The sequence below is a fragment of the Amphiura filiformis genome, chromosome 19, assembly GCF_039555335.1.
Source record: "Amphiura filiformis chromosome 19, Afil_fr2py, whole genome shotgun sequence".
Classification (NCBI taxonomy): domain Eukaryota; kingdom Metazoa; phylum Echinodermata; class Ophiuroidea; order Amphilepidida; family Amphiuridae; genus Amphiura; species Amphiura filiformis.
The window spans coordinates 57,713,356-57,785,444 of NC_092646.1; the positions used below are offsets into that span (position 1 = coordinate 57,713,356).

At 37.0% G+C, this 72,089-nt stretch overlaps 2 protein-coding genes across 2 annotated transcripts; both read left to right on the plus strand.

The window, feature by feature from the left end:
- The first annotated feature begins 4,815 nt into the window (after positions 1-4,815).
- LOC140141650 (uncharacterized) lies at positions 4,816-35,981 on the plus strand. The gene is made up of 10 exons (XM_072163561.1): positions 4,816-5,050; positions 14,332-14,900; positions 15,676-15,855; positions 16,937-17,057; positions 20,031-20,267; positions 20,815-20,871; positions 24,007-24,060; positions 25,220-25,273; positions 25,652-29,503; positions 31,055-35,981. Exons 2-10 carry the CDS (start codon positions 14,376-14,378, stop codon positions 33,964-33,966), a joined length of 7,992 nt encoding a protein of 2,663 aa, XP_072019662.1. The 5' UTR covers positions 4,816-5,050; positions 14,332-14,375; the 3' UTR covers positions 33,967-35,981.
- Positions 35,982-63,636: 27,655 nt separating this feature from the next.
- LOC140141651 (uncharacterized) lies at positions 63,637-65,439 on the plus strand. The gene is made up of 2 exons (XM_072163562.1): positions 63,637-64,633; positions 65,141-65,439. The coding sequence occupies exons 1-2, from the start codon at positions 63,703-63,705 to the stop codon at positions 65,437-65,439; spliced, it is 1,230 nt and encodes a 409-aa protein (XP_072019663.1). The 5' UTR covers positions 63,637-63,702.
- The last annotated feature ends 6,650 nt before the right edge of the window (positions 65,440-72,089 follow it).

Here is a 72,089-nt window from a genome sequence, read left to right on the forward strand (position 1 = left end):
CAGAATCAGACTTTACTGCATGAGAAGCTGATTCTCGCAACAGATATGTTATGAGAATCATCATATTATTACTCTATAAAACCGGGAATTGATTAACATGATAAGCACACAAATGTGCTTTGTCTTGACTTTGTCTTTCATGTGATATAAAAGGGGCTAGGATGTACCACTGGGCGTTCATGCGTTAAAATCATGCAAAAAAGTATAAATTCAAGAAATATTGATGTCACTGTGGAGCAAATCACACATTAAACAGGGCTGTCAACTTTTTGGAATTGCTTGGCGTGAGACAGCCGTACCAGGATTTGCCGACTAGGCCTACAATGTTCATTTTGACCAGTGATTATTTGAGCCACAGCAGCCCTAGAATATGTAAGGGGGGGGGGGGTTGTATGGAGTGAGGCCCTGAGAAAGTGACCCAATGCGTGACAGCCCTGCATTTATGATTAAATGGCTTTAATAATAATAATTGCTTTAACAATAATAAAGGCAAAAAAATGCTATGTGCATGGTCTGCAATTGAGATGCTCTTTTTAGAATAATGAGTAGGGTCAGTCCATCTCAAATCACCTAGTTTTCACAAAAGGTTCGCTGGTCACCCTCTCAGATTTTGTTTAAAATCACTTATATCATAGCCCTACATGTATACGTGCCAAATGAACACATTTCAAATGGTAGGTCTCTACGCGCATGTGCAAAAAGGGGGGGGGGGGGTCTGACCCAATTTTTAATAGGCCAGTTCTCGGAAACGACAAGGAGTAGAGACCTACCGTTTGAAATGTGTTCATTGGGCACATAGGGCTATGGTATTAGTGATTTTAAACAAAATCTGAGATGGTGACCAGCCAACCCATTTGGTGATTTGAGAGGGACTGACCCAGTAATGACTGTCTCTCCACGAACCAAAAGGCCAACACTTATGATAAGAGATACACCCATCGAATGTGTGTCATCAGCCCTCAGATCGGCCCTCAGACACACACACACAGGCATAGAGTTGTGCAGTAGCATGTTTTGTTGACATTTTTTGTCAATGTTTACATCAATGACAGAAGTACTCCCATAATTGAAAACTCAAATACAAAGGACATCAGTTGGCAATCTTAATGTTATGCAATCAAGTTTACAACACATCAGTCTTACAATGGATAGAAAGTTACTGAGTCACGCCATTCAAGTGCCAATATTGATTACTTCAAGTGGCCTAGTGGAGTGACCAGCTATAACCCTGCATGATTTCTATGTTATTTTGCAATAACAAAACCATGTTTTCCTTGATTTTGGTATGAAATTGAGCAAATAGAATTCAATGTCATGTAAATTTGGAGTTATTAAGGGCAACTAAAACTGATGTGAGGTAAGTTTTATCTGTTTGGAATCTGTATTGACTATTCTGAAGGAATTACTGCAATGTAAACAAACTAACTCATGGCCCATATGAACATTGTGTACTGGTTTTAAGTACCCTGTTTTCCATGGGTGACTGTAGGAACCCATGGATTCGATCCATGTAGATAAGAGACTAGATTGTCAAATACCATTTTAATTTTAATTTTTTTTTTTCATACAGGTTCTGTTCTGTGATATGCAACCATGAAGTTCCATACCTGTCGCAACACCAAACACCAACATATAAATCACTATACTGTAGTCTGGAGGATTACCAAAGGTACGGTATTTAAAACCGCTTTATCAAAATTTTGAATCTGAAGAAAATTCTTTTATTTTAAGTAAAATATGAGCTTTATGCCAATACCAAAAATCTCAGTTTTTATATAAAAATTAAGGGGAAAAAAGGGGGAGGGGTTAAGTTAAGACAGTACTCTACATGTATGTTTGTATCCTTCTCTGGCGGACTCTAAAAAAGTGATGTGGAAATACCTGGCTAACCATAGACCCTTGATGATTATGATTTTCTCGCTGACACAAAAAAATTTTTCAGTTGTTTTGGAAAACGGCCAGATGTGTAAGTGGCAATAAAATATTAATTTTGTTAATTTTTAAGTTAAACTAATTCGTAATTTTATGTACAATTTTCTTTCAGTTGCTGCTGAAATGGGACCCAAGCTCTGCAAACTACAATGGGACATGATGATAGAATACATTTACCAGCCCTGCAAAACAGTGACGAAGATAGATATGCAAAAAATAAATGCCTCCAATTGATGACAAAACATGAAAAACATAAATTTAAAGACTGTTTTTCTCACAGTCTTAATTGTGGAAAATGGATTCATCAGATTCAGAACTTTTCATTAGGGATGCCGCTTTTTTAATAAGGAATATGAGTGACAAACTTTAAGACTATTTTTTTTTTTTTTTTGAAAATAAGGGTACATGTATATCATGAAGTTTGGGGCCACAATGTCGAGTTAAAAAACATGAAAATGTAAATAAAATAATTAAGAAACTCCGACATAAATACATATGTAAGAGTGTTCTGGACTACCTATTGTCAATGCTGTTTAAATCGCAAATGCATTTTAAGATGTGTAGACTGAACACTGTATCACTGACATTGGTTTTAAATGAGTTTTGTCAGATATGAGGGGTCAGACTCCAGCCCCAGTCATGCAACTTATATTCAGAAAGATTTTATTTAAATGGTTAATTTGAATAAACCAAGATGTCATGTATATTACAGAGAGCTGATACGTAATTTATGTTTGCAGTACCGTATTTAATTTATTCAATTCTGTAAGTGCAGCAGGGTATAATATATGATGTTATTGCCGTAATCACAATCTATTTTTTATATAATTTTGATACAGATTTTGATAGGGCCCCAAGGAAGATCAGCGTTTCATTGATGGGGTTACGCTGCTTCAAGAAAGTATAAATAGATGCATTAGTTTTTGATACACTTGGAATACATCCTGTTATCATATGATATCAGCTAGTATCAAAATATAGTGTATCAAAAAAACCTGGCTGTTGAACAATCAAGTGTATCAAATCGTATCAAAATCTTTCAAGTGTATCAAATTGTATCAAATTCTTTCAAGTGTATCAAATCGTATCAAAATTGTGCAAGTGTATCAAATCGTATCAAAATCTTTCCAGTGTATCAAATTGTATCAAAATCTTTCAAGTGTATCAAATTGTATCAAATTATTTCAAGTGTATCAAATCGTATCAAAATTTTGCAAGTGTATCAAATCGTATCAAAATCTTTCAAGTGTATCAAATTGTATCAAAATCTTTCAAGTGTATCAAATCGTATCAAATTTTTGCAAGTATCAAACTGTATCAAAATCTTGAAAGTGTATCAAATTGTATCAAAGTTGATATGATTTGATACAATTTGATACTTTTTGATATGTTTTGATACAATTTGATATATTTTGATACAATTTGATATATTTTGATACAATTTGATATATTTTGATACATTTTTGATATATATCAAAAACGTCCCAATTTGATACACTTTCGATACAGTACTTTTTGATACAATTTTGATACAATTTTGATACTATCAAAACTATATCAAATTTCTGCCAGGGGTGTGCTTTCTATAGCAACCTATGCCTCTAAGGCTTGGACAATCAAAAAACGTGATGGGCAGCGACTTCTGGTATTTGATATGGCTTGTCTCAGAAAAATCCTGGGTGTTACTAGAAGAGACAGGATTAGAAACACCACAATCAGAGAGACCCTTGATTACCAGTGCACTGTAATGAACAAGATCCGTGCAAGCAGCTGTCCTACTATGGCCATGTGAAAAGTATGCCTTTAAACGACCTAAAGGAATGCCCCGATGCACTGAATGGAAAACATCAAAGCAAATTGCAGTGCAGTGGGAATCCAATCCGTAGTAGAAGCCGGTCGGATGGTTAATAACAGAGCTGAGTGGCGAAGCATAGTGGCTAGGCAGCTATCTCCAGGACCTACCTGTGTCATGGGAGGAAAGCTTTAAGTCAACGTAAGCATGGTAAGTCAAGTCAAATTAAGCATTATATTCCACTTGACCGGTGATTTCGTTTAAAATTTATACTATCGTATCACCTTTAGATTAGCCTCATCCCAATAGTATAGTTCAGTAACCTCAATCGACAAATCAGAATGCAACATTTGACCTCATGTTACAGAGTATGAGTTGTTGTACCCAAATTGTCAAAGGTCATTCTGTCAAAGAATGTACAAATGTATTGGGGTTAAAGAACGCTGCCCTGATAGATGAGCATGTTGTGGATCCTAGTGCTATAAAAAGATTCTCAAAATTCCCAGGTGACCTTGATGACGTCATAACCTTATTGAATAGACAACTAACGTTGCATTAAGTTTGATTTGATTTTCAAAGTTTGTGCCAATGCCGTCTTGTGAACTGGTCTTTTCTCCCCTGAAAAAAGAGGTTAAGAAAATTAAAATTATTCTTCTCGTGAACTGCTCAAGTAGGATATTATAAGTTCAGGTTTGAACTTGACAGCTTAGTATAACTTGAACATGAGAATGTAACAAATCATGGAAGTATTGAACTCCCGGATTGAACTGCAAAATGGGCATATTTTTTAGGGTCTGTGTATATACACAATCAATTAGTGTAAGAAAAACGTGAAATTAATGACCCATAAAAGGCAGTCTTGCCAAATGCATTGAATTACAAAATGAGATATTTTCCAGAGGAAAAGCATAAAGTTGGTGACCCATAAAGGCACTCTTGCCAAATACACAGTTTTCACGCCCAAAGACCATTCAGTTTCACCAAGCATTCTCTAAAATTATTTGCATAACTGAAAATCATTGTTCGCTGTGCATTTGACAATGCTATGCAAGCAACACTTAACCAAGCGTGTCTCAGCTGTATAACTTAACTTTACAGTAAACCTGGGCCCGGGACCTGGGCCTTTTAGTCTATCGCTCTTTTTCGGTTAGCACATAAGGTGTGGCAGCCGCAACGTATTGAAGCCTTCCTGCCTTTTGAAGACAATCGTCATGATTTTGTTAAATGTATTCTGTTTCCTTTATGACTTTGATTTTGGATAACCTTTAAGGACTTGAAGCTTACTGTTCTATTGTCACTTTCTCTGATTTGACTTCTGGACTTACGGTAAGTTACTTTCTAACATTTCTTTAAACATAGATTTCCCAAATACCTGTTCAGTGACAACTACCTAGCAAACACGAAACATTTTTGACATTGTTTGCAAAATGTTAGAAAAGGTTGCTAGAAAACGTTTTAGTGTCGATTATATAAAGGGTATAAAATGGCAGAAAACGTCAGCTGAAACGTCTTCATATTTTTTTGAAAACGTACTGCAAAATATTCTAACTTAATGCTATTTAAGTGTTGACAAAATAGTTGCCAAGAATGTTTGCAACAATTATTTTACAAATAACATTTTGGCAACATTTAAAAACGTATTGTGTTTGTTGGGTACATGTATGGTTTAAATTTGTAAGAGTATTAGAGAGAAATTAAGTTTGGTGCGTCCATTGTCCATAGTTGTAGGGAATTAAATTAACCCCGTCTTACAATGACAGAGTAGCAAGATACTTGTTCCAAAAGAAGATTGCTGCGAACTCATGCACCTGCTTACCCTTCATAGAAACACATTCTGTGAGCCACCACAAGATGACACACCTAGTCTTGATCTATAGATTTCTCACATCATTATCGCGATATTCAAACCCTCTCTACAAACTGCTGTTCAAGATTGGGGGGGCACAAGCCGTTTTTCGGAAATTTTCCTTGGGATTTTCTCAAATTTTAGATCGATTGGGGGCACGTGCCCCCCTACCCCCGTGCCACTATGACGCTCAGGGCCGGATTTACCAGGCGGCGGATGACATGATCGAGCCGGCAACTTGTGAAACTGCCCAGCCGTATGGCATTTTCCAATATAGTCGGTTCGTTTTGTGGGGTTCATTATCGACCCCAACGGTTTTAGCTTGTATTTATATTATTTATCAACATAGGCCTATTTGTTTGTGATATTTCAAGCGTTTTAAAATTTCAAAATAATCCCATTCAATTACACGGTTGACGATGAAAATTTACTGAATTTAGGGAATGCAATGCGGCCACCACCTGGGATTTACCTTTTGGGGGGGCCCTGGGTCAGGCCAAAATTTGGAGGCCCCCAAACGCACTGTGAGTAAGGCATGTGTACTCAAGCGGTAAAGTTTTAGATTTTACTAAGACATTTGCGCGTGAAGCGCGCGAAAAAAAATCAATCTTAGACTATTTTAGCTCAAATTGAAGCTTTAAAAAGAGGTCAGAGCGCGTGAAGCGCGAACAATTTTGTAATTTGTGTACTCTATTTTGTCCAAAACATGGTGTTTTTTCGGCTTAAATGGAAGATGCACACTGCACAAGGCAATTTTGGGGGCCCCACAAATTTGGGGCCCTGGGCCCGGGCCCATCTGGCCCTATGGTAAATCCGGCCCTGATGACGCTACGCCACTGCCTGCAGGCCAAAGTTGACTGTCACAGACCCTTACTCTGACGACAGCAATGGCCGGATATGATAGGCTAGGGTATCAGGACAGTCTAAACTAATCAGACTCGTCTTCGTATTACCGAGGGTTTTCCTTCGTTGCGATTTTCAAAGCATACAGACAGTAAATGAATTAAGGTACCACATACTGCAGTTACTGTCCGTTTTCCTATACACAATACACAGTGCTCTCACCATTGACGCGTGACCTCTACAAATGATGTATGTTGGAAGAATGGGCACTTGCCTAGTTAACATCACTGTGTGAAAAATAACCAGCCAATATTTAACTTATTCTCCAAACTTCTAGCAAATATATTTCTCTAACCTGACCTAAAATTACAGCTAGGTTAGATGTTCAGAAATAGTCGCACTTTTGTAAAATATGAGTGAGGGCAAGGCATAGCTAGCCAACTCCCCGTGTTAATTGAATGAAGATTTGACCGAAAATATTGGTATAGGACTGCTCACTTCTGAAGGATGCCACAAAAAAACGGTACAAGCTACATTTAAACTATTCTCTGGCAATCATCATGATGAGTTTCTTATATAGTATGCCGAAATTGGGTACTGTAGGTGATTGACAAAGGGTCGCACTTTTGTGTTTTAGGAAGGATATGTAAACGACAGATAACACCAAAAATATGAAGAAATTATTTCCAAACCGTGTTAAGTCAACAATCATTATGTTGCTCATTTTCAAGAATGCTGGTTAACAAAAAGCAGGCCATTGTCTCATTTCGTGAACAAAGGTCCACTACCATTGTTTTCTTGCGTTTCCTTTATAATCGGTTACCCAACTGAAGCTGTATTATAGCAGTTCATTGCTATATCGCACATATAAAACAGACACATGTGCACAGCCAGAGAAGATCCGATTTAATCAGTTGAGCTGTTTCAATGAGTGTTATCTTGGTTTAATAGCTTTTAATGGGGTTTAAGTCCTGCAAAGGTCGAGGTGAATTCTACTGTAGACATGACTGCATCATGAGTTATTTTAACCCCTGTATATCCTACACAAAGACAAATATGTCAAAATTAGAACCACCAGCCAACATGGCCAATAGCTGCATTTTTAGCTTGGATTTAAGACTTCATTCGTTGAAATCGGTCAAGAAATATTAGACACGAACACAAAGGAGTATTTTGTGATCCTAGCATTCCCTATTTTATGAGATTTTTCAGTAGATATGATATCCACGAAAAGATTATAAAAATCATACCAGCCGAAAAGAACTCGTTTCAGTGACTTTTATTTTACATAATTTGTGTTCTTTAATTTTTAAATCTGTCCCCTTATGTTCTAATATTCATTCAACATGCCCTACTCCCCATTCCAGAAAAAAAATTTGGGATTAAATAAATATTATCAAGTTTTGCCAAATGAAACATAGCTCAATCCTAATCATTCATTTAGTCCTAACTGAAGATAAAAGTAAAAGTTCACTATTTTACCAATCTCTTGAAAAAAGAGCCAAAAACATGCATTTTTGGCATATTTTCTGACAATCGAGTCACAAAATTCAAAGACTAATTGGAACAAGTCCAAGCATTCAAAATCTTGAGTATATGCCGAAATTTAGCTCTAATTTTCACTTTTTTGTGTTACTATAATTAAATGATTGGTTATAAGAATAAAACATGTCTTTTCCAAAAATTACACTGCCTAAACTGAAATTAGTCTTAATACAAGTCTTTGGGTTTGATTGTCACAGCATACGAAAAACGCCCTAAAAACACATGTTTTGGGCCCTTATTTCCAAAAATAGACCAAATTTTAGAATTTGACTTTTCTAACTAAAGGATTAGGATTTAGCTAAGTTTCATTTGGCAAAACAGGATAATATTTTTTTAATCCAAAAAATTATTTCTGTATTTTTCTGGAATAGGGAGTAGTAATATCCTACTCTAGGCGCGCCATTTTGTTAAATCCACCCCCCGTGTACCAAAAAAATGTTAAAATCTGGCATAATTTGCATCTTTGCGCCATTCGAACAAAACCATATCCAGAATTCTGCTACAGTTGATTGGGCGGGCATCACTTCCAGTTGACATGGTTTTATTGTGTTCAATTGACCCGTACCGGAGGGGAATTCCCGAAACTTTCCTATCAAACAATTGTTTACATTAAAGGGACATTCAGAGGATTTGAGTTGATTTATGGCGATAAACTACTTTGAAAGTTAGAGTGAAAAAATAACTTTGAAATGCTACATGGATCATAATTTATTATTGTCAATAATTATTGACTATTATAATTTAGACCCACTGCTTTATCTAGCATCAGAAAGAATTTGCAACAGCACAAAATAGCCCAAACACTAGCCTGCTATCAAAGACCAAGGTGGGTGGGGGGTAACATTAAAAGGTATAACAAAGTTAAAAATCCGACGTTTTGAAAAGACAAATCTTTTCTTTTTCAAGGAATAAACTTAGAGACCAGGTCTCAATGTACAACTTGTAGAGACTATACAGAGCTGATAAGAGCTAGTCTCTACTATTTGTACATTGAGAGCTGGTCTCTAAGTTTATTCCTTGAAAAGGGGAAGGGTTGTCTTTTCGAAACGTTGGGTTTTATTTTTATCTTTGTCATACATTTTGTGTTATTCCCGTATTGGATGTTGTGTCATATTTCCCTGATTTTAATCTTATCCATTGCTAGTGTGACACTGTTGTATCCTTTTGGATCCATCCTTTGGTTCCCTGCTGGAAAATAGGAACATATTTTCCATGTTTTTATGTTATATTAAATCCCGATTTGACAATGATGGTGGAATAATGTCATATGATTGTTGCTAGTTTATCAGCGTTAGGCAATGTACTTGTTTAGGGCATAAAAAACGAAAAATGTATAGTTTTCCAAAGGAATGTGTATATTTTAACTAAAAAAATATAAAGAGGAAAAAAGTATACATTGTAGTTTGTTATCAGCATATACACTTCTAGTGCATCACTCTATTGTTTATTATCCATTGTTGTCCAGTGCATTATATTTTACGAATCACTCTTCAGCGAGGTTATCTGAAGTCAGCGTGCACAAATTATATAAACCTGCACGCTAAACAAAAGAATCTAGATAACGTGCACGCTAAACAAAAGAATCTAGATAATACGTGCACGCTGACCTTTTATAACCTCAAGCAAACCTCTAGAAACACCAAGAGATTGATAAGTAAAATACAATACACAGAACAACAATAGATAATAAACAATAGATTAAACTACTTGAAGAAAATCAATTGCCAACAACAGATGAATACATCACTCGAAGTAAACATACATATTATCGAATTATGAGGTCAATAACCTTCAGATATTATTGTAAGTTGTACTTAAGGGGTGGGGTATGAACCTTTGGACAGTATTTATTGTGTGACATTAGAGCACATAGGCCTATCGAATTGCATTCTGAATACGAAGAATGTCCTTCTGATATCAAATAATTTAGATTTTTTGAAATTCGCAATGTAATGCACATTTTATGGCAAATGATTAAAAATTGATATTTTTGATATTTAACAGTACTCGAAGTAAACTTTATAAATCTGATGATTTATACTTAAAGTGTATGTAGGTGGGATGAAAAGCCGACGATCAATTAAAAATGTTGACCTTTCGTATTGAAGATATGGATTTTTTCCCAAAACAGCAAAAAAAAATGGTCTTTTGGGGGAAAAAATCCATATCTTCGATATGAAAGGTCAAAATTTTCAATTGATCGTCGCCTTTTCCTCCCAGCTACATACACTAGAATATATCATTAGATTTTCATAATTTACTTCGAGGACTGTTATATCAAAAATGTGAAAAATATAAAATTTTAATAATTTGTCATAAAATTTGTACCATATCGTGAATTTCAAAAAATGAAAATTATTGATATCAGAAAGACATTCTTCGTATTCAGAATGCAATTCGATATGTCTGATGTGCTCTCATGTCCCAAAAAAATAGTGTCGAAACGCTCAAAACGCTCATTCCAGATCCCTTAAATGCAAGATGTGTGTATACCCTCACTTTGGAAATTAATGCTTATTTAGACTTCATTTTATAAGCCTATACTTTAAATTATTTGGACCTTGCTTTCTACGCTCAATTTGTTTGACATGCATGTTAAATGTTTTATTGATGAATTTTTGACTATTTCTCGCAACAAAAATTGATCACTTACATGACCTTTCGGCTTGCGGTCGATAAGCCTTTTTCAAACTGATGTTATTAATCTTGGAGTGTTATTATTCTTTAAACATGTTTAAAATGTCATGAAAGAAAATTGTGTCTACATCTTATGAGCTAACATGCTTTCACATTTCAACACTTTTTGTTAGCGTCAATTCTATTAAATTATGTGTTGTTCAATTTCACCGAATTTTAGTCCAAACAGTTAAAAGAGATTCATCGACACAACAGCGAGAAAGAAGTTGTATTTTAGAAGCCCTAGGTCCAACGATAGGCCTATAACAAGACTGTTCTGTCATGTCTTTGATCACGTTTTCAACTGACCAATTAAAATTGGGTGTCTTTGTAAAAAGTTAATTGTGTCTTAGTATCATAATTATTGATACAATATTTGTTCGAATTTGGGTGGTAAGATTGTGTCATTATTCCGTTTACTTTCGTTTTTTTTACTTTTCTTTTCTCTTACTTTTAGGCTTACAATTAAATTACTCTGTTCCCATTTTTGAGGTGTATTGCTTTAGTTTTACCCAATTGGAGGATATTACTTTAGGTGGTGGTGGTGGTGGTTACTAGTCCGAATAATCAGACCCAGAACAAAATATTAATTTCTGACATGATCGTGTACTGGGTCTGAACTGTTTCCATATGAAATCTTGATGGCAAATTGGACAATAGAAGCACATGGTTCTACGTGACAGCTTTTTAATCCCTATTCAGGTTACGTGAATCACGCTATTGTGGACCATCCTTCTGATACTTGAGTGTTTGGACAAGCGGAACGGTTTTTTGTCTACCTCTCTGTTTGTAAACAAACCAGGAGGTCGAAATCGTCCTCCTCGCCGAATACGAAAGTCAGCGTAATAGTACGGCACTGGTGGTTACCACTTTTGATCAATTCTTTTGGACATTATAGGCCTACTTATGAAACGAAACACGTCGAGACCGTTATATGTTAATAGGCCTACCCGGGTAATCATAGTAATGAGAAAAAACAGAGCTTTTTGCTGATATTAATATCCCAGTTTATATTACACGTATAAGCCTACATCTTTAAATCCTAAATTTTGTTGTGTGATCAGCCGAAATACATGCATGTATTGAATATAAACCTTGAAGTTTGATGTGTTCTACTTTCGAAATTCCGGTTTGTCTATGTCACTTTCCACGTTTTTGCCGTTTTCTTATGACTTATCGTGTTTTGTCCGTTTTACCATGTTTTGTCGTTTTAAGAAGTTATACGCACTTTTTACACGTTTGTTTGATTGAAAACAACAACAGACACATTTTTTGATATTTTTCTTAATATTTTATTCACTTTTGTCAATTATTTCAATTTTATTTATGAAACTCTGTTTTCCGTTTTCTACCTCCGATTCCATGAAATTCGTCCGTTTTCAGTATCACGGCATGGCTTTAATGAATTGCTAGGCCTAATGTTTTTAAAAACTTTAATAACGTGATTCTTACCTTTTCGTCGAGCGATCTTGATCACGGGACATTGTTCGTTACTTCTGTTTTCCTTCTTGTTGTATTTCCTTCCTCAACCACCATGCTCGCTGATATTATCTAGTCATATCATATATGTCCAGATATGTCGGAAACAATTGGTACTATAATTTACTTTGTACATCGAAGACAGTGATAGGCCTAAATCATTGGTAACTTCCATAGTGTAAACATGCAAAGGTTTGTGTTGAAGATGTTTCCTCTCGGGGCACAAGTAGTTGAATGAGGAGCCAGTGAGGAGCGCATTCTGCCAAATTACCACTGCTTTGATATTTAAATTACGTGTCTTTATAATTCAAAAGGTAATTGTATTACTCCATGTATCATCTAGAAGATGATTTGAACTAAACACCTGGATCGTAATTCTATAGAAATTTGACATAAAGATGAGTCAATGTATTTCCAATCGCACTTGTAAAATCATTGTTATTATTACGGTATCAATCAGCAATTGATCAATTTGTTTTAGGGGAGTAGATTCTTGGGTACGCAATGAGCGTGTTTATAGTTAACCAGCTTAGCTATTATTTAGCGTATATATAAGCGTAAAAGTACTGCGAAATCAATTGCAATGATAAGGATAATCTTTCCGTATACAGCCACTCTAAACACGCTCAATGTAACACCATTATTAACAGTTATATAAGCAGCCATCAAACTGACTATGACGAGAAAATAAACAGATAGTGGAGACAGGTCATTGACCAGTGTTTTTAATACATGTTTTAATATTTTTTAGACTAAAAAAATTAATATTAATCATATTTTAATGTGTTTCTTTTATTATAAGTGATGCCCTTGAAGTGTATGAGGATAATTACTTCGCAGAAGTGCATTCGTCAAGATAATCGCACTTGACCGCAGAGTTATTGCATTTAGCTCTTGAGCCTAACGGCTCTCGAGCTAAATGCAATAACCCTACGGTCTCGTGCGATTATCTTGACTAATGCACTCTGCTCAGTGAATTATCCTTATCATATTTTCAGGGCATGCACAATTCAAATTTTAGTATTATTATAAATATTAAAAAATATCATGTGAAGATCATTATACTTTCTTAGGGTAGGAAAACAGCAAAATAATTTTTTCAAAGAGGGGAAATACTGGTTTGGAGTATTTAGTGCATTTTGTAAGCATACATGAGCATGATGACCACCTTGATATGTAGAGACTCCTCTGAACGTAGATTCAGAAAATTGGATATTTTGTGAATGGTGTATACATCGGACTACCCTGTAGTTATTATATTTATAAGGATTTATAGGCGTTAGCACCCTAAAAGCAACACATTTTGATGTATAGTACCATTTTTTCATACTTTTTCACATTTTTGCCGCCCTTTTTTCTTTACTAATTATTTTTGCCACCCCTTCTACTTCCGCCGCCCCTTCGTTTTGGCCGCTCCCAATGCCCCCCCCCCCCCAATACTCGCTTGGCGGACCTAACGTAAGGTGGGAGCTTAATTAATTGAAAGGGCGAGATTACTATAACTAAAATACTTTAATAAAAGTTTTTCGTCTGTCGTTATTTTCCGTCTCTTTTCCCGAGAGTTTTACATTATACCTATCGTTTGAAGTTGTTCAAGTTCAACAGGCGATACTAGCAATTATTATAATTCGCCAATGGACCATAACTTGAGCTATATTTAATAACGAAAAAAGTCCCTAATATTTTCCCTGTCAGACAATCATCTATTGTGAAATGCGAGTTCTGGATGAAAGAGTAGAAAGAATCTTACAGATCAAATACATGCAGTGGGTGTTGGTATATGAAATTGATTAAAATAAATGTTAACATTTATATAGCGCCTTTCACATGTATCAAAGCGCTTTACATTTATTCCGCCGTCGTTAGAATATGTCAGCTGCCATACAATGCCCAAGGCATCCTCATACCTTTGGGCGGCGCTCAATGGACAATATCCCTAACAGCTCCCCATTTAACCCCTGGGTAGAGAGAGGCAAGTGAGGTAAAGTGCCTTGCCCAAGTGCACAACACGATGGCACCGCCGGGGCTCGAACTCGCAACCCTCCGATTGCCAGGTAGATCCCGTACCGCTGCGCCACCGTGCCCCCATTTGTGCAGGAAGTACATTGTACATGTATTGGTATAAATATACCGTTTTAAAATGTTTCTTTGCACAATGTTACTCTCATTCGACATATCAACTTTTAGTAATGAATTATACCATATCTTGTTCTTTCAGACGCCATTTGAAGATACACCTGACGAACCACATCGTTCATAAAGATGGCCACTGCTGCACCACAGACATCACCAGACAACTTTGTCAAAGTCTTGCAAGCTGTACAACATATCACGTGGAAAACCCTTCCAAGTGTAGACAATTGCATTACGATATGGCATAACAACCAAATTCATAGAACTGGTCTAAAACGTTGTTCCCAACCAAATGTATGCCCTTGCATGGAAAAACCGAAACATATCTCGAAATTGAAAGCTCTTGTTTCAAAAGAAAAGTATGCTTGTCATAATTGTAAAACCTGGACTAAAGCATTACAAAATGCTCTATACACCCCAGAGGGTAATCAGCGCACAGATATTGAATGGGACAATGTCAATCTCACACGTATATATGACGATCACATGGAAGTCGGTAACGCCTTTGTATCTCCCTTACCGTCTGGGCAAAGATCAAGGCAATTGCAAGACTATGACATAGCCAGAATTCTGCAACTGATGCTTCACTTTGGAGAATACCATGCCTACAATATCAGGACCCGGAATCGAGACTCATTCAGAGTTATAAAACATGTAATTATAAAACCTATTCTTTGTTTACATGGCTTAAGACTGGGTTAAAGAGCATAAGGCAATCAACAATTTGACGAAAACAGATCACACAAAACTTTGTCAACATTCAAATTTGGGTGGTTTTTTTTTCAACCAAATAATATAAATTTGAAATAAACCGTGCAAATTGAAATCAAGAAAGCAATCCGACATCCCTAAGCCACGCCTCCTATCTGAAACACTAACACTTTCGCTGCTCAACAGTTTTCTATGGAGAAACTGTGATCAAAACTCTTTGGGCGCAGATTGTCCCGTCACTATGGTCGCGCAAATTATAGAAATTATGCGCTGTATACCTGCCACCAACAAAACTGTATGTACATGTTGAGCATCAATTCTCAAATAATGTAGGGACGTGATCGCCCCCTTTGATTTGAAAACTTAGAAAATCCCATAGGAAAATTGCCGAAAAACGGCCCGTGTTCCCACCCCGTCAAGCCATGTGTCCCTAATCATGGTCAGTACCCCCCTCCCAATAGGATGATTCACGCTACCCCGCTGTACTCGGGCCGATTTCTGGGAAGTGTTTGGCAAAGTAAATTGGTGGTGTGACAAGGGGATAAAAATGTAATTATGTTGCCGGCTTTTAAACCTACCCCAACAAATGTAAGCTATCTACATGCACAAATTTCTATGTACATGTCATTATCCTTTCCTGCATAATGTTACACTAACTCCCCTTTATCTGTTTCAAGAAGTGGAGGTTTAATTTCAGATATTCTTGTTTACAAAACAGGTTGCAGAAATGTGGAACACCTTGTCAGATATGTGCCTCTCATCTGATGGAAGACTTCACATAGATGACCTACACACAAAGCTTTACTTTGCAGACTTGAAAGCATTTATTCGATGTCTTCAAGACCTGCAACACGTGTCTCAACAAGACGTAGATGAGATGAATGCAAAACTGACACAGGTATGAAGGTCACTTATAGTTATTTTCCCATTTTCGATCTTTATCCGTATCCCCACCTCTCATCCCTTCATATATCCCTGTCTTTTAAATTTTCTCTTCTGTTAACGCTTCTTTTTTAATCTGGTTATATTTGTTTTCCCCAGTGTCGTAGCTGGGATTTTTACCCTTTTACTAGGCGTGGGACTCAACTTATTCCTAAAAAAAAGCCACATTTTGTTTTATTTACGGTATTGCATGATTAATAATAGAGATATTGCGATTTCCAAACGTATATTAACTTGGAAGGGAAAAAAATCTGAAATAAGTTGGCAACATCTGTAGATTAAATTCAGACATCCGCTCTCCCCATGATTCATTTAGAATTGGGTAAATGAATCACGCAAGTACTCCGTCCTTCGGAGGGGACGTTAAGCCGTCGGCCCCGTGTACAGAGAGCTATACCTGTACATGTACCTCGCAGTCAGTTTCGAAAGAGTAGGGTTTTAACCCTTGACTGTTCCCAACCCGTCCCGGTGTTCAAATGGACCCCAATGGAAATAAGCTTCAATAGAGGCTTTCTTGGGTTCAGGTACAAACGATATTCATTCACTTTTGCTACACAAAGACACGAAAGTAGCTCAAGCTGTTTTAGGACTACTTACACAGTTGGCCATGTCTTCGCTTGTAGATCACCGATTTTATTGGAACAACGCTTATGTAGCAGGTTAAGAAATTACCTTGACGATTAAGATAATACAATCAATAAGTATTTGTTTGCTACTATTTCCTAAATTGTATATTTTTTGTTACAACCTGTATATTATCATCATTTATCATTTCATCATTTATTTTATTTCCATATCAAATAAATATATAATTACATACATCAAAATCAGACAATAATAAAATATCCAAATACATCAAAATCAATAAAAATAACTTAATGACAATAATTAACAAGACACGTTGTGGAGGAGAAGGCTGGAAGGCCAAAAAGGCCTGTAAAATGCCTTCCCCTATAGGAGTTGAAACAAAAAACAAACAAAAAACTAGTTTAAAAAAATATGACTTTAACTAATTATTCTCAAACGTCTCTTTACAGATACAATCTAGTTCAGTGGAGATGACATCTGAGTTGCAATCGGCCATCGAGAGTTCATCACATGGCAATCATGACCAACTGCGTTGTATATTACAACGGCCATTGGGAACAATCGGGAAAGGTATTAATCGGTTTAATGTATTAATTACTTTCAAATATTTTCATATAATAAGTATACAGGGTGTCTCAATTAAAATAGGCCCTGTAGATTAGGGGACGTAACTTAAAATGTCGGCAGTAAATATGTTTCTTCTATAAAGCATCACATCAAAGCGTTACTGAGATAATCGGGATTGTACAAATAGACCCATTTTTGGAACGTTCCAATGGGGTAATACACATATCGTGTTGCATTGTAGTTTAGAATGAAGAAAGAAATGAAGTAAACTCTCCGTCTTGCCGGGTACGAGTTGAAAAAATCAACCATGATCAATTAATCTCAAAGAATGTTTTTCACACCTTTCTCTTTGGGTTAAAATATGTTAAAACATACCTATTAAAAATATTATAGTTCATACATTTCTCAAGCAACAACCCCGGACAACAGTGTACTCATGTGTGAGCAGAAAAACGGGTCTTTTTTTCAGAGAATGAATCGCGCGAATCGCATTTCGCTAGTTCTGATGCGTTTAAGAGTCATTTAGTGATCCAGCTAATTCGCAAAGCGTGTTTCTTCGACTGATTTGTACCAGGACCATCACTCAAATATTATAAATATTGATAATAAATAATAAAGAAAACATTTAAGGCTGTATTCTTTTTGAATCCTGTATTGGTGCTACCTTTCAGATAAAAATCCTGCTTATTTGTTGTTAAAATGCGCTAACGTCCTTTATAAGGATGTTTTTGCTCAAAAGGGCTATGTTTTGAAAATCATTAGTCGCGCATCAACAGCGTTTTTTTGGCCACGAAATGACATTCGTGAGATTCATTCTTGGAAAAGAACCCTTTTTCGTGCTTTTCTGGTCACGCATATGAAACTCAAGTGACCGCTTGGCCCTGTTGTTGCTTTGAACAATATTTTTAGAAGATATATTTTCACATATTGTTAACGCAAACAGAAAGGTGTGAAAAACATTCTTTGAGAGATTAATTGATTGGTTAATTTCTTAATTCGTACCCATCCAGCAACTTCATTTCTTTTTGTCCATTATAAACTATAGGGTCCACAACTTCTAATATCCCCCTACATACTTTGTAGAATAATTCGAACAATACTTGACGAAATGCAAATGTGTAAAAAGGTATGGGTAGCTTTATTTGTTTTACACATACGGACCAAATAGCGTCGCACGTCATTGCGTTCAGGCACAATGGGTTATTATGAAGTGATCGTTTTTAACAGTGTTTAAAGTTGCATCTGAGTCCATAGGAGTCAACTCTCCATAGGAATATTCATATGTGTTTGTTAAAGAAAAACTCAATCTTTGGTATTCTTCATTTTCAAAAGCAAAGCAGGTGTTTAAATCTTTTCTTTTTTAATGATAAATGGCTGAATTGGGCAGGATATGTACTGCACTGAGAAAAGACCATACATCGCCAGTTCATCACATGTGAAAAGTCACATCTTAATCATGCCACGTTTGCCCGATTTCCTTCGCGGTCGAGCAATATGTTTGCTGGATAAAAATGTACCAGTGAAAGAAATTGCTCGTCGTATTGGAGGTGTGCCTAATGCAATTTGAAAATTGAAAACAAAATTTCAGGTGACAGGAGAAGTGAAAAATCAGCCGAGAGCCCCTTGCTGACGTGTCACGTCTGTTCGTCAGAAGATGTCAATAGTAAATCTGGCTGAAACCAGCAACGGATCCGGACTTTCGTAAACAGCATGCGCCAACGTTGTAATGCACTTAGACGTTATGGTTTTTGAATAATTACAAAGGTTTTAATTTTACTGCCGACATTTTAAGTTAAGATTCCCAATCCACAGGGCACCCTGTATTTAGCAGGGGCAGCATCTGATAGGAGTCCTGATATAATGGTTCTACAACCATCTGGCATGGCACCATCTTCATTCTTCTTATTTATTATTTGAATAACTGACAACGCACTACGCAGCGTAGTCAGAATCTATATAATAATACGCTATTCTCTGTCTCTCTGTCTGTAGATCTGTCTGTCTGTCTGTCTGTGACTGCTAATGTGAGGCCACCGTAGGTCATACGGGGCTCAAACTTGGTGGGTGGGTGCAGCTTGGCATGAGGAAGAACGAGTTTATATTTTTTTAAGGTCAAAGGTCAAGGACGGGGTCAAGTTCAATTGAAGTCTAATTTCAAATACTTTAAATGGCAAATCTAGCCATGCCATTGTGTTGACCTTGGACTATCAAACAAAAGTTTCCACGGTGACCTTTTCGTCAGACCAACGGTTAGAGGTCAAAGGTCAAGAAAGGTAAAAATTCAAATTGCTCACTATGGAGCTCAAACTTGGTGGGTGGGTGGACCTTGGACTAACATGCAAAAGTTTCCACAGTGACCTTTTCGTCATACCTACGGTTAAGAGGTCATAGGTCAAGAAAGGTAACAATTTCAAATTGCTCCCATTAAGCTCAAACTTGGTGGGTGGGTGGACCTTGGACCAACAAACAAAAGTTTCCACGGTGATCTTTTCGTCCGACCTACAGTTAAGAGGTCATAGGTCAAGAAAGGTCAAAATTTCAAATTGCCCCGCTGGAACTCAAACTTGGTGGGTATGTGGAAATTGGACTAACAAACAAAAGTTCCATTGTGACCTTTTTGTCAGACCTACGGTTGAGAGGTCATAGGTCAAAAACAAAGATTTCAAATTGCTCATGGAGCTCAAACTTGGTCGGTGGGTGTAACTTTGGCCAAGGAAGCCCAGGTTTGAGATCTGCAAAAGCCAATAACTATGACAGCCGAGAACCGCGAAATACGGGTAACCGCCTAGTATAATATAATAGTCGGACGTCTTACATTGGGTTTTGCTGTTGCGATAACAGCAGCGTAACTTTTGCTGCAGTGTTTTCGCTACGGCATCGTACATTAAGGCTTTAATAAAATAAAATGTCACAGCATCTGCTCGTTTTTGGAGATTAGACATATTAAACTATTAAAAATGCAATATTTTCTTGCAGATTTTGAGATCAACTCGTCACTGCAACCAACTAACGATGAAGTAGTTTCAAGAGACTCGAGCTTATTTTTGCGTAGCTCTAACACTGGTACACCAGCAATCAATACACAAACGCTTAATGTTTACGGGAATATTTACAGCAGTGATCGCCAAACTATCATACAAGGAGACCATTTCAATCAAACGCCAACTATCGAACAAGGAGACCAGTTTAATCAAACGAGGGCTTTACCACCTGGTAAGTATATGTTCAATTGCTTGATTCATTCTCGTTGAAATAGTCAATCAAGTACGTTGCAATAACTTCTTGTCTTCCTGTGGGATACGGGCCGCTGCGATAGTTGAGATTTGTGAGCCTTGTTTGACAGTTTTCGCCCCCATTAATGTCATCTTGCCACCAACACAATATTTATTCCGATGACACTGAGCTACGACAGAACTTTCAGTGAAAAACGGTCTGATTTTATTGCAACCTTTTTCTTTTCCAATTGAGAGTTTATCCTCAAGTGGAGACGTTAATAAAAGTGTTGGTTTCGTGGACAGTGAGACAAAGCACCTTGTCCAAGTGCACGAAACGTCGCACAGGATTCGAACCCAGTACTTCAAACTACTTCGCAATTATCCGTGTTTTGGCATAATATTTTACTATATTTTAGCTGGCTAGGGCAGTATTCGATTGCACTGTTAGGTGTGTGTCCTGCTTCATGATATGTATGCTTCATGGTCAAAATTATTTGCCTTTGTATTAGTGATACACGTGTTCTTAATTTTTTTCTTGTATTAAGGTCACAGTTCAATTTCGGGTCTTCCAGCGATACAAAGAGAGCAACTGGAAACACAAGGTAGGTTTGTTTGCTTTTCCTTTGTTTTAAGTGGTTCCCTACGTTGTGAAACATTTTACGTATAGGACCAGGTTAGGGCAAATTATTGAAGTCATTTAAAAGACAATATAACCATGTTCCAAAACACAAAAATATTTTAAAACATCTGTTTTGGTTTTTGTCAAAACTTTATAATAACATTTAAATGTCGGGTTATATAAAGGTCGTGAACACGTTTTTAAAACCGTTTACATGAAAAATAAAACCACTGCAGCAACATTTTTAAAAAACTTGACCAACTTCACCAAAAATATTTTAAATTTGGGCGAAAATCGGGGTTTTTATGATTTTATTTGAAAATTAATAATTTTTTGACCATTTTTGGTGCAAATTTCTCAAAGTTGGTCAAAATAAAAAAAATGGTTCTTAGATATTTTTATTTAGTTTTTAAAATATTTGGCGCCCATTTGACCTCACTGGTGAATTTATCAAGTCTTTGCCATTCTAAATATGTATACGTTTATATACTTTAGACCAACAATTAGCAGTTGACCCGGAAATGTCCATAATTCAGGGTTAAGACCAATCTTAAAGTCATATTATAACCACCCTGATTATAACATTTGCTGAGGAGGACGCCCTCCATATTTTTCAAAATTCTGTTTTTTACACGATTACCCGGTAGCAAATATAATCAATGCATCCCTTAAGCAAAGTATTGTTCCTACCCAGTGGAAGGAAGCCAATGTCATCCCAATCCCCAAGCAAGCTCCGCTCTCAATCGACAAGTTGCGTCCAATTTCTCTAACTTCGTGCCTTGCGAAAGTCGCTGAAGGAAGAGTTTGCAAATGGATTGTGGATGCCATTCAGCCCCATGTAGACCAAAGACAGTTTGGAAACCAGAAGGGATTGTCTACCACCCACCACTTGATGTCAGGGGCCGAGAAATCAAAAAATGTTGGCACACTTGTGCTAACAGATTTTTCAAAGGCTTTCGATTTAATTGACCATAAGATCACAGTCACAAAGCTTCTCAAGCTTGGTGTTTCTCCTTCCCTTGTGCAGTGGGTGGTGGACTTCCTTTCTGGTAGGAAACAAAGAGTTAAGTACAAAAACACTTACTCTGATTGGGTTGAAGTACATGGTGGTGTACCTCAGGGCACTATCATTGGCCCTATTGCCTTTTTAGGCATGATCAATGATGCGCTCACTGAGTTTGATGACAACAGATTGAAGGTTTGGAAGTATGTTGACGACCTTACAATAGGTGAAAATAGAGCCATTGATGATGTCACTGAGGTACAGCAGTGCTTAGAATCTCTCCATGATTGGTCTGTCAGTAACAAACTTAAGTTGAATCCAAGTAAATGCCAAGCCATGAGTGTGTACTTTGGTAAAAACAATCCCCTGGATGTTGATCTACGCATCTCTGAGCACTCCCTGGCAGTAGTCCAGAAAGTCAAGTTGCTGGGAGTTATCATCCAAAATGATTTGAAATGGCAAGGCCAGGTAGACAATATGCATTCCAAAGCTAAAGGAAAAATGTTCATGTTACGCAAACTTAAAGAAGCAGGTCTCAACGCAGGTGAAATACTCTCTGTCTACAAAGGTTATATGAGACCAGTGTTAGAGTATGCAGCCCCCTTATGGCATGGAGGTCTCGCTCAGAGCCAGGAGGACTGTTTGGAGAGAATTCAGAAACGTATATGTAAGCTGCTCCTTGGAAAGGAGTATAAATCTTACTCCGACTCCCTTGCCACTCTGGATCTTGAGCCTCTACACTCCCGTAGACTGCAGATTTGGAAGGAGTTTGCCTCCAAAGCACATGCATCTGAAAAATTCTCCAGATGGTTCCCTGCCACTGACTATTCATCCTCAATGACCCTAAGAAAGCCCCCTAAAGTCAAGAGTTACAGGTGGAAAACCAAAAGATTCAAGGAAAGCCCAGTTCCATACATGTCTGAACTCCTGAATCATGCTTAGTGTTCTCCTGTCCATCTAGTGATTTGGTTTGAATCATTTTTTGTGCAAATGGATGGATGGGAGGGGCTGGTGTGATTTGGTAGTCCAAGCCCTTAAGTGCAATTCCCTCTCCTGTCATATTATCATATCTTTTATTATGCCGTCACATTGATATTCTATTAGGATGTGTTTTGTGCAATGGTAAGTGTGGGTGTGCATCAGTGGATGTTGGTGGGTGTGTATGGGTATGGGAGGGTGTGGGTGTGTGTGTGGGGGGGGGGGTGTGCAGAGGTGTGTTTGAGATATGGTGTTGGGGTGAGTTCGGTTGAGTATGAGCTACAGCTATTTATTAATTCTTTGATTGTACCTTTTAAAATTTTCATTGAGTATGTATTGTGCAATAATTCAAGGGTTTTTTTATGTATTTTATTATTATTTGCATTTCTTTATATAAATTTGATTGTAATTATTGTAATTCACCATGCAATTCAGCCATTTTGGCTGCTATTTGAGTGTTTTAATAAATATACCTGAATATATATATATTGTACCTTATTTAAACCAACATACCCGAGATGTCAAAATCCGAGATTTTGAATAAAACGCAGGAACCGTCGTTTATTATTACGATGGAATTATTTGTCGAACGCATACGTGTATGTTCATAACACAGTACGTACACGGCGTGCGGGACGGTGATCTACACAACAAAGGATCGTACCATAACACGACAGTAGGAGCGATACGTATTGGCGACATCTTTGCTTTGCCTTATTTGTTCGGCTCTAAAAATAAAAGGGGATATATCTGACAGTAAAATCTAACATTTTATGGCAAAGAAATGCGAATCTAATAGAAGAGTTTAACTTCAACACTACACTATTTTTGCTCACCTGGAACGTTTTCACTACATGTAGTTCGACTAGCGTCTTCAGCAGATGGTGATGCTGTGATGATATCTTGTCTACAATCGGGATATCCTATACTGATGACGTCATATGATTGACCTCATAGGGTGTTTCGATGTAGTGCCGCCCCCATATAAATGCTAATATATATATGGCTTTAATAGATCAAAATATATTCAAGTATTCACAAGTCATGTAAGTCATGTTACAAATGAGCAGTATATGAAAATATTTTATTTTGTTTTCTTATTAAAGTCACTTTTTACAACATTCAAAAATGTTTCAGGACACGGGGATGTGAGAACCCAACGACAGAGTGCCACACAGGAAAATACCCAAGGTAGGAAAGTATATTATAGCTACACCTCTGCGGCTCAAAAAATCTCAAAAATATTCCTGGATATTTACGCCTTACCTTGGAAGTCCAACCACGGTCCTGTGGTTCGTTGATTTAAATCTAATGCGAAATACTTGCACGTCCAATTTTAGGAGTGTTTTGACGTTGTCGGTCATGCATATATCACGGCCATTACAGACCCGTGTCCGTCACGACTATTAAATGTACACTTCGTGCGGACCTGCCGATGTTCTGCTGACTATTGCTACCTTACCGGTGATGTGTATAGTTCTCAAACAGTGTGCTTGCCTCCTCCTACTAACCCCCCCCTTGCTCATACCAAATATTTTGGAACCGAAATTTTTAAACCGTAATGGTGTAGATATTGCAAACGTAGCGAGCATGAAATTATATATATATATGCGTTTCCGTACTGTTTTCCTAAACCTCTTTTGACATGTTTGAACAATAAATGTGTACCAAAATTCGCTTTCCCGCCTGCTTGCCCCCAGTTTTTGGTATGCCAAAATAATTATTTTCCTTTCCTCGGTTCCTTGGGCTCAACAATTGCATAGAACCCTACATACATGTAAGTTTCGACTTCAGGTCACTTGAATTAAATGTACACTTCGTGCGGACCTGCCGATGTTCTGCTGACTATTGCTACCTTACCGGTGATGTGTATAGTTCTCAAACAGTGTGCTTGCCTCCCTCCTACTAACCCCCCCCCTTGCTCATACCAAATATTTTGGAACCCAAATTTTTAAACCGTAATGGTGTAGATATATAATGCAAACGTAGCGAGCATGAAATTATATATGTATATGCGTTTCCGTACTGTTTTTCTAAACCTCTTTTGACATGTTTGAACAATAAATGTGTACCAAAATTCGCTTTCCCGCCTGCTTGCCCCCAGTTTTTGGTATGCCAAAATAATTATTTTTCCTTTCCTCGGTTCCTTGGGCTCAACTATTGCATAGAACCCTACATACATGTAAGTTTCGACTTCAGGTCACTTGAATAAACCCCTCAGAAACCAGTCTCTTTGATTTAGATTTGCTATATATATTGAAAAATAAAGAGTTTATTGTTGTAAAGACATACTTCCCTTGATCATCGGTTACTCTTAAACTTCTTTTTATAATATAACCTTTGTTTTTAGCTCCCCCAAAGTCAGATGTCGGAGACGGTCACTCTTGGATAAACGATAATCAAGGTAAATCACTGTTAAAGAGTCAAGACATAATAATCCCATAGCCTCTCATATTATAGATACAGATGGTTCTACATCGTATTTGTAGCAGTTCTATTTGATGTTAACACGTATGAATAAATGATGGAGAGCATTAATTTGTACTTGAAGAGAAGAAAGAAAAACGTAAAGGAGGCAGCCACTAAGCATGTCATTTAACTGTTTGGTCCTATTTGATTTGCGTTGGTGATAGATTCTTAAAAATTAATACCCTCTTGTTGGAGAAGAAACAAACATATTAAGCGCGTCATGTCATTTCTGAACACAATAAAAGCTGAGTACTTTATTTAATGGAAATCACCAGCCTATAAATACTTTTTTATTACATTTATTTCTTTACAGGGAAAAGAGCCTATATGGAAGATGTTAGAGAAAAGCTGTCATTTTATTACAAAGAGGCGTATGGTAAAATACGATTTCTACCTTCTGTTGTTAAAGGTGAACGAAATACAGATGATATATTTGTAGAGCCAGATTTGGTTCATGGGTCAACATTTGGTAACCGTAGTAACCAAATAAAGCTGAATTCTTGCGATGAGCTATTATCTTTAAAACAATCAAACACAGTTAGAAAACGTGTGATTCTAGTCGGTTCTGCAGGAAGTGGAAAGTCGACCATTATGCATAATAGGTTGGCATACGATTGGGCATGGGGTAGAAAGCATGACGATGTAAGTTTGTTATTTGTTATAGATATGCATAACATAAGACCACATTCAGAAGTAGTTGATATCATTAGTGATCAATTACTTCATGACGAACCAAGGGATAAGCTTGAACAATTGATTAAAGCAAATGCCAAATCTATTGTTTTCCTTCTGGATGGTTTGAACGAAGCTTCTAAAGATTGGGAAGGGAAATCGAAAGGTTTGTCAAGTGTTTTGCACGGGAAATGGCTACAGGGTTGCCATGTGATCATAACAACTAGGCCAAATGCATTGGAAGTATTCTGCACCAACTACCAAAATTACACAATCGTAGATTCGTGTGGATTCTCGAATCACGCAATGAATCAGTTCGTTGAAAAGGTAATTAATAAGGAAAGTCTTGTGTCATTTCAATCAGCGATTCAAGCTTATCCAAGTTGGTCTTCGTGGTTAACAACTAATCCCCTTACTCTATCTATGCTGTGTTTTCTCTGGAACAACTTTAAAGAAAATCTACCCTCTTGCGTTGCATCCTTATATATGAAGGTTGTCAGGTATTTGATAGCACACACTGAACGTGACGTTGGACAAAATGACAATGATAGTAATGAAAATAAAACTGGCAGTACATCGAATAAAGATCCCTGTTTAGAAGACGTTATGTCAGTTGTAGGTGAGCTTGCATTGGCAGATTTATGTGGGCAAAAACAAAGGTATAACACTAAAAACCTCGAACAAAACTTTGCCTTGAAGTTAGGTATATGTTCAGTATACACGGTAATAGATGACTGTTTCAAACCAGAAGAGTTTATCAACTTTTCCTTGCATCGAACCTTTCAAGAGTTCTTTGCTGCCCATTACCTTGTCAGGTTGAACACACCAGGTAAAGAAAAGCTTATTCGTGAAATGGCAGGTGGTATGGAAAATGTTTTAAGGTTTTGTTGTGGACTAGATTATCACACAGCTTTAGTGATTCTAGAAGATGTTGTCAACGCATCAAAAACAGATTATGATAAATTCGTTCAAAATTGTGCTTCTCGAATTTGCTTTCTCGGTTCTGGACCCGATAACATCAATCCGTGGAAAATCTCACTCATATTACTTTTTGAATCTGACATAAGTCTGGTGGGAGAACAAAGAACGAACTTGATTCATTTGCATAGACGTTGTGAGCCACTTGTTCGTTCGATTCAAATGAAGTGCAAAAATTGGCCTTTAGATAGTGAAATAGTCCCCGTTCTGGAATACTTCCTGAAAACTGTAAGTGATCACTCTTGGCTTTTGTATGTAAAGGAAGCTACCGTTATTCTCGAAAGCGCTGTAGAGCTCAAAGGTGTTGACGTTAAGAAACAGACCAACTTGTTACAATGTTTGATTAACTTACAAAACTTGACTATCATGTCATTTAGCCCAAAGCAACATTTGAATTGTGATTTCGTTTTTGCTGATAGAAAGCCAGAAGGTGTGGGCTGCAAGAAGCTGCAGAGGCTTGCCATTTCACACTGCGATGTTAGTTTGAATGTGTTAGGTACATTTCTGTCGCATCAAAAAGAATCATTGATTCTTGCACTCCACAATATCAAACTAAAGAAACAAACGAACATACCAAAAAGATATATAACCTCTGTCAGTGATCTAAGGATCATTCACAACGCCGACAGTGAACATAGTGGAATTGCTTTACTGGAAATGGTCACCTCGCCAATAAAACTGTCAATAACGTGTAGTCAAAACATGTCTTCGGAGGAAAAGAACCAGAGTGAATATTACTATCACATGCAATTCAGGATTACTAAAGCAGCTGTAGATAATTCTGGTCCGTTTGGTATAGAAGCAGGTTATAATCCACTTCGGTTTCGAGAAATGCACATGAATAATCCCGGTGTAGTTACCCCTGGTACGGGTAAAAGTACTAGAACCATCCGACCTAGGAACCGCGATGCAGGGCAGGAGGAGTTTGGAGGATACGAAGAGCTGCCGTGTTTTGGGGAAATCACCCAGCACAAACATGACAAAAGAGAAAGAGAGACTGATCCATACAATTCCAACTGGTTTCGGTTAGCAGCGACACATGATTGGCAGCCAGAACGTGTTACTAAGTTACGCACAACAACATTGCCTAACTGGACAAAGCAATTCAGCCATTTAGCTAGCCTTCCTAGTATCAACAGGACTATAACCAATTTGACATGTGCGGGTTGTATTGTAGGTTACAAGTCATTGAACAAAGTGCTTTGTTGTCAGAACAACCTTGTGACTCTATCCCTGATCAACGTGGTAGTTGCCTTTCCTGATATGTCTAGGAACACCGAGATGTATAACGACGTCTTCCCTGTCTCCAAGTCAATCACTCAAATCCACATAGCACATTGTCACTTTAGAAAATCTGCATTTGTGTTTTTTCTCGGTATTTTGCCTCCATTTGCTTCTTTGCAGCTCAAAAATGTGTCAGTTGATCAAATTGAAGGCGAGATTAATTTTACTGGAAATGCAAATTCATTCTGGGTATACTGCCAAACTCAGTCGTTACAAAACAACAAGGGTATCGAGCAGAACTCGGTAAAACCTCAGCTTGTAAGATCGGCAGAAGGCTTTATCGTTCCACATTGCTTTACAAATAAAGAGCGTACAGTACTCAATGCAACTGGCCCCTGTTGGTCGAGCTACTTAGACGAATCGTTTGATATTTCGGAGGAATTGAAGTCGGTTATCGTACTAAACTCTGATTGTTACTTTACCAGCACTGACCCGTTAGTTCGCTTTCTACGAAGCATACCAGCACTCACACGGATCAATCTAAGAAATATTAATCTAACAGGTGATTCTGAACCAAAACACGTCATAAATGACACCAAACAGATAGGTGTTGCCAAAGTGTCGTTTCGAAACCTTCTCGAATGTCTTGCTAAAATGCCATCACTTTCACGTGTATTCCTTTCCTGTCTCAGTATCGAAAAGGAATTGCCTGATTTCCAACCGGTACTTAATTGTTTCTTGAATGAATTGAGTATATCTGGTCACGATAACCAAGAATGTACATTACGTGATACCGTAGTTGTGCAACTTCGCAAATCTTTCAGTAAACTGTCAGTTTTCACTCTTGACAATTTCACACTGACATCGTCACCATGTTCAACACGTCTAGAAAGTCCAGAAAAGGAACTGTTGCATGATGCAGCTAACATAAATCTAGCTAACTGCAGATTAAGTACACAGTCATTTGCACTTTTGCTTGACGTTTTATCCTCAAACACCGTAATCAATATTGTGAATGCAGTTTTATTGTATCTACCTCACGACAGCCGAACTTCAGTTACTACTTTAACACATGCAAAATGCTACATTGCCCAATCAGTTGTCTGTCAAGGAAAGCCGCAATCTATTTTCATTAAGTTGGATATGTCACTGAACGGGCTTACTGATGACGGCCTGAAGATATTATGTCACACATTGCAGCACACTCTAACACTGCACGATCTTGACCTGGCTAGGAATTGCATTGGTTCAGATGGAGCATCCCCTTACGAAAATGCAAGCAATGACAAATGTGTGCGACAGCATGCAGCACGCGTGCGGCAGTGTGCAGCACATGTGCAGATGTGTGCAGCATGCAAGCAAGGCCTGCTGGTAGCGTGTTCATGTGTGCGAACCAGCTGTGTGCATGCAGGCACCGCACACAAATATCCACCGCGCACACAATTTGCTTGCAGAACCTGCGCGCAGACTACCAATCTGTACGCAAATTACGTGCAGACTACACTTGTGTGCGGACTGTAGGACTGCATGCAAATTGCACGCATCTTGCATGCAGCACGCATATTGCTGCACGCATGCAGGGTTTCAGATCACAAAGTTAGAATGCTGCACGCATACAGGGTTTCCAGAAGCAGTAAAGGTAAAATGCTGCATGCATGCAGGATTTTCAATGACTAATTCACTGTTACACAACTGACATCAAGTCACAATTTGGCAATGATCTAGAAGTGAAAATATTTAAATGTTTACAATGAATAAATAAGTTAGCCTTTGGACCAAAATTTTTGGCAGACCAAGAGGGAGGGGGGGAAGCAATTTTTGGCAGGCCAACAGGGGAGGGGGGCAAGCATTTTTGGCAGGTCTAGAGGGGAGGGCAAGCAAATTCCTGTTTCGATAGTTGGCATTTCAACTTTGGGCCAATGTTGGAATGCCATTCCTGTTTTGATAGTTGGCATTAAAACACTGGGCCAATGCGGGGGCCAATGTTGGAATGCCATTCCTGTTTCGATAAATTGGCATTGCAACATTAGGCCGATATTTGGATGTCATTCCTGTTTCGAAATTTGACATTGCAACATTGGGCCAATGTTGGAATTCCATTCCTGTTTCAATAGTAGGCATTGCAGCATTGGCCCAATGTTGGAATGCCATTTTTTTCGATAGTTGGCATTGCAATATTGGGCCAATGTTAGTATGCCATTCATGAATCAACAGTTAATTGGCACTGCAAAAAATCAAAACAAAATTAAACATTTTTATAGTGAATGTTATCAATATTCACAGTAAATTTGACCAATATTCATAAAATGATGCACTTTGGCCGGTTTAGTCATCAAAATATTGCTTATATTAATTTAAAACACTTCATCAAATGTGTATACCCCAATAGCTCAAATGGTAAAGCATCAGACTCCCATGCAGAAGGTCCCAGGTTCAAAATCAGGTAGGTTAAGTTAGATAAGTGACTTGTATAAATTTAAGCTAGGTAATTTTAGTTCATTGTGAAATGGATAGCCAGGTTATGTAAGACTAATTGTAAGGACAGTATACACTGTTAACCATTTTTTTTGATTTTTTTTTTCATGATTTTGTCTCGCATATATATGACCAGTACGTGCTGCACGCATGCAGTGCACGCTAATGGATTTGCATGCTGCATGCAAACTGCACACGCTAATGACCTGCACGCATGCAGCAAGCATCTGCACGCTTCCCTGCATGCGTGCCTCGTTCCAAATATACGCATCCGCACGCTACCAACTGCATGCGTGCTGCATGCGGTGCGGCACGCGTGCTGCTTGCATGCTGCATGCGTTCAAAAACTGCGTGCCATTTTCGTAAGGGTCCGTTCTGGCGCTGTCATTCGAACACACTCCGGTACTGCGGCATCTTAACCTTGCGAGTAATATCATTGGCTCATGTGGGGCATCAGCACTTTCACAGTCATTCCAGTTCACTCCAAAATTGCAGCATCTTGACCTGCCTAAAAATGTAATTGGATCAGATGGGGCATCAGCATTAGCTCAGTCACTCCAACACATCCCATTACTACAGCATTTTGACCTGGCTGACAATGTGATTGGTCCAGATGGGGCATCAGCATTAGCTCAGTCATTCAAACATACTACAATACTGCAGCATCTTAACATGGCTGGGAATGTGATTGGTGCAGATGGAGCATCGGCACTAGCCAAGTCATTCCAACACACTCCAGGACTGCAGCGTCTTGACCTGGCTGATAATGTGATTGGACATGATGGGGCATCAGCGCTAGCTCAGTCATTCAAACATACTACAATACTGCAGCATCTTAACATGGCTGGGAATGTGATTGGTGCAGATGGAGCTTCGGCACTAGCCAAGTCATTCCAACACACTCCAGGACTGCAGCGTCTTGACCTGGCTGATAATGTGATTGGACCAGATGGGGCATCAGCACTAGCTCAGTCATTCAAACATACTACAATACTGCAGCATCTTAACATGGCTGGGAATGTGATTGGTGCAGATGGAGCATCGGCACTAGCCAAGTCATTCCAACACACTCCAGGACTGCAGCGTCTTGACCTGGCTGATAATGTGATTGGACCTGATGGGGCATCAGCGCTAGCTCAGTCATTCAAACATACTACAATATTGCAGCATCTTAACATGGCTGGGAATGTGATTGGTGCAGATGGAGCATCGGCACTAGCCAAGTCATTCCAACACACTCCAGTACTGCAGCGTCTTGACCTGGCTGATAATGTGATTGGACCTGATGGGGCATCAGCACTAGCTCAGTCATTCCAACACACTCCAGTACTGCGGCATCTTAACCTAGCGAGTAATATCATTAGCTCAGATGGGGCATCAGCACTAGTACAGTCATTCCGGTTCACTCCAGCATTGCAGCATCTTGACTTGGCTAAAAATGTAATTGGATCAGATGGGGCATCAGCAGTAGCTCAGTCACTCCAACACACTCCAGCACTGCAGCATCTTGACTTGGCTGGCAATATGATTGGTGCAGATGGGGCATTAGCACTAGTTCAATCATTCCAACACATTCGAGCACTGCATCATCTTATCCTGGCTGGCAATAGGATTGGTTCAGATGGAGCACCAGCATTAGCTCAGTCATTCCAACACATTCCATTACTGCAGCATCTTGACCTAGCCGATAATGTGATTGGTCTAGATGGGGCATCAGCACTAGCTCAGTCATTCAGGTCCATTCCAGCATTGCAGCATCTAGACCTTTCTAAAAATATAATTGGACCAGATGGGGCATCAGCACTAGTCCGGTCATTCCAGCATACTCCGGCATTGCAGCATTTGGACCTGGGTGGGAATGGGATTGGACCAGTTGGGGCATCAGCACTAGCTCAGTCATTCAAACATACTACAATACTGCAGCATCTTGACCTGGCTAGCAATAAGATTGGACGAGATGGAGCATCAGCAATAGCTCAGTCATTCAAACATACTACAATACTGCAGCATCTTAACATGGCTGGGAATGTGATTGGTGCAGATGGAGCATCGGCACTGGCCGAGTCATTCCAACACACTCCAGGACTGCAGCGTCTTGACCTGGCTGAAAATGTGATTGGACCTTATGGGGCATCAGCACTAGCTCAGTCATTCCAACACACTCCAGTACTGCAGCATCTTGACTTGGCTGGAAATATTATTGGAGCAGATGGGGCATCAGCACTTGCTCAGTCATTAAAACACACACCATCACTGCACCATCTTAACCTGTATTCTAATAACATTCGTTCAGATGGGGCATCAGAAATAGCTAAGTCATTTCAATATACCCCGGCACTGCAGCATCTTGATCTGTCTTGGAATTACATTGGTTCAGATGGGACATCAGCACTAGCCCAGTCATTTCAACACATTTCAGCACTGCAGCATCTTAACCTATATTATAACTTAATTGGTTCAGATGAGGCATCAGCACTAGCCCACTCATTCCAATACCTTCCGACACTGAAGCATCTTAACCTATATGGTAATAGCATTGGTTCAGATGGGGCATCATCACTAGCTCAGTCATTCAAACACACACCAACATTGCGGCATCTTAATCTGTGTAGTAATAAAATTGGCCCAGACGGGGCATCAGCACTAGCTCAGTCATTCCATCACACTCCGATACTGCAGCATCTTAACCTGCATGGTAATATAATTAGTTCAGAAGGAGCATCAGCACTAGCTCAGTCATTCCAACACACTCAAACCCTGCAATACCTTAATCTGTGTGGTAACAGTATTGGTTCAGATGGGGCATCAGCCCTAGCCCAGTCATTACTACACACTCCAGCAATACAGCATCTTAACCTGTGTGGTAATAGCATTGGTGTAGATGGGACATTAGCACTAGCTCTGTCTTTCCAAAACACTCTAGCGCTACAGCATCTTGATCTAGATAGCAATAGCATTTATTTAGATGGGGCATTAGCATTAGCTCAGTCTTTCCAATACACTCCAGCACTGCAACATCATGACCTACATTGTAATAACATTGGTTCAGATGGGGCAGCAGCGCTAGCTCTGTCATTACAATATACGCCAGTGCTACAACATCTTAACCTGGCTGATAATAACATTAGTTCAGGTGGGGCATCAGCACTAGCTCGTTCATTTCAAAAAACTAAACTACTGCAATATCTTGATCTCAGGCTTAATCTGATTGAGTTAAATGGGAAATCAGCAATTAAATTGTCATTTAAAAACAGTCCATCAGTGCGTTATTTGTTGTAACAGCAGTTACATATTAAAATTCAATTGTCATTCATACCAAATGTATGGCATTATTTTGTTCCCGTCTTGCTCAATCTGGACTCCGTTTTGTAAATTATGACATCCAGGTAGTAAACAATAATAATATTTGAACTACAATATAGGCAACTGGACTTTCACGTTCGATCCTGAACGCATCATCAGCCCTATTGCATCTTCTGGCGGTAAAAGTTCATTGACCTGTGAAGCGGATGTTGTTGTATCACAAGCTACCTTCGAGTTCAGTTTCGAGACTAGTTTTATCTCTTTTTGGCTAAAGGTGATGAGGCACACATTAATCACTGGAATTATGAGTCCATTCCGTGGAACACCTGGATCTGCTACCCCTAAGAAGATCATCACTCGGTCACCATAGTGGAAGGTCTTCATCGCTGTTTTCTGAGATTCAGGGAGAGTCTTGATGATGACAGGTCATTTGCCAAATTAAAGTACAATCTTAGGCATATGTCATACAATTTTGATAGCAAAATTGAGGCAAGCCATCAAGTGAATATTAAAAGTTGGAGGTAAGCATGGGACTGTTCTCGGATTGTGTTCTATACCCTATTCTCAGTTTGTCAAGGTGCCATTCACAACAGAGGCAACCATATTGTGGTTCAGGCATGGCCTCCAGTTTAGTGAAACCTATTTTAGAATTTTAAGTCCTACATTCATAATATCAGGTTTGCTGGTGATCAATGCTGGTGAGCCTACATTGAAGAGTGGCTCATGGAGCAATCGGAAGACTTCCATTTTGTTGACATAAAAGGTTTCAAGAAAAATTGCGACGGGTGCGTTAAGGTATGCAATGACCATTGTTCAAGAGTGAGATAGAAAGAATTTGGCAAGTACATTTTCAATTAGTACCTTGTTCTACGAACTTATTGACCGCCCCTCGTACTATATAGGTCAACTATGTTACTCTTAATGTCGGTCTACTTTTCGCCGTAGTGGTAAAACCCCCCGGTAAAACCCTAACAATTTCCGCCAATTACGAGCTGATCAAAGTATAGGTTGTGTATGAGGAACGTCAACCATGAGCTGGGGTCATTTGCGTGTTTTATAATACATTTTTATTAAGGCTCAAGACAGGGTATGGGTATGCGTGTTACCGGATCGTATTGTAAATGTGGTCCTAATTATAGGTTGTTCGAATTATTCAATATCCCCTGCAGATTACCTTTTCAAGTCGAAAAGGTAATCTGCAGGGGATATTGAATAATAAAAATAGTGTACATAAAGATTGTAATGTTTTGCTGTGTATATATTTTTGTATATAAGTATACAACCGTCCATAGTCTAGTCTACGGGTATTTTCTACGGGTGCAAATAATCCAGAGTGCAATACTTCAGAATGTATCATTATAAATATATTGTACGAGTATGTTAATGTGATTTTCAATTATTTGTAATAATAGCAGCTAAGAAAAACATTTTCGTTTCATTTGACTATCATTTATTGCTATACTTTATTTCAATTTAATGATTGTAATATTTTTGTTTTGTATATATAATTGTATGTAAGGGTACAATAGCTAATTAAAAGTGTGCAATATTACACAATCAAACTATCAGGTATATAATAAGTAACTGGTGCCATATTTCTTGACCTTAAGAAAGCTTTTGACACTGTCAATCACAGTCTTCTTCTTATTAATAAGCTCAAGAAATTTGGCATCAGGGACATTGAACTCACTGGTTCAAATCTTATCTCAAAAATAGAATGCAATCGGTAAAAGTAGGTAGTTCCTTTTCAGATTTAAAACCAATTAACATTGGAATTCCACAAGGGTCTATATTGGGTCCTTTATTATTATTATGTTTTTTAAATGATCTGCCTGATAGTGTTGTATGTAAAACAGTAATGTATGCTGATTATACTTCATTGCTTGTCAGCTCACAGATTCTTTGTGTCTTCAAAACAGTCTCAATTTTAACATGTGTAAAATTGCCAGCTGCTTTAAAAAGAAGCACCTCACTTTGAATATCAGCAAACCTAAATTATTGATGCTTTTAGTAAGTACCAAAATATTTCTTTAATTTATGAGGGTGAGACTATTGAGAGAGTTGCGAACTTCAAATATCTTGGAATTATCTTTGATAGTCACATAACTTGGTCACATCATGTAGATTTAATTGCTTCCAATGTCTCTAAACGTTGTGGTGTTATTCGTTGTGTGAAATATTATCTTCCAAATTATATTCTCAAAATCTTGCGGATTCTCTTGTCATGCCACATTTTGATTATTGCAGTCATGTTTGGTCCAGCTGTTCACTTACTCTGAGAAGTAAGTTACCAATTCTCTTGAACAACCTTGCCAGAATTATGCTTTCTGCTGATATCAGAACTACTATTGATTCAATGATGTCTTCTCTCAAGTGGCTCGAACTAGATAAAGGGTGGAATAATACTTATTATGTTATTTAAATGCCTTACTGGCAAAGCTCCTGATTATCTTTGTTCCAAATTTTCATTTCAAATCCACACATGATCATGACACAAGAGGTACTTCCTCCAATTCACTTGTTGTTCCTCAATTTAACAATAACTCTGGTAAGAGATTGTTTCAGACGAGAGCAGCAAATCTGTGGAATAGTTCTGTTGATGTTGACACTCGCACTAATTGTAATTCCTTGAGCCTAAGTGAATTTAAATCAAGAGCTCTCCCAAACCACACTGTTCATTGATTTTCACTTTTATATAGGTTTTTTTTCAGGATTCTTGTAATTTCTTTATAATGGTATTGCATTTTTTTTTCTTGTAATATTTGTGTAATATATGTATTTAAGTAAATTACACCCTCTACAGGGTGTAACAATAAAATTTATACTTCTCAGAAAGCAACTAAAAGAGTTATGTCACAAATGTTATATGCAATACAATTAATAATATCTTGGCTAAAAGAAGACGTTTAGTTGGTTACTTTACTAGCTTGGGTTCAAAAGTTATGTCCGATTAATTAAATCATCCAGAAAACATGTTGGGCCACTTTTGCCATGTTTGCGCATATCAATTTTGAACCGCGTAGATCCCGGGGCGTAGATATGCATTAAACATCTAAGAACTGACACAAAAGAATTATAAGTGGTGTTTCGTCATATAAGTAACATTAACTTAATAATAATATGATATTTCTTTAAAATCTATAAATGAAGTCATGTTATTTCTTTTAAAGTATCTTATAAATAAAGTGATTTCTCATATCCCTGAGATATCATTTTAAAACTGAGAATAGTTTTTGCATCCACGAGTACAAAACAATATTAACAAATTCTACATAATTTTCATAGTTATAAACTTTAAGGTAGTTATGTTTACCGTGTTACTTGTGATGCACTTCGACATTGGAGAGGTATGAGGTGGAGACTTTTAAAGTAAGAGTTAGAGAAACAATTATATGGGAGGTTTGGGTAGGAGATGGTCTCTTGGACCACTTTTGAGTATATTTTTGAGGTTTTACTTAATTAATATAATCACAATCATTATGTCAGCCGTAAACTTTGTAATTGTACACTCTGTGTAAATCAAAGCCATAATGTGTGATTTGCATAAATTCCTATTTAAATATTAGTTTTTGCTGATAGCTATTGATCACACTGTCCCCTTTTTTATTTTGAGCCAAACAAATGAGGTAAAACGAAGCAAGTTGTCATGCGTGTATTAGCTCTCCGATCGTATTATTATCATGATTATTGGCGGAGCGTCACGCAGCTGGGATGTACAAACAAGACGTAAGACGAATAGCGGTATGCACACAGTTTATACGTCAAGACGTGAATAGGGATCAAGACGTAAGACGAATAGCGATATGCACACTGTTTATACGTCACTGATTTAATGATTCAATGATACACATGTATGCGATGTGTTTAGCCATCACTCGATCGGTGAACTCGGGATAAAAGCGGGGATCTCCGGTTTTAGTATGAAAATTTAAATTTTACTGCAATTAAGGCACTTCAGGCTTAGTCTTTCACGTGGTATTTTAGTATAGAAATTCGAGAGAAATTGAGGGCGTCGCTGTGGAGCAAATCACACATTTTGGCTTTAATACCATACGATAGATACCATAGCATTAACCTCTGTGTATTATATGTATTCTAAAGTATAAGAAAATAATGCAATGAAGACTGAGATTTATACGTGATGAAATAATAATAAATGAATGACATTTGGTGCGGTTTAAATAGCGTCATGTTTTAACATGGTCGATATCAATGACATCATACATTATAAAATATATATGATATCATGGATATCGACCATGTCAAATGTTTTCTAGATTGGAAATAATGTGGTTAGCATGGTCCTTTGCCAATGACTAGAACACACTGTATTGATTGGTTTATAAGTTAAAATCAATTAAAGGGCATTTCGTGATCCACAGCCTCATCCCCCACTTTTCTCAAAAAAGTTGAGATTTTTATATCACTGGAAACCTCTGGCTACATAATGTTTATGTACAATATATTTCTTGCAGATCAATTCGTTTTGCAAAGATATCGTGAAATTTGAATTTCGTTCTGGTGCACCAGAACGAAATTACAACGCATTGTCTATGGAGCAGTGTAATACACATAATCATGCGTAACTCGCAAACGCAAAATCGGAATCAACTGAAATTTTGGGAATAGGCTTTTTTCGTGGATATGTACTGAACATATGTCATAAAAAGAGGATGCTAGGATCACGAAACACTCCTTTAAGTCATAATTTTTATGCACATTTTTTGTATATTGTAAGTGTATACAAGGTTATTAACAAACTGTTTATCTTATTTCCACGTCAAACTGCATCCATTGTTTAAAATAAGGACGTAATTACGAACTACCTTTAAACGTGGTCTAGTCGAAATCTGGCAAATTTTACTTACGTTTATGTGTCTGTTGAACCTTTCAGTGTTTTCTTCTCATATCAAACATGTTTTATTTTGTTTTGAAGTCCAAGGCATCTTAGGGAGCTGAAAAAGGAACAAAATAGTTATCCTGAGTATGCAGTTGGACAATCGCATCTTAAAAACATTTGTATGGAGATTATCAAAAGGTACAATATGATGCTTCCTTAACTTTTGACTTCAGTTTTTAACAGTTCCGACGTACCAAATCTGTATTCGCTTACATATCTATACGAGCAAAAATCACATTTTAATCAAATAACTTTTATTTTTTAGCCACGACTTGAGAGTATAACCATTGGTAATTTCAATATCATGACACGTACGATGCTAGAAATGTGATGATGGAGGTAGAACTTTTTGAATGACCCTCGTATTTTGATTTGAAAAATGTTGGTGTTGTTGAGCGGTTTGTAAATCTACTTTTCCTGAAAATGAAGATATACCATGTTCAAGCAATGATAATAATAATTAGCAAATGTACAATTGCTTATCAATATGGCATAATTTGAAGACTGGATGAAGTAAATTGTTTAGAATAATAAAGCGTTCCTAGTTCTAGCTAAAAAATAAGTAGATTTGAGACTGGTCAATAACACTCTAATGTTTGAAAATAATCTTTCAAACGAACCATTTACTGTCCTCAAAATAACTTTCTAATTAAAATTCACACAACACACCCCCTATACGAGTACCCCCTATAGACGATATGGCCTTAATCTTCCACACAGAGAGTGTGAGTGTAGGGAGTTACTTGAATGGGTTACTCGGTTTGAAAACTACAATGTCGGATGTGATTCCTGTAATTTGTGAATTAAAGTGTTATGTTCTTTGTTTACGTATGTCTCCTCATTGATTTCATTTGTGTTGTCAGACGACGGTGGACGATTTTATTCAATGTGGTAACAGCCAAAAGCGTAAACAAAACAGACAATATGACGGCAACACTGCCTGCACGTTGGAGCCTGTTGGATGGACGCATTTATTTTTTCCCGAGCCAAGATGCGTTTTTAGCTCTATTGGCCCCATTACAGAAAAAAAATGCACAGAATATATTTCTCAGTGCAATGTATACATTTTCACATGAAAATAAGTAATTTTAGAATCAAAGAAAAAAGAAGAAGAAAATTTTTCATTTATTGCCGGAGGTGGGAATCGATCTCGGGACCCTCTACGTGGGTGGCGAGACTCTTAACCATTACACCACGTAGTCGCATTGTTCACACGTGGGGGAATTTTTAGTATATATCGTAACATATCGTGCGTTATTCATACCAAAAATTCAAATAAACAGTACTTAAATTGAGGTTCACTGGCGAACCTCGACGTATTTAGCACGATAAAATAGTGCTTGATAACATGCATATACACTGTTGGAATTATTTGAGACATTTTTGTGTTAACGTGTAAAACCAATGACGACGTCAAAATTCAGTCAATCTTGGCCGCCCGCCCCCCCCCCCCCTGATGGATGTGTGCCGAAATTAAACAACTTTGATGCGCGCGATTGTCAATTTACTGTTATGCTTGGCAGAATAATTGAGCAGCCACCACTGTGACATACCTATTATAAGGGAGCAGTCTTTATTTACGCCGGGAGAATGAGGAATTTTAGAGGGGAATGCTATTTGTTTTATTTTTTTTGTTTTTTCTAGCAAGAGGGGGAATGAAATTTGTTATGCAGAAATTGCATAAAATGAAAGGAAGCGAAGGGGAAAAACGAAATTTTTCATCAACAAATTTCGAATCCCCAATTCCCCTGGCGTAGATAGTGACCGGTCCCTAAGACCGTACATGGCTTTAACTTTACAGTTGTATTTATACTTGGATATGTTCTATCTCAAATCGTGATACTAGTAATCTATAACGCGTGTTTGCGAACTTGTTTGTTGAATTTGACTGTATTATTGTGAATTAAAGTTTCATGCTATTTGTTAAATTATACCACTCTATTGTCTTAATTTTGTGTTATGATAATGATATTAATATTGAACTATAATCTAGTCAACCGGACTTACTATTTTTGATTGGGAAATTTTCACGTCCAATCCTGAACGCATCATCAGCCCTACTGATCATCTGGCGGTAAAAGTTCATTGACCTGTGAAATGGATGTTGTAGTATCACAGGTCACCTTTTACCGGATGAATGATAATCTTCACAAACGTGTTATGATAATGCTTTTAATCAAACGTGGAGATTTTCTGAAATGGTCTGTTAAAATCGCTTGAACTACCTTTCCCTGGCCCTCTGACGTGCAGAGGCGGATCCATCTCCCTCATGAAAAAGGTGGAAAAGATGTAATTGCTCTGTACGTAGAAAACCTTTTCATATACGGTGGAAATATGTGATTTTGACCATATTTGTGCAATTTTCCGACTGGGGGAGCACTCGACCCCATATGACCAATACATTAATGAGCGAGTCCCCCCCCCTTCAAAAACCTGGAACCCATTTGCTGATGCCAAGGATGAATGCTTAAGGAGGATAATCCGATTTCATCATCTGCACATGAACTGGATCCGTAAACTAAATAGATACAGACTAATCGCAAACAGGTAAAGTCCCCGCATCACCCTTTAATGAAAACCCACCCTTCGATATAGCAAAATCGATGAAAAGGGTACCCCAAAACATCCTCGTTTAATGATTTTAAATCACTAATAATTGTAACAATTGCTGTAATTTGGTCTTGACCATCAATGCTTTTATTAATAGACTACAAATACAATAATGATAGACTGAATTTAATCTACGGATGTTGCCGACCAAATACCTGTACCGACTTATCTACCTAGTCATTCCTGATCAGTACCAAAACAGATGATACGTTAATATTTATTTATTTATTTATTTATTTATTAGACTTTATCACTGGTACATGTATATATAATTATTGCACATCAAAATTTTCACAAATATAAATATAAAAGCTTTTTTTAAAAAAAAAACATGTTAAAAGACCAGCGAATAGGCTAGGTCCCCCGTTAAAATTGTTTGTGAACGGTCCCTAATTTTGTGAAAACACTAGATTCAAATTACATGTCATGGTCGAATTGTGCGCATACTGTATAGTTTCTCATAGTATGGCATCCCCATATCAACACATGCCAAGACAGCATTACTAAGTTCAGATCTCTCGGGTAATTTCTTTGTTGGTAGGAACTGCGAGCTCTGCATTGCCGCTTCATACAATCCTGATCCATCTCTACCATATAGGCCTGCTGTAGCCAACTGTCGTGATATCTTCCATTGTTTAACTACATCATTACCTGGTATCCATTGTAGAAGATCATCCGTATAGGGAAGACCAACCGCTTCACAATACTGAGACAAGATCGATGCAGGATGGTTTTGAAGATCATCGGCGTCAATCACTACTGGGTTTGGATCTCCCAATTCCGGATGGTTTTGAAGATATTTCAAAACAAGATACTGTTCTTTAAATTCAAATTGCTTTTTGTAGTAAGTATTTATTGTATCGTAAAGGTTGGACGTCGGATAATAGCTACAAATAGAAGATTTTTCCAAGGATTGAAACATTCGATAGGGATGGCGAATTAAGAATGTATGACGAAATCCTTTAGGAATGAACTCATGTTTTCCGCTCAAAGTGATTGGAAGGTCTTTGCAGATTAGGGTTCCTTTCCCGGGTAGTCCCCCTCTATTTGGCTTTTCGCCCAGGAATACGTACAAGATTCACCCTCGTATACATATGGGAAGTCTGAGAAATCATGACTACTTGCTTCTCTGTTGCGCCTGTCTTTGGTGCTTTGGGGCATTTCTGATGTTGGATCTTATCCATACAAGAAACAAGACGCGAAAAGACCGTTGACAATTTGGGAATCTGGGATCTGACTGAGACACTTTAGAAATACCGTTCCCATAGATCTTCTGTTAGTCCAGATATAAACGCGATTCAACTCAACATGTTTTTCAGTTTCCATCCTGTTGTTGTCATTAGCTGAAACAAACAAGAAAAAGAAACACTGCCTTATTAGGCCAAAAAAGTGTTTGTTTGCCCAGACATGGGGTGGGAAGGAGTGGGTCGGTTGGTCGATTTCCTTTTTCTTCATTTTTTTTCTTTTTTTTTTTTTGTGTGTGTTAGGTCTGTTCATGTATTGCAGCAAGTGGGGCAAAAGAAAATATACGACATTCAGCCTAACATTTTGTACTTGTGTCAAACTTTAATGTATTTCAACCTAATACCATATTGGCAACAAAATCTGGATAAAGATTCAGTATAAATTCAAGCTTGTTGCAGGGTGACGGGCTGGAAGCCTGTAGTACAAAACCCTAGACCATGCTTGGTTCTCTATATCAATTTTGTTTGATGGTAAAATATTGTTGGGGAGAGCTAAAATGGGAACAATGAAAGCTGTGAGTGTGATTGCCAGGAATATTAAAGTGTCATTGGGCATTTTTATAGGGTAAAAACATAATTTTCTTTATTTTCATATTATTGTTTTAAAAAAAGTGTTTGATGGTTTTTGATTTTTTGGGTCGGTCGTGCCTGGGCAAACAAACTTCACACAAGCAAGCATGAAATCAAAATATAGTGGAGTCAACTCTTAACATATTAACATCTGGTAATAGTGTTATAAACACGCTGTGGAAAAGTGCGCAGGTCATTTTGTCAGCTGTATAGTCTCTGTATGTACGCCAGCATATTGCAGCGGGCCACTGTTGGATGAATATCCTATAATCGTTGTCATAATTTGTAAAAGTTAAACTGAATTCAAAGATATATATAGGAATACATTGTGATTTGTGAATGTACCAAACGACAATAAAACGATTTAGTAACAGTTGATTATTGTGCGGTTTGCGATTTTTAAAATTATTGCGCTTCTTTGTACTTTGCTTCTTTGTACGGTGTGCGATATTTTCAAAAAGTCACATAGCATCATTACATTAGTTTCAATAACAAATAGAGACGGCCCTTCTCATGGGCAAGTTTGAGTATACTAAAATAGAGAGGGCGTTTTGTTTGCACTGGGCGCCTTCATCTTGTGCGGTTTGCGATTTCTTACAATATTAAGCACTGACAATATTATTTTATAACTGTGGTACTGCCAATGAAAAGAAGAGATTTTCAATTATAAATAGAGCGAGCCTTTTCATGAACACGTTTGAGTACTAAGAATAGAGAGGGCGGTTTATTTGCACTGGGCGCCGCCATCTTGTGCGGTTTGCGATTTCTTCAAAACCGCACAAACAATTATTTTATAACTGTGGTGCTGCCAATGAAGGAAGGGATTTTCAATCATAAATAGAGAGGGCCTTCTCATGGGCAAGCTTGAGTACTAAGAATAGAGAGGGCGTTTTGTTTGCACTGGGCGCCGCCATTTTGTGCAGTTTGCGATTTCTTCAAATAGCACACACAATTATTTTATAACTGCGGTGCTGCTAATGAAAAAAAGGGATTTTCACATAAAAACAAATAAAGAGGGCCTTTTAATTGGCAAGAATAGAGAGGGCGTTTTGTTTGCACTGGGCGCCGCCATCTTGTGCGGTTTGCGATTTCTTCAAAACCGCACAGATAATATTTTATAACTGTGGTGCTGCAATGAAAATTATAAATAGAGAGAGCCTTTTAATTGGCAAGTTTCATTAAAAAGAATAGAGCGGCGTTTTATTTGCATTGGGCGCCGCCATCTTGTGCGGTTAGCAATTTCTTCAAAACCGCACAGACAATTATTTTATGTGGTGCTGCCAATGAAAAGAAGGGATTTTCAATTATAAATAGAGAGGGCTTTTAATTGGCAAATTTCATTAATAAAAATAGAGAGGGCGTGTAGAAACTGTGCGGTGCGTGTTCCCAATGAAAAGAAGGGATCTTAAAGTTTGACATAATCAATTACAGAGGGCGTTTTCTTCGTAGGGGTCTCCATTTTGTGCGATTTTGTTGGGTAGAAAAGTAATAAGAATAGAAATTGCGTGTAGAAACTGTGCGGTGCTCCCGATGAAAAGAAGGGATTTTTAATTTGTGGCGCTGCTACTGTAAAGGAGCTACTGTAAAGGAGGGAATCTACGTTATTGTAAAGTTTGATATAATATATTAGAGAGGGCGTTTTCTTTGTACTGGGCGTCCCCATTTTGTGTGATTTTGTTGGGTAGAAAACCGCACAGGAATCACCGTGGTACCACATGTGTACACTCGTGCAACTGGAGCACATCACAGTTGCCTCCACAAATCCTTTTTTAAAGGAATTTTTTATTATTATATTCCGGATAACTATTTATAATGCATATCGCATTATTGTACGCATACGTAGCCTATAATAATATGTAAGTTGTTAAGCTTGAAACTACGCTTAAAATACTGCTTAATAGTCTAAAGTATTTTTACCATACTTACAGGAAGCAATACCAATCACAATACCAAGATATTTATATACAAAACTAATAAACAGCAAGATTTCTGCGTGGCTCAGTACTAGCACAGTACATGTATAACACGTATTGTACCTTGAGCAACTGTTATAAACTGTTGAACATTGAACATTGTTAAAGGTCATGCCATTGATCGTGACCAATTCTCGCTATTCACAATAAGGGCGCCGCCAGCAGACATCATTTTAGTTTGTCAATATAACGGTATGTATCACGCAAATCGATAGGGAAACAAATTAATTGTGCACATTTCAAATCACATTATTAAGTATTATTGAGTATCGATTCGCGTGTAACACCTTTATTTTGACAAACTAAAAATATTGTCACGTGTTCCTATGTAATAGCATGGTAATATTCGTATTGTGCGGACTTGATGTCGACCTTTTCCCATGATACATCACGATTAGATCGCAAACCGCTGGCGGCGCCCTTATTGTGAATAGCGAGAATTGAATATTTGCGTGTTAAGGGCGCAGACCACTAAATACATGCATTCTCCATTGAAAAGCCCCCGGAACCCATACGGTAAAATAAAAATTTTTATCAGGTACCCAATGAATGTGTGCCAACAATATCTTGCCTCCTCTTTTGACTTGCCAAAAATCTCCCCCTCCCCTTCGACCTGCCCAAAACTGCCCAACACACAATTATTTTATAACTGCGGTGCTGCTAATGAAAAAAAGGGATTTTCACATAAAAACAAATAAAGAGGGCCTTTTAATTGGCAAGAATAGAGAGGGCGTTTTGTTTGCACTGGGCGCCGCCATCTTGTGCGGTTTGCGATTTCTTCAAAACCGCACAGATAATATTTTATAACTGTGGTGCTGCAATGAAAATTATAAATAGAGAGAGCCTTTTAATTGGCAAGTTTCATTAAAAAGAATAGAGCGGCGTTTTATTTGCACTGGGCGCCGCCATCTTGTGCGGTTAGCAATTTCTTCAAAACCGCACAGACAATTATTTTATGTGGTGCTGCCAATGAAAAGAAGGGATTTTCAATTATAAATAGAGAGGGCTTTTAATTGGCAAATTTCATTGATAAAAATAGAGAGGGCGTGTAGAAACTGTGCGGTGCGTGTTCCCAATGAAAAGAAGGGATCTTAAAGTTTGACATAATCGATTACAGAGGGCGTTTTCTTAGTAGGGAATTTTTTTATTATTATATTCCGGATAACTATTTATAATGCATATCGCATTATTGTACGCATACGTAGCCTAAGTTGTTAAGCTTGAAACTACGCTTAAAATAAACTTATTAAAGTATTTAAAGTATTTTTACCATACTTACAGGAAGCAATACCAATCACAACACCAAGATATTTATGTATTATATACAAAACTAATAAACAGCAAGATATCTGCGTGGCTCAGTACTAGCACAGTACATAACACGTATTGTACCTTGAGCAACTGTTATAAACTGTTGAACATTGAATATTGTTAAAGGTCATGCCATTGATCGTGACCAATTGAATATTTGCGTGTTAAGGGCGCAGACCACTAAATACATGCATTCTCCATTGAAAAGCCCCCAGAACCCATACGGTAAAATAAAGATTATACGTGGCATGCCATTTATTAACAAAAAATTTTATCAGGTACCCAATGAATGTGTGCCAACAATATCTTGCCTCCTCTTTTGACTTGCCAAAAATCTTCCCTCCCCTTCGACCTGCCCAAAACTGCCCCCCCCCCCTTTATCCTGCTAACAATAACCCCGCACTGCTTTTGCCCGCGCGGTAGATATTTATTGCACAGCCTCTTACTCAGGAAGTCATCCAAGTGGTACCGTGGAGTTCGCTAGTGTTATTTGAGAACAATATCTACCAAAAACGTTTCAAAAAGTAATAAAGGGGCCAAAGTTTAAAAAATCTTTCCTGTGTGGCTTTTCACCCTTTTTAAAACTTGGTCCCATTTAGTAAAGTCGTAATAACATGAAGAACGGGTCATAATTTTTACATTAATATTTACTTAAATTGCCCTTCAAAATGCCGAAAAATTATCAAGATAGCCTATTCCAATATTTTCTAAGGTTATGTCAAATTGTGTAAAATCTTGTCGGTCGATACTAGCCTTTCCAATATGCTTCTTATGTGGAGTGTGTAAATAAACGAGTTAGGTGTGAAGCATGAACGAAAGGTTAACATTGTTATAAGTCTGCAGATGCCCATAGGTGCTAGTATGAACTTCCATTGGATATAATTGGGCACTTCTGGTTAAAACAAAGGGCCGGCCGTTTCTCATCCAATAAAGCAGCTTTAGGGCTCGGAGTTTGTACACAGATTGCACCTGAAAATTATATTGTTATATGTACATGTATGCCCCATATATCACATTATATGGGCCCCAGGGCCCCAAACGCTAAATCATAGGGCCGGCCGTTACTCAGTAAATAAAGCAGCTACAGGGTTCAGATTTGGTACACTAAACGGTCTTCAGCATTATATTGTTATATGTGTATATGAGCCCCATGTGTCACACAATATGGGCCTCCCAGCAAACACAAAAACGTTTTAAAAACGTTTTAAATAAGTTATATTTTGGCTTTTGGTTTAGGTAAAAACGTTTTAATAACATTAAAATGTCGGGTTATATAAAGGTTATGATAACGTTTTTAAAACGTTTTGTATGAAAACACACTGCAACAATATTTTTAAATGTTTTCAAAAAATGTTATTGTAAACTATTTTTGCAAACATTTTTGCAAAACATTGTGTCAATACTTAAATAACATTATGTTAAAATATTTGAACCCAGGAAACACAGAAATGTTCTTAAAATGTTTTTTTCAAAACCTTTTAATAACATTTAAATGTCGGGTTATATAAAGGTCATGAAAACGTTTTTAAAACGTTATTGAAAATATTTTGGGCAAACATTTTTCGCAAAATATTTTTTCAACCCCAAAATAACATTCTGTTTAGAATGTTTTGTATCAAGTTTTCAAGAATGTTTTTGGAATGTTATTAAAACGTTTTTACACCATTTATATAACCCGACATTTAAACGTTTTCTGTAAAACATTTTCGTTTGCTGAGCAGTAGATTATCAAAAAATGTTTTTTAAGGTTATAAAAACGTTTTATACTCTTAATATACCCTTTATATAACCCGACATTTAAACGTTTTTTGACAACCTTTTATAACCTTTTGCGAATGATGATGTGTTTGCTGGGTCAGGGCTCCAAACCCTAAAACATAGGGCCGGCCGTTACTCAGTAAATAAAGGAGCTACAATACCCAGCTTTAGTCTACTGATAGAACTAGAGAATTATACTTCAACATATGTACATGAGCCTCATAAGTCAAATACAATGGGCCCCAGGGCCCCAAATGTTAAAACAAAGGGCCAGCCGTTTCTCATCATATAAAGCAGCTTTAGGGCTCAGAGTTTGTACACAGATTGCACCTGAGAATTACATTATATGTACATATGAGCCCCATATATCACATAATATGGGCCCAGGGCCCCAAACGCTAAAACATAGGGCCGGCCGTTACTCAGTAAATAAAGCAGCTACAGTGCCCAGCTTGAGTCGCCTGATAGCACTAGAGAATTATACGTCAACATATGTACATGGACCTCATAAGTCAAATATAATGGGCCCCAGGGCCCCAAATGTTAAAACAAAGGGCCGGCAGTTTCTCATCAAATAAAACAGCTTCCGGGCTCCGAATTTGTACACAGATAGCACCTGAGAATTATATTGTTACTAACACCCACACATCCCACCACACACACGTAGGACTAAACAGACAGATCCGTATTATAATATAATAATTGGAAATACCAGCGTGAAGCGTTAAGGCTGTGCCAGTTAAATTACATATCCATTGGATGTTCCATTTAATTTACATACTCCCTCTGAAATGGCCCCAAAATAGGCTGTTCCGTTTAATTTACATACTCCCTTTGAAATAGCTGTTCCATTTAAATAGTTTACCCCTAATAGTTTCCCCTAATCATATTGCATAGCCTCACTGTGAATAAGAGAGACTGACAACAGCAACCTGTGGAGAGTAAGAGAGACGCCCCCCCCCCCTAGGAGGGGATTTTTTACAATTTCTTTATTTTAAAGTGCTACGAGAGTGCAACCTACATTAAATTAAAGCTTGTCACTTGGACTTTTACTTTTTACACATTTCCGCCCAATTGGGCGACTTTTAAAGACAAATAAAGACTGTAAGTTTGGGTACACCGATAACATGCGGGTATAGCCGTATTTGTGTACAAATATATAGCCTTCTAGTTCTTTCTTCTTCTTCTTCTGGCAACAAACTTCGAAATGCTTCTCCTCCTACATGTTACACCCTACAATTACGTAACTTGCACATATGTACCGCCTATATCCAGTGCCCATATGGTGCAAACAGAATTGGGATCAAAGGTCATTAAAGGGGCATTTTGGTATATAACCAAATATCTTCAAAATGCTTCTTCTGCCACATATTACATAGCACAATGACGTCACTTACACATGTGCATCGGCTTTACCCAGTGCCCATACCTTGCACACAGAATTGGGGTCAAAGGTCATTAAGGGGTAAAATCTTACAATTGCATTATCTGGACATCTGTAAGGAGTATGGGGCTCAAACTCGATACAATAAATCTCATGACCAGGGAACATTTTGCGGGGGTCAGGTCAAAGGTCATGCAGAGGTCAAATTTTAGAAACGCATTTCCTGGACATCTGTAAGGGGTACGGGGCTCAAACTTGGTGACAACAAACTTAATGATCAGGGGAACATGTTGGAACACTTTGCAGGGTCAGGTCAAAGGTTATCTGGGGTCAAATCTTTATAACTTCATTTTCTGGATATCTGCAAGGGGTATGGGGCTCAAACTCAGTGACAACAAATCTCATGACCAGGGGAACATTTTGCAGGGTCAGGTCAAAGGTCATGTAGAAGTCAAATGTTCTAAATGCATTTTCTGGACATCTGTTAGGGGTACGGGGCTCAAACTCCACAACAACAAACTTACTGACCTGGGGAACATTTTGGAACACTGTGCAAGGGTCATGTCAAAGGTCATCTGGGGTCAAATCGTAGAATTTCATTTTCTGGATATCTGTAAGAGGTACGGGGCTCAAACATGGTGACAACAAACCTCAAGACCAGGGGAACATTATGGAACATCATGCATAGGTCAGGTCAAAGGTCATCTGGGGTCAAATCTTAGAATTGAATTTTTTGGACATCTGTTAGGAGTACGGGACTCAAACTCGGTGAAAACAAACCCCATGACCAGGGGAGCATTTTTGGAACATTTTGTAGGGGTCAGATACCTCCACAACACCAACATGCCCCAGCTAGGTTTGTGGTCTATGACCACCATTTGCCACTAGTCATAATTGCAATTTGTTAATATTATATAAAAAGCACTTATAAGTCTATAATTGTAAGAGTCGAGTATCGGATCATTTTCAATGTTAATAACTGCGAAACGCCGGCGGTAGAGACAATTGATAAATGTGTATTTCGTGGATTCCCACGATTCCTGCATTAGTTTCTTTAGTAATAGAATACAATAGCGGATACAATAGCGGATTCAATAGAACACTATTTCGAGTAAATAAACCTCGTCGCGTTGCTAAATTTCACTTCTTCTTTTTCATTAACTAACCGTTATTTTTTAAACTTTGGCAAAACTTTGGCAAAACTTTTTATATGTATCGTTTCAAATAGACCTTGTTTGTTCGTTCCCAAATTACGTCTTGGGCGACGCTATTTTAGGGCCGGTCTGCAACGGCCGACGACTCTACTTTCTCGAAATTAGCTACTCAGTATATGATTATGTAAATAATTGTGATGATTATGAACATCCCTTAAAACCATCATGATGACAAGTACTTTTTACTGTCTTTATATTTTGATCTCTCTCAAACCACACGTTCCATTGATCTTTAGAAGTTAGTAACAAGTATCATAGAACATCATAACCTCAAGTGTTCTTTTCATCCAATCAGAATTTTTTTATATCAACCGAAAGCTAACACTTCCCCCTAAAAACACTTTTCGTCACTAGGTCAACAGATAACGCAATTCAATGTAATAGCAAGGCGAATGTGGAAAATTTGTTGAAAACTACCTATCCAAGCACATTTTTTGACTAAAATGTAGGTTGTAAAAGTCATACGGTTGTAAATTCAATGAACTGTGAATTTGCTAAAAGAGCGCTTACAAATTGATATGACTCTCAATAAAAGGGGTCAGGTTCAAAAAGGTTTAGGAGCCCTTTAAGTATCTGCTTCAATGCATAATTATGCCTGAGGCAGAGCCAAAAGCATAAACAACGATCATGACCTCAATTTTATCAATGAAACTCGTTCATGCATACATCCCCCCCCCCCCCACGTACTCTTGGATGAACAAGCTCGCAAGTTCCGAATACTCCTCCGGAATCCGCAAAATTCAAGCACAAGACTTTCATATCTGGAGTTTAATAATCTTAAAACGTTGATTGTGTATAATTGCAGGGGCGCGCACTCCGCGTACTACACACAGTGCTTTTGGACGCTTTCGCGTCGCGTTAGACTATGCCATAGTCGATTTTTGATAAAATGTTATTAATCATGATGAACGCATTCAGTTGAACTAGAAATTATACTGATATTTATTCCATCAAAATACTAGTATAAAATGGTTATGAAAAAGTTTATATAATTATATTTGTGACAGTAAATGTAAAGTATACGTAGGCTTATATTATTGAATGCAACATTTCATAATGGCATAATTATAATGGCACTTCAATACTGAACAATTCTAATTTTAGAATCTGCCAGTGTATTATCCGAGTTAAAAATCGACTATGGACTTTCACTTTTAACAGAACTTTACCCCGGGACTTCGTTCTCTAAAACACACTGTCAATCATACTTGTTTATCAATCAACTCTAACCACAAGACTAAGCATGGTGGTACAATACGCGCTAGATGCGTACGTTCATCCACCAACTTTCGCGCCAGCACAAAAACGCCGCATTCTCTAGAGTAGTTGTGTACCATGGTGTCGGGAGGATTTAAACAATAACGAGATCTGGGCGACCAATCACAAGCCAGATTCATTTTAAGATGCATTACATCATGACCAATTTTAGAGTCCCGTGTTAAAAATGTTAACCGCAATCCAAAGTCAGTAGTCCACTTGGGAAGCTAACAAACAGAGGGCGTACGGTGACTGAAAAGATCAGTTGTGAAAGTCTATCAATTGTGCACACATTAATTAAATCAGAGTTTTAAGCTTAAATGTAATAGCCAGAGTATGCACAATTGCCAAGTGGACTACGGAGAAGTCTAACGTCGCGTAGGATTTATTCATTTTCCTTGCGGGTTTATGCATTTATGTTTGCTCGTATTTTTCAAAACTTTTTAGTGACAATTTTGTTATGAAACTAGCAAAAATCTCGGGATTTGTTTTCCTCATGTGTGAGATAGGTTAAAAACTGCGTATTGCTTGTTGCCTCCCGGTCATTGCCGTAGAAAATAATATACTTGTACTAAGATGTTAATGCATCTACTGCACATCCCCTGTGGGGCTCCTGCATTAGACGCATCAGCATCTCAGTACGCGTGTATTATTTTTTATGATTTCACTCTCAAATAGTAATACGCAGCTATTAATAATTATTTTCTGTTCAAAGGTTATTTAATCTCGGTCTAGATTAATACAGCTACATGATAGTCTGGATATAAACGCCTTTGGTGGCGAGGGAACGTTAATTTGTACCAGATCTAATCAGGAAATTTGCTTTAATCATTTATATCATGCGGTAACAAAAGTTCCACTTCAAATTACAATAATATATAGATATTTTGATGACAATAGACAACGAAATTGTTGATTTGTGTTTAAAGAATATTAACATAAATAATTTCTCGTGAAAGTTCCCGCGTGCGTAAGCGGCACTTCTAACTTCACCGAGTTCAATGCAATACAACAATCATGTTTATTCACTGATGATCTTTGTACTTCAGATATATCATAATAATCATGCGATGCTACAGGAAGACTAAAGTCTGCACAACCGAGCAAAGAGTATGATAACATACATCCAAACCATATCTGTTTTTTTTTACATTTAGGAACTGGGCAAAAATATTTGCCGGGAGCATGAAAACAATAGTTATTATTGAACAGTGTCGCATAAATCTATACGTTGAAAGAATTTTTAGATGGCAGATTTGTTTTAATCGGGAATTAAAGCACAAGGGAAATTCAGATTCCATCAATCAAGATTTTAGTCAATTTTTGACTATTCTCGTCCAAGTTGGCCCCCTTGAAAACTGCCTTGCCCTTACACACCCTCTTAAAGGGGACGCCATTGCAACTTACAAAAAATAGATTTTCTGGCTTCGGTGTTATCCCGTCCAGCTCCAAATGGATGTTCCAGAGCTTGCAACTCTTCTGGGTCGCCTCTTGGCCAGTTGTGGTTTGAAAAAGTGCACAATCATGCCAAATCAATGGATGCATTTTTTTTTTCAGCTACAGTTTACATATCACTGCTCTCAGATCTTGGGCCAGCATCGGCAAAGAGACTAATCTATACACTAAGAAAATTTCTCGAAAAGAACAAAATATGTGCATGCTCAATCAGAATTTGAGGCATCAGCAATTTATTATGATTTTGAGATTTTATTACAATTTTGGGTGTGTTTGTCTTTTTTGTTATATGGGACACGAAACCGGGCTTAATTGTGCCCCCCCAGCATAATTGAGGTACATGTCTTAACCCATTGTTATAATCTTTTTCCAATCTCTGGCAATGCGTTAGTACTGCCTAAAGACTGACACACTCACACCATTCGGCAGTAGAACTGGTATCATATTTTTTCGACGAAAACAACTACACAGAATTACGGTGAGTTCAGGCATCGCTAAAATATTGATGTGATTACATTGCTTTCTGTCGAGTTTCATCACTCCGTTAGGGATTGTGCAATAATTAGGAGCCCTGGGGAAGGGTAAAATTGGGGGTCAGCCAAAAGAGTAGGGGCAGCAATTGTTGACAAAACGGAGGGGGGGGGGGTTACAATTGTTTAGCGATTCTTAGTCGCCGAATTAGAGTGAATGTGTGTTATTGTCTGCTCACCAAAAGCAAATAAAGAAATAAGCAGTCATGTACGAACCAAACCAGAACACGGGTATTGTATCATTTGTCATTACTCGTGTTTGTTATTAGTCATATTACGGTTTTAATATTATTATTATTATTTTTATTTATGAATATGGAGTGCATGAAAGATCGACGCCTACAGCAATATTTTATCTCGTGAATCTAAGATCTGGAAAACAAAATATGACAGTCAGGCATTAATAATTTCTTAATGAGATGTGGTATTTTTTGTCATCTTTCAACAGAAAATGTCTAAATTTCCCGGACGTCCAGCATTCTTAAAGAAATTGTTTGGAAATACGAAATAAGAAATTATTTCCAAACCGTGTTACAGACCACAGCCATTATGTTTCTCATTTTCAAGAATGCTGGTTAACAATATGCACACTATTGTCTCATTTCGTGAACAAAGGCCCACTCAGTATTGTTACCTTGCGTTCGCTTTATAATCGTTCACCCAACTGAAACTATAATACCAGCTCATTGCTCATTGCACAGGTAAAACAGAAACATTTGTATTGTGGATTTAACCCGAGAAAATCTGATGTAACATAGTTGAGCTGTTTTCAATGAGTGTTATCTTGGTTTAATAGCTTTTAATGGGGTTTAAGCCCTGCAAAGGTCGTGGTGAATTCTACTGTAGGCATGACTGCATCATGGAGGGTGCTTTTCTCAAAATAGCTGCTAAAATCCCATATATTTGGCAATTTGAAGTCCTTGGTAGATTAATTCTTTTTATCTTTCAATTCTTTATGTTGATTTTGAAAATTGTCATGATTGTACGTAATCCCAATGTTCCGAATCATGTAATGATTATAGCTGTTGATTACTGTTGATTTCTTGGTTTTCAGTAAATATGATGATACTGAGGATTAATTATCTTATTACCATTTATATATTTATATATTTGCTATACAACATTTTCATTGATGATTTATTTGTTACTTTCTATTTCAAATATATATAAATGGGTGCTTTCCCCTGTGTATTGCAGTGTAGGTAAGCGGTATTATTAAGTTCAATAAACAATCGTGTTTATTCGTTTATGATCTTTTGTAGTTCAGATATACCTAAGGGCCCTATCATGCATTTCAAATTTTCAGTACAGAATTGGTGTATTGAAGTGCGTAATATTTTGTTAGTTTACAAGGTTCACGAGACAGGAAGAATAAGTGACATTCTGCACAACCAATAAAGGTTATGATCGGTATACTATATCGTTATGAATATGGCAGACGGCCGAATCCGGATTCGTCTTTTGGTAAATTTATTTTACGAATGCATTACATTTGAATTAGAGAACAAGGGATCCATGCTGTACATGATAGAGGGCAGCATATCATTTTTTTAACGGAGACCAGATGATAACAGCATAAATAAGTAATCAAAAGAGGGCGGCATACAAGGTTAGTTGACGGTGCATCACAGTACGGTCACCGACGGCAACCGTTAAAAAATCGATATGCTGCCCTCTATAGATATAGCATTGATCCCTTGTTCTCGAATTCAAATGTAATGCATGTGTAAAATGAATTTACCAAAAGTCGAATCTGGATTCGGCCGTCTGCCGTATTCATAACGATATATCTAACAATATCAGAGGTTTACATTTAGGAACTGGACAAAAAATATTTTCACTGGATTATGTTAACTGTTTGGAACACTCATATCGTATTAATTTTTTTTAAGAAGGTGAAGTAATGTATAGGCAAACGAGACACAAGGAAGGTATTAAATACCAATACAGTGTATTTTTGGTTATTATTTTGTTATTATTTTGTTTTATTATTGTGAGAATAATAATAATAATAATTATTATTATTATTATTATTATTATTATTATTATTATTATTATTATTATTATTATTATTATTATTATTATTTTTATTATTATTTTTATTATTGTTGTTATTATTATTATTCATGTATTAGTGTTATTATTATTATTATTATTATTATTATTATTATTATTATTATCATCATCATTATTATTATTTTTGTTATTATTTTTATTATTATTATTATTATTATTATTATTATTATTATTATTATTATTATTATTATTATTATTACTATTATTATAATCAAGGCATTAACAGCAACTTAATGTCTAGATGGCACTTGTGCTGACGGGTTTGTCGCCAAGATAAGCGTTTAACTCTCGCTTGATGCTCGGTTTGAGCACTAAATGAAATGCTAGAACAATTTTAGGAAATCTGTACTTTGGTCAAATCATTTGTATGCCCCCCCCCCCATTTAGTTGTGACACATGCCTTATCGTATTATTGAGTCAAATATATTTCACAAGTAATACTTCCGTCTATTTAGACTCTGTACACATTTTACAGCAACTGAAAATTTACGGTGAGTTTACACTTTCTCTACCACTTATAGCCTATTTAACAGATGTAATTACAGCTTTATTAAGGGGTACTACACCCTGTGGTAAATTGTGACTATTTTTGCATTTTCTCAAAAAACAATAACACATTGGTAACAAAAGTTATGTATGTTATTGGGGCAAGGTATCCAATTACTACACTGAAATTTCAGTGACTCAAGACAAACGGTTCAGTATATATGAAGTATATAGGAAATGAGGTATATACATCCTAGCGGTACCTTATTTCTTATCATAAATAACAAACCGCTTGGCTTGGGTCACTAAAATTCCAGTGTAGTAATTGGATTCCTTGCCCCTATAATATGCATAACTTTTGTTACCAGTGCGTTATTAGTTTTTGAGAAAAATGCAAAAATAGACACTAATTTATCGAGGGGTGTAGCCCCCTTAAGATTCTAATTAAGTAAATAAAAGGCCAGATATGTTGCATCGAGACCTTCAGGTTAGGTATTGTGTGATTGTGTTGATCATTGAGAAGAGTAGGCCTAATGGCGAGAATACTTTTTCAGGTTCTATGTTAAATTAACAGGAACAATTTAATCTACAACCAACATAACTATATTTAATCCAGCAAAAGGTGAGTTTTGAGATGACGATGAACGGAACGCGTCATAGATTTGTTTGGTAGTCGAAACTTATGTTTTAATATGACTTAATCTCAGATTCTATGTTAAATTAACAGGAAACAAAACTACAACCACGTAAATGTGTATTTAAAATGGGTTAGAGATTATACTGAGAAAGCCGTATATAGAATTATTGTCCTACAATCCAGCACTATTATAGATTTCAAAATAGAGGGTGTTTGAAGGTCGACTTACATTTTGATCGCTCAAACATCTTGCATGAATTAATAGGAACATGCTCACAAATATATTGATACAACTCGCTGCGAGATACAAAATTAACTTGCCAATCACAAACCAGAGGATGATTTAAGCACTTCCCACCACGCCACTGTGTTGACTTGCGGTTAGCACAGCTGTGTGAGTGAACATGACACTACTGCTCGCACATTGGATTGACGGGCATGGTTAAATTTGAATTTGGACTGATATATTTACAATAAAAACGCATTCACAATGCTGGTCGATTTCACATTTTATGTTACCTACAGAAGGTGTGAATTATCCTTCATGCATACATCACTTTAGATCTGAAATCGACCAAATAATAATAAACAACATCTTTTGTACAGAATTCAATGGGATTTGAAAAGTCAAGTGGCAGTTGAAACTCTGGTGATAACACGTTTGCAGTGCATGATGGGGCTTCCTTAAATCATCCTCTGATCACAAACGAAAGATAAGTGCCAATGCAACGCCTTGCTTCATAGTTACAAAGTTATTTGTCCAGTCTTAATCATTTTTATGATGCAAGATTTCGTAAAATAATGTAGCAAATTCCCAAAGACATGGGACCCCTGAGGAAGTGGAATTGCTAATCTTGAGTTTTAATCATTTTGAAGCCAGTAAATGTTTTTGACCAAGGCCGAGGTAATTCTTTGACCGAGTCAAAGAGCTGAGGGAATGGTGTAAGTGGTGCAACGATCGAGGGACGTCCCCTGTAACATAAACTGCTTCTGGGAGAAGGGTAAAATCATTAAAGACTCAATCAGTTAAAGTGACGTCAAAGTCGGGATGACTATCGAGGGATTATGCTCGGGGGAATATGCCAAGCAAAGAAACATTACCTGCCACCTAAGTAATCAAATGGTGTGTTAAAATGTGAATGGAAATGGCTGGGGTCTGCTTGGACAAGAAAATGATGGGCAAATAATTTACCTCTGGTACAGACGAATCCAACGAGCCAAGTCATGGTCAGGATTTGGTCGGACATCTTTGGGTAGCCGCTAGCACCAACCTGGTGTTTTGAGTGCCCAATTGTACAAATAAAAGCCGCCTAACACCTAGAGAAGATGCAAGGATGAGGCGGGTTAATAGAATAATATATGCAATAGGGTCATTCCATATGAAATCAAGGAGTCGCCCCACCTGACCCCCTCAGATTTGCTTTATATTTTAGTCATATGTTGTACCTGTAAAAATATTAAAAACCTGCAAATTTGAGGTCTGTAGCTCTTACGGATTTTCTGTGGCAGCCATTTAAAGTTGGAGTAGGGGGGTCTAAATTTGGACCCAAAAGTTGCCCTTTAAATAAATTTCATCTTTGGGAGTCTGTGCCTTCTTTATAAAAAGAAAGAGAAGTCTGAAACTTTCTATACACACTAACTGCATGCGCAATTTGTCAAAAAATAAAAAATAAAAACATTCTGTAATTGCGCGTTGTGTCACAGGGTCATTAAATATGCAAGAAAAAATGTAATATTTTGTAAACTGGCAAGTTTAGCCCCCCTAAATTCACATTTTTGGTCAGATTAATTATTTTTTGTTGTCACTGATGCTATATATAGGATAAATACAATGCATATCCAAAAAATTGAGGTCACAACTCATTTACATTTCGAACAGCGCCCTCACGAAGATGAAATTTATTGCAAATTCAACATTTTCAGGGGGCCCAAAGTTGATGTGGTCCACCTTCAAAATTTATAAAACATCACTTTTATATAACTACTAGTCTTAAATTACAACTTTGCTAAGTCCCAGTAATTGTATAGGTTGACTTCATATAAAATGACAAGCCCAAAGTTGTCCATTTTCTTATGATTGCATGTAGTGCAAATGTGCCGAATTCGGAAGGCTTGAAAGTCAAATTGGCCACAATATTAAACATAAATGATTAGATGAGTAGTTATTGGCCCTATTTACTTTTATTTCCATTTCATTTTCAATATATACAGATTTTCTATGGTAGCCATTTACAGTTGGAGTACGGGGATCTAAATTTGGACCCAAAAGTTGCCCTTTGAATAAATTTCATCTTTGGGAGCCTGTACCTTCCTAATAAAAAGAGAGAGAGGTCTGAAACTTTGTATACACACTAATTGCATGTCCAATTTGTCAACAAGTAAAACAAAATTAATGTCTGTAATTGCTCGTTGTGTCACAGGGTCATTAAATATGCAAAAAAAATGTAATGTTTTGTATACTGGCAAGTTTAGCCCCCCTAAATTCACATTTTTTGTCAGATTAATTGTTTTTTGTTGTCACTGATGCGATATATAGGACAAATACAATGCATATCCAAGACATTGAGGTGACCATTTATTTACATTTCCAACAGGGCCCTCGCGAAGATGAAAATTAATGCAAATTCACCATTTTCAGGGGGCCGAAAGTCGATGTGGTCAACCTTCAAAATGTATAAAACATCACTTTTATATGACTACTAGTCTTAAATTACAACTTTGCTCAATCCAAGTAATTTTATAGATTGACTTCATATAAAACGACAAGCCCAAAATTGACCATTTTCTTATGATTGCATGTACTGCAAATGTGCCGAATTCGGAAGGTTTAAAAGTCAAAATGGCCACAATATTGAAAATAAATGACTAGATGCATAGTTATTGGCCCTATTTACTTTTATTTCCATTTTATTTTCAATATTGGGGCCAATTTGACTTTCAAGCCTTCCGAATTCGGCACATTTGCACTACATGCAATCATAAGAAAATGGTCAACTTTGGGCTTGTCATTTTATATGAAGTCAACCTATACAATTACTGGGACTTAGCAAAGTTGTAATTTAAGACTAGTAGTTATATAAAAGTGATGTTTTATAAATTTTGAAGGTGGACCACATCGACTTTGGGCCCCTGAAAATGTTGAATTTGCAATAAATTTCATCTTCGTGAGGGCGCTGTTCGAAATGTAAATGAGTTGTGACCTCAATTTTTGGATATGCATTGTATTTATCCTATATATAGCATCAGTGACAACAAAAGATTATTAATCTGACAAAAAATGTGAATTTAGGGGGGCTAAACTTGCCAGTTTACAAAACATTACATTTTTTCAAGCATATTTAATGACCCCGTGACACAACACGCAATTACAGAAATTTTTTATTTTTTATTTTTTGACAAATTGGGCATGCAGTTAGTGTGTACACAAAGTTTCAGAACTCTCTCTCTCTTTTTATAAAGAAGGCACAGCCTAGCCCTACCACAGGGCCTTTTTTTTTATATTACACATTATATACACCATGCTATATACTGAGAACTGCTAAAAACCCAGTGACAGCTCACAACCCACTAACCGCTGTCCCCGAGATAAAAGGGAATTTAGCAGTCACTGGCAGCAGCTCTCTGGACATAGCCAGGTTTTATGCATGCATGGTTTTGGATCACCACAGTCAAAAGGCCCTATACTAGTAGGGCTAGCACAGCCTCCCAAAGATGAAATTTGTTTAAAGGGCAACTTTTGGGTCCAAATTTAGACCCCCTACTCCAACTTTAAATGGCTGCCACAGAAAATCCGTAAGAGATACAGACCTCAAATTTGCAGGTTTTTAATATTTTTACAGGTACAACATATGACTAAAATATAGAGGGGGTCAGGTGGGGCGACTCCTTGATTTCATATGGAGTGACCCAATAGAGATAATTCCGCAGGTAATCCCGTCGCATCTATTCATACATAGTCCTTTTGTTCGCAAGTACATCCATTTGTAGCGTTTGATATGGTGTATGCATAGATACCGCGTGTAGTTAATCCGATTATTATATGACACTTCAACAGCGAATAGACCATGTCAAGCTGTGTGTTTTGCCGAAGGGAATTGTATTGTGTTGTATAATCATTCTTTTGTCTACCTGTGTTTTCGGGGAAGGTGTAACACGGGTGATGGAATGCAGTTAAAAATTTCCGCCAAGGCCGAATCATTTCACATTTTGGGTGTATTGTAGCCGACGGGGACCCAACTAAAGGCTGCTAGTCAGGTGTAGGAATGCGTGGATTTGGATTCGTCTTATATTGTCTGAGATGAATCGTAAGGCCGGAGATAAGATATAGGCCTATACATCTAGTAGGCATCACTGACAAGATCAAGACAAAACAGTATACTCTTCTTTAGATAAGCTAGAATATGACATTTTACCCAGACTGCATCAATCCCGGGGCATCAATCATATTTTGATATGAAGTGTTGAAGTTAAACTCGGAACTCCATAATTATTCTATCAACCTCAAACACTACATATGTAGTGTACAAATGTTCTTATTATTATAAAAAGTACATAATTATTCGCACTAAAACGTTTTATACCTGAAGCAACAATTTTGTTATCTGAACTGAGCTCAAAAAGAAACTTATAATTTTTCACAAGGTCATATCTTGAAATCCTGTCCATCAAATTGAACCAAAATTACACACAGATTTACTTCAATACTCTACTCTTAACACATGTCAGTAACCAAGCAGTTATCCAACTGACACAACAGCAAAATGCACTGACATGGGACAGCTTCCTGGACCACATTCACAGCCCAGCCCTGTTTCATGAAAAAAGTGTATGAAAAGCAGAAAGCAGCACCGTTTTATCATCTGTGCAAGGATCTTGTGTGCATTCTCACAGATTTTTTGTCCTGGGTGCCAAATGTTGGGCTGTGAAAGTGAAGGAAGTCCAGGAAGCTGTCCCATGACAGTGCATTTTGCTGTTGTGTCAGTTGGACAACTGCTTGGTTACTGACATGTGTTTTGAGTAGAGTATTAAGGTAATCCTGTGTGTAATTTTGGTTCAGTATCTTAAGATATGACCTTGTGATTCACAAGTTGTAACAAATTATAAGTTTCTTTTTGAGCTCAGTTTATGTTCTAATTTATGATGTGTGAATAAAAGTTACACTTATCATAATAATATTACTAAAAAATTGAAATTGTTGAAATAATTATTTCTTTACACGTTTTAGAGAATGTCAAAAAAGGAAACAAAAATTATGACCTTGTGTGTTACAGCGTGGGGTAAGCGGTAAATACCAAATTCAATGTAATACAAAGCTCATACTGAAGCGTCATTATTAGCTGACGATCATTAAATAGTTCAGATTATGGCGTACAAAATAGATTACACATAAAAATAGTATTGGCGTTGGTAGGAGACACATGCAATTAACTTCGATGCCGAGTTTTTGAAACATACCAAATTTAAATTTTTATTTAAAAAATAACCTCCAACACTGATTTAAAGAATTTGACCAACTGCGTCACGGCAAACAATATTCATGGACGTTGTACGTACAGTCTAAACGCAGGACAACCGTTCTTTTGTTCTGCTTAGTCGCGCTAAAAGTCGATCGATACATGTTAAAATCAGCACAATTCCGAGATACACATTTTTGCTATGAAATTTATTTTCTCGGTCAAATATAAAGCAAAATTTTTTTTTTCTTCAGTAATGTCAAATAAAAACATAGTGCTTGGATGAACATTTTTTTAAATCCTGGTGTTAAAATTAAGCATCAAATTGTGTCTTTTAGTGTGATATTTTTGATTTTTATAGGCCTTTAGTTCGCCCGTGAGCTTTTTGCAGAATTCATTTTTTAGCGTCTCAAACTAATATAGTTTGCTAAAGAAAGATATTTCCCACCTCTGTAATAATCACAAGAATCAATGTCCCTTATTATGCTCTTCAAAATCAAAAGAAATAAGAAGTTAATGTCAGAACCAAGCCTAAACAAGAACAAAAGACTGCATTTTCAAAGCTGTCTTATGTTAGTGTAATCTGGTGCAATGTGACCTTTCTATCATTTGTCATGTTTGTAATAAGTCATGTTGCGTTATGTTTATTTATGGATTGCATGAAATACGTTACCTTTCGAATCTAAGGTGTGGAAAGCAAAAACAAAGACAATTAAGCATTGACAATAAAATGTGTTGTGGTATGTTTTGTCTTGTTTCAACAGAAAATGCCTAAATTTCACGGACGTCCCGCATTTTTGAAGAAACTTCCCGCGGTTTTTGGAAAATTGTGGAAAAAGTCAAAAAAAATATCCATGAAAGATGCTAAGAAAAGGATAGATGAATCGCTGCAGTATTTAAGCGGCGTCGACGATTTCTGCACGGATGAAGCTTATGAAGCAATATACTGTATTTGGGAACTGCCCAGAAAGCTTGCCGAAGACATTCCTGATGATAAACGCGAAGTTTTTGTATCCCATACTCGCTCAATCGCGGAATATTTTCAACAGAAAAACTTCGTCAGGCCTTTTATAAAGATAATGACATCAGTGCATCAGGTACTACAAACTGAAGAACGATCTTTAGCTATGACCATTATATATTTGCTGTTAAGTATATTTGCAAATTTCTCCGACCAAAGTCTTCTTCTTTGTCGAGAATTTGGAATGTTCAATGGTATTGAATCGGTGCTGCAAATTGTTGGTACGCTTGCAAGTCTCAAAAGTGAAGATAACAACATTCTGGAAGACTCAATCTTAAGTTCTTTGGCACTTTTACATAATTGTATTCGGCATTGTGCAGAGAATCGAAGCATATACCGAAGAGCAAATGCTGTAGAGATATTGAGCAAGTTAAGGAAAGGTGACACCACTGACATGATGGTGCTCTTGATACTTGCCTATATCGTCAACGACGAAGAAAGTGTTACGCTGGCTAAATCTGAAGATTGTGTTAGAATGTTAACTAAATTACTAGCAGAAGCCGTCAGTCGTGACGATCACTATGGCATCGCCGAAAAAGAATATTTTTGCTCAGCGATAGAACTTTTGGACGGTCTTAATCATTTGGCAATAAATGACGCAAACAAAGCGGAAATCGCTAAGCACGGTGGGATACATTCTATCATCAGAATGCTGCAGCCTGATTTTTCTGAAGAAGAACACGTGGTTGCGACTCAAGCGTTATGGAATCTGTCATTCCTTGATAGCATCAAACGCACAAGTGAAGTCCAGGCAACCCTTCCAAGTAAGCAGAATATTTTTACATTTGTGTATTATGTATAATGTACACAAAATAATACAAATTATAAAGTGTCGTCCTGCTATAACGTTTTATGGACATCGCCGTAACGTTCTTTAAAAAAATGAAAATGATTTCTGATTCATAACAATGGTCATAACAAATTTGTAAAATCAGAACTAAATATTCTTGAATCAGATGCTTCCTATCCCTCTATCAACCTGTCTATATTCGCCCCAGCGCAAATCGAAACAAAAGTTATAAAAAAAAACGGTATTGCGATTATTGCCGCTGTTTGGTCGCTTTTTATATAATGTATAGTATGGTTCAAAAACAGAATTGAAAAGAATCCGTTTCAAATTGTTGCTCCATGCTTTAGTAAGACTACAACTGGTATCTACTGGTCAGTTAATACTCTCATGTTTGTTTTTATTTGTTTGTGCTTGTCTGTAAGTTATTTCCACAAGATGAATAAACATCATTTTATCCTTATTTTTTCTACTAATATTGTAGCTTTACGTTCTTTGACAACTTCTGAAAACCAACCGATTCGAGAAGCAAGTTCCTATGCTGTATGGGAAATTCAGGACAACCAGCGAGCAGTTGAGCACCCGAATGACGATGATCCTCCACCATCTTATCAAGAAAGTGTCGAGGCGCATGCGCAAAGTGGTCCATCTGGTCACGTGATGATAAGCTACCAATGGGATTCTCAAGATCGTGTTATCGCCATCAGAGACAATTTGGTTCAAGCTGGATACAAAGTATGGATGGACGTACACAACATACGTAAGTTTGAATATATTCCATGACCTACTAATAAAACAAAAGATGCTAACAAACGTAAGTGTATCTTTCCAAAAAAAAACTACGCGAATTGAATTTTTGTCGATAAGTCATCTGTTGATTAGTCACCTAGACTAAATATGTCGATTAGTCACCCAGACGAAATCTGTTGATTAGTTACCTAGACTTAATATGTCGATTAGTCACCTGGACAAAATCTGTTGATTAGTTACCTAGACTAAATATGTCGATTAGTCACCTGGACAAAATCTGTTGATTAGTCACCTAGACTAAATCTGTTGATTAGCCACCTAGACAAAATCTGTTGATTAGTCACCCAGACGAAATCTGTTGATTAGTTACCTAGACTTAATATGTCGATTAGTCACCTGGACAAAATCTGTTGATTAGTCACCTAGACTAAATCTGTTGATTAGCCACCTAGACAAAATCTGTTGATTAGTCACCTAGACGAAATATGTTGATTAGTCACCTAGACGAAATATGTTGATTAGTCGCCTAGACTAAATCTATCGATTAGTCACCTGGACGAAATCTGTTGATTAGTCACCTAGACTTAATATGTCGATTAGTCACCCAAACGAAATCTGTTGATTAGTCACCTAGACTAAATCTGTTGATTAGCCACCTAGACAAAATCTGTTGATTAGTCACCTAGACGAAATCTGTTGATTAGTCACCTAGACTAAATATGTTGATTAGTCGCCTAGACTAAATCTATCGATTAGTCACCTGGACGAAATCTGTTGATTAGTCACCTAGACTTAATATGTCGATTAGTCACCTGGACAAAATCTGGTGATTAGTCACATAGACTAAATATGTCGGTTAGTCATTTGATAAGATCTAAATGTTTATTGGACAGCAAACGAAATCTTCATTGATTTAGTTGGCGAAATATATGTTGTATTATATAACAAAATCGTTAATTATTTAGTTCAAAAAATGTTGGTACATCAACTGAGGAATTGCTTAAGTAAGGTTTATTGTATGGTTATCATTCAGTTAAGTTTAGGAAACGTGTCTCTTTTTTCTCGGATATGTTTCTCTTTGTAAATATGTTGAAGGTAATACTCACTCATCACTCATCAGGCTGTTTCACCCACTGCTGTGTGAAGCCCTCCTCCAGCATTTTCCATCTCCTTCTGTTCCTAGCCGCTGATGCCCAAGCTGTTGTACTCATGAAGGTGGTGATGTCATCTCTCCATCGTCTTTTTTGACTTCCTCTTCTCCTCTTTCCAGTCCTTGGCTGCCATTCTGTAAGTCTCTTCGTCCACCTGTTATCGTCAGTTCTTGATAAGTGACCTGCCCATCTCCATTTTGTTTCTTTAATCTTTTGCAAGATGTCTTTGACTTTTCTGTATGTCTGACTCTATCACGCAATGAGAGGTGACCAAGTCTCTGCACCATAGGTCATAGTTGTTAGCACACACTGGTCATAAACTCTTCGCCTCCGTGACAGTGGTATCCATTCTGAAGGTCTGTCCTAGGTACTTATAGCTGTCAACTTTCTTGATCTGGTGATTTGCTATTGTGATTGTTTCATTTGTCTCAAAGTTTGTCATAAACTGTGTTTTTCCTTTGTGCATTTGTAGTCCCACATGTATACTTTCTTTGCACAAGCTGTTCAGTTGGTCTTCCATATCCTTCACCGATGTCGTTGTTAGTGCAACGTCATCTGCAAATCTAAGATCTGTTAACATCTCCCCGTCGATGTTGATTCCTTTTCTCTCTAGGTTAGACTTTTTGAAAACCTCTTCCAGTGCTGCTGTGAAAATCTTTGGTAATAATGTATCTCCCTGTCTCACTCCTCTCTCTATTCTCACCTACTTGGAAACATCATTATCTATGTGTATTTTGGCGATAGCATCTGTGTATATATCTTCTAGGATGCAGATGTAGTTTTCGTTTATTCCGCTCTTCCTCAGTGCATCAAACATATCCGTATGCTTTATGGAGTCAAATGCTTTCTGGTAATCTATAAAACCAAGACATAAATCGAGCTGGTATTCATTTGATTTTTCAATCAGTTGATTTATCGCCTGTAGGTGATCTGTGGTTGAGAATCTTCCCCTAAAACCGGCTTGCTCTCGGGGTTGATTTTGGTCTAATGTAGCTTTTAATCTGATTTGGATGATTTTTGTGAATATCTTGTATACATGAGAAAGAAGGCTGATTGGGCGGTAGTTTTTGATATCTGCCTTGTCCTCCTTTTTGTGAAGTGAAATAATATTAGCTTCTTTCCATTTCTTTGGTATCTTCTTTGTTTCCAGTATTTGATTGTAAAGTTTTGTGAGCTGTAGTATTGCCTCTTCTCCTCCGGCTTTGATTATGTCACTTGTAACATCATCAATGCCTGGTGCCTTGTTGTCCTTCATTTGTCTTAAGGCCTCTTCTACCTCATTGTGTAGAATTGGAGGTACCTCTGTTGCTTCAACGCTTGTATTGGTGTCTTTTGGTTTGCCTTTCTCTTGAGTTTTTGTTGAAGTATACAGGTCTTGGTAGAACTCTGCACATATTTGCAGAATTTCTGACCTGTCTGATGTAGCAGTTCCATCTTTGTGCTTTAATTTATTAATTCTTGATTTTTTCGGTCTTGTTTTATGATAGTTTTCGGGCCTTTTCCACTTTGCAAAATCTTGAGTATGCTTGCATGTTTTCTCTTTCTTGTTCGTTGTCTTCTCTTCTTCCTTACTGTTTTAACAATTTCAGCATATTCGATCTTCTCAGCTCTTGATTTGATTGTTGTTTTTCTCAGAGCTTTCCTTCTTGTATCGAGGTCTTATTGCTTTATCCTCCTCAGATTTGCTTTCATCCTCTTTCTTTGATGGTGCTATACTTGCTGCTTCCTCTAACAGTGATGTAGTTAGGTGGTCGCATCTAGTATCCATATCTATGTCCTGTATCTCCAGACCCGCAAAGCGGTTCTTCAACTTCAGTTGGAATTCCTCTTTCCTCTCTTTCAACTTTAGAATGTCAATTCTTTTCTTCTTTTTATTATTGATGAATTTAAGCCTTGCAAGCTTAGTGTTGATGCATATTGTTGCCCTGACCATTCTATGGTCACTAGCAATGTCTACCTTGGTGATAACTTCACAGTTATTCACAATTCCTTTTTGGCTGCATAATATATGTAACGGTTTAATTTTTTTAGGGTGATTTTCCTTTTGTTCAACTTCAGTGGATCCAGGGACTTATTCGGGCGATATCAAATGTCCAATACCGTTACACAAAATAAATAAATAGACACGATGGAAGACTTGTAGATATACGCTGTTATTATGCTCCGGCTTTAATATAATAATATCTGATGATACGCAGAAATATGAAGATGGATGCAATATAAATATATTTAATGAATATGATGACGATTGAATTGATGTTGACAAGTTGGAAGCTAAGATGGAATATTTGATGTTAATCAGTTGAATGCTCGGATGGAAGTGAAGTAAAATTATCTAAGGGGCAAGCTCACCAGAAAAACACTTGAAAAACCAACTTAAGTACCATCTCTACAACAGCATAAATAATATCCCTAACAAAGCATTTACTTAATGACTACTCTTAACAATACACAACCCGTTAAAGAGATAAAACTTTCTCATGAATAATTCATAAGTAGGTCACCTACCATCTTAAGCCAAAAGATAAGTGGCAATAATTTACACCACACTTAAGTTTTTAGGATAACAATACACACTCATATAAAATGAATCAATTGCTAAAGTGCTCTTAAAACTTCTATGAATGGAGGACAATAAACAATGAAGACATAAAACATTTGAAGTAATCATAAACTTGAGAATCAAAGGATGCAGCGTGTTCATGAGGTAAATGACCTTTTCAAATTAAAGATAAACCATGATCTATTAAAAACAGTTTTAAAGACAATGATGATTACGATGGAAAATAACTTAACTTGATGATGATTATGATCGATTAATTACACAACAGATAGAAATATAATTTGATATGAAACCAAAAACCTACATTAATTAAGAATGACATAATCAAAATAAACAAAATAATAAACATGGTAAATAATGATATTACCTTTTAGTCCTAACATTTCAAACCCTACCCTTATTATTAAGACCAACCATTCTAGTGCCGGTTACATTCACCCCTGCTGCAAAGAAAATGGCGTCCACGGCATTTTACTTGAAATTTGGAAGATGATAATTTGAAGAATGTTACAAATTTCAGCAAAAACATAATGATAAAATACATGTACATACTTAAGTGATGTAATTATCTCTTTCCAATTTACAGTGCATTTATGACTTGCTAATTTGGTGTGAAATCCAAAAGGTATACTTTGCCATAATACAAAAGGATATACGAAACAATAAAACATAATCAATAACCACACTTCCACTTTCATGACTTTCATGACCACATCCAAATCTGACTTAGAAATCAAAAGAAACTTTTCATGATAAACCAATTAACACTTTGGAAGATACCAAACTTCACAATGCCATGAATGCAATGAAAACAAACTAATTTGATTGAAAATAAAGGCCTACATCAATGTAGAATACATTTTTGAGATTCTACTTTTAATTTAGTCATGTGAAAATGACACAGATCAAAAAGAAACAAATGAATAAATTGTGCATGAATACGATGGAAAACAAACAAGTTATAAGATGACAAGATAATTATGAACTTAATGAACTTAAGTTAAGATGGAGGATACATAATTAACTAATCATTAATATTCCTGACAATGAAATCCAGAACAAAATAGAAAACATGATTGGTGGTTCTACAATACCTCTTTCATGTAGATGACAAATCAATAAAATCAATATCACGATGATGAATGAGACATGATATCATAAAATAATAAAACATTTGTGAGCAGCTATTTTGGAAAAAAATGTGATGACATGTTGCGCAAATTAAGATCATCTTTTTCCTGTGATCTTCATGCCAAAAACATAATTAATAAAATATAGGTTTAATTTTTATAACCTACACTACTCAAACAAAATAGTGAATCAAATAAACAATCCTAGCAAACCATAATCTTTATGAACACAATTTTAAGGTTCATAACTTAGCTCATATCAAATGACATGTTTAAAGAAAAATAAATTACGAGATAAATTTGTTGGCAAATTACTCAAGATGGTATCATGATGGAAATGAAAAATGCCATTTTTTAAATAACTGATGCCAAACGAATATTCAGATGATTTGATGATAATTTTGGATTGACAATTGCATGCAAATTGGATCAATTTTGGTAATGATCTAAAATATGCCAAAACACAAAATACCACAACAATAGGTTTAGTTTGAAAACCTGTTCAAATCAATTAATAAAACATCAGTTTGCATAATGAAAATCAATAAACATGTAAAACAACTGGAGATTATCAAAAACTCTGTTTTTAAGAAAAATTAGATGTGAGCAGTATAATGCTCAACTCAACTCCTTTTGGCCTACATAAAACATGGTGTGAAATAAAATAATGAAGTAAACAATGGCTTCAAACTCAAAGCAATAACATGATTAATAAAATGCCACGACATACTCGCGATTTTTATGAGCAAAATAATAGAATCACTAAAGAGGAACGCAACTCTTAATTTGAAAGAGGAACTAGGTTTGAATAAGTGCACGTCTTCAAACTTACTCTTTGCAAAACTAAAAATATAAACATGATAAACACTTCTAAAATAATGATTTAAGAATTTAAGTTGTAGTTGTACACAAAGAAGACAACAAACTTAATCATGATCATAAAATGAAGCATTTTAAGAACCATTATTTGACAAACATAATATAAAGTTGTGATGGGGGTGACAGCTACTTTCAACTCTGCTGCGAGGAAATGGCGTCCTCGACATTTATACGTGTATAATTATGACACTTTAAAATATGATGAAAATATTGTTTGATGTGGATTTTAGCAACATGATATTTTGATAGAGTCACTCTTTGAAAGATATTATTCAGATGACAAAAATATGTAGATCACACAATATTTTTGAAATTTAAATGTTGTATGATAATGTCATTTGAAGTGTTTTTCAAAAGTCAGTTTACTTTTGTTGTTCTACTGCTCGCTGGTAATATATCTTCCATCTCCGATAGCAGTTGTATAACGTAGTGGCGATGAGTTCTTGTTCCTTGCTAATGTAAAATAGGTGACATAATTTATCCAGCAAATGTCCATATTGTTCTAGGTTGTTACCTTGAAAGTTCAACAGTATTTTACTTGCATGTGTACTAGTTGCATTTGCAATTTCTGAGTCCGAATATGATGTAAGGATGGCAGAATCATCAGAATATAAGCTGCGATATGAGGGGTGAGAGTTGATGGCTACATATCCACAGGAAATAAAAGCATGGTACTTCCTAAGTACTGTCACAAATGGTGGTATAATATCACGAAGATGTCCATGGTGGTCAATGTCTAGAAGGTGTTGACATAAACATAATAATACTTTCAAGATATCTTGGGATGGAACACGACGGGAAATGTCCTCAAGTTGACACAATATAAGAAAATTAAACTTTCTGTCTAGCAACTGGTCGCAACAATTATCAGTTTGTAAATTACTCAATTTCTCCCAAGCTTGAGACATAGAATGTTTGTCCTGTTCAGTAACCAGATGATTATCAAGAGTTGCTGCATGG

Coding starts and splice junctions, on each gene's coding strand:
- LOC140141650 (XM_072163561.1), top strand. CDS start 14,376: ATGGCCACTGCTGCACCACAGACATCACCAGACAACTTTGTCAAAGTC. Junction 20,268..20,814: donor AACGAGGGCTTTACCACCTG/GTAAGTATATGT, acceptor TCTTGTATTAAG/GTCACAGTTCAATTTCGGGT. Junction 24,061..25,219: donor CACACAGGAAAATACCCAAG/GTAGGAAAGTAT, acceptor CTTTGTTTTTAG/CTCCCCCAAAGTCAGATGTC.
- LOC140141651 (XM_072163562.1), top strand. CDS start 63,703: ATGAAAGATGCTAAGAAAAGGATAGATGAATCGCTGCAGTATTTAAGC. Junction 64,634..65,140: donor AGTCCAGGCAACCCTTCCAA/GTAAGCAGAATA, acceptor CTAATATTGTAG/CTTTACGTTCTTTGACAACT.